Source organism: Semicossyphus pulcher, unplaced genomic scaffold (assembly GCF_022749685.1).
Source record: "Semicossyphus pulcher isolate SPU_LCO1_2020_fin unplaced genomic scaffold, fSemPul1.0.p SCAF_22, whole genome shotgun sequence".
Lineage (NCBI taxonomy): Eukaryota > Metazoa > Chordata > Actinopteri > Labriformes > Labridae > Semicossyphus > Semicossyphus pulcher.
Genome location: NW_027211696.1, coordinates 7,488,175 through 7,555,637, shown reverse-complemented (window position 1 = coordinate 7,555,637; position 67,463 = coordinate 7,488,175). Strand labels below are relative to the sequence as shown.

At 41.7% G+C, this 67,463-nt stretch overlaps 9 protein-coding genes across 12 annotated transcripts in view; 6 read left to right on the top strand and 3 right to left on the bottom strand.

Annotated features, from left to right (window-relative positions):
- The window catches only part of mpx (myeloid-specific peroxidase), a 6,010-nt gene extending 4,197 nt beyond the window's left edge, over nucleotides 1-1,813 (top strand). Inside the window, exons 13-16 of one of the 2 annotated variants that reach the window (XM_069673130.1) lie at nucleotides 1-77; nucleotides 234-271; nucleotides 484-534; nucleotides 858-949. The exon at nucleotides 1-77 is cut by the window's left edge and continues 132 nt beyond it. In XM_069673130.1, the coding sequence (XP_069529231.1) occupies nucleotides 1-77; nucleotides 234-271; nucleotides 484-534; nucleotides 858-866 (175 nt within the window). In that variant the 3' untranslated portion in view covers nucleotides 867-949. Of the gene's footprint in view, nucleotides 78-233; nucleotides 272-483; nucleotides 535-857 lie in introns of both variants that reach the window. The other variant, XM_069673129.1, reaches the window with a different exon arrangement.
- Nucleotides 1,814-10,182: 8,369 nt separating this feature from the next.
- On the top strand, nucleotides 10,183-15,703 carry loxa (lysyl oxidase a). Its single transcript, XM_069673373.1, has 7 exons — nucleotides 10,183-10,981; nucleotides 11,244-11,352; nucleotides 11,800-11,937; nucleotides 12,919-13,075; nucleotides 14,814-14,909; nucleotides 15,034-15,149; nucleotides 15,235-15,703. Exons 1-7 carry the CDS (start codon nucleotides 10,351-10,353, stop codon nucleotides 15,239-15,241), a joined length of 1,254 nt encoding a protein of 417 aa, XP_069529474.1. The 5' UTR covers nucleotides 10,183-10,350; the 3' UTR covers nucleotides 15,242-15,703.
- A 1,248-nt stretch (nucleotides 15,704-16,951) lies between these two features.
- On the top strand, nucleotides 16,952-22,365 carry snx24 (sorting nexin 24). The gene is made up of 7 exons (XM_069673490.1): nucleotides 16,952-17,120; nucleotides 18,528-18,611; nucleotides 20,239-20,343; nucleotides 20,543-20,637; nucleotides 20,766-20,795; nucleotides 20,987-21,051; nucleotides 21,130-22,365. The coding sequence occupies exons 1-7, from the start codon at nucleotides 17,052-17,054 to the stop codon at nucleotides 21,198-21,200; spliced, it is 519 nt and encodes a 172-aa protein (XP_069529591.1). The 5' UTR covers nucleotides 16,952-17,051; the 3' UTR covers nucleotides 21,201-22,365.
- Nucleotides 22,366-23,486: 1,121 nt separating this feature from the next.
- On the bottom strand, nucleotides 23,487-29,682 carry ggcx (gamma-glutamyl carboxylase). The gene is made up of 15 exons (XM_069673489.1): nucleotides 29,512-29,682; nucleotides 29,015-29,224; nucleotides 28,761-28,919; nucleotides 27,635-27,800; nucleotides 27,458-27,536; nucleotides 27,271-27,377; nucleotides 27,019-27,182; nucleotides 26,224-26,525; nucleotides 25,779-25,910; nucleotides 25,493-25,644; nucleotides 25,231-25,400; nucleotides 25,014-25,144; nucleotides 24,765-24,912; nucleotides 24,447-24,651; nucleotides 23,487-24,348 (listed from the first exon to the last, which is right to left on the bottom strand). The coding sequence occupies exons 1-15, from the start codon at nucleotides 29,534-29,536 to the stop codon at nucleotides 24,189-24,191; spliced, it is 2,310 nt and encodes a 769-aa protein (XP_069529590.1). The 5' UTR covers nucleotides 29,537-29,682; the 3' UTR covers nucleotides 23,487-24,188.
- Nucleotides 29,683-32,272: 2,590 nt separating this feature from the next.
- gmcl1 (germ cell-less, spermatogenesis associated) lies at nucleotides 32,273-40,443 on the top strand. Its single transcript, XM_069673940.1, has 15 exons — nucleotides 32,273-32,542; nucleotides 33,105-33,282; nucleotides 33,399-33,522; nucleotides 33,613-33,709; nucleotides 33,784-33,881; nucleotides 33,992-34,104; nucleotides 34,208-34,273; nucleotides 34,459-34,543; nucleotides 34,641-34,731; nucleotides 34,824-34,964; nucleotides 35,792-35,861; nucleotides 35,988-36,063; nucleotides 36,153-36,298; nucleotides 37,237-37,324; nucleotides 37,411-40,443. Exons 2-15 carry the CDS (start codon nucleotides 33,107-33,109, stop codon nucleotides 37,549-37,551), a joined length of 1,512 nt encoding a protein of 503 aa, XP_069530041.1. The 5' UTR covers nucleotides 32,273-32,542; nucleotides 33,105-33,106; the 3' UTR covers nucleotides 37,552-40,443.
- Nucleotides 40,444-41,070: 627 nt separating this feature from the next.
- Nucleotides 41,071-42,508, bottom strand: fam136a (family with sequence similarity 136 member A). The gene is made up of 3 exons (XM_069673678.1): nucleotides 42,227-42,508; nucleotides 41,988-42,128; nucleotides 41,071-41,355 (listed from the first exon to the last, which is right to left on the bottom strand). The coding sequence occupies exons 1-3, from the start codon at nucleotides 42,311-42,313 to the stop codon at nucleotides 41,167-41,169; spliced, it is 417 nt and encodes a 138-aa protein (XP_069529779.1). The 5' UTR covers nucleotides 42,314-42,508; the 3' UTR covers nucleotides 41,071-41,166.
- A 700-nt stretch (nucleotides 42,509-43,208) lies between these two features.
- Nucleotides 43,209-48,182, top strand: pcyox1 (prenylcysteine oxidase 1). Its single transcript, XM_069673355.1, has 7 exons — nucleotides 43,209-43,352; nucleotides 43,629-43,776; nucleotides 44,077-44,283; nucleotides 44,402-44,576; nucleotides 44,684-44,895; nucleotides 44,979-45,131; nucleotides 45,220-48,182. The coding sequence occupies exons 2-7, from the start codon at nucleotides 43,665-43,667 to the stop codon at nucleotides 45,888-45,890; spliced, it is 1,530 nt and encodes a 509-aa protein (XP_069529456.1). The 5' UTR covers nucleotides 43,209-43,352; nucleotides 43,629-43,664; the 3' UTR covers nucleotides 45,891-48,182.
- A 2,051-nt stretch (nucleotides 48,183-50,233) lies between these two features.
- On the top strand, nucleotides 50,234-53,510 carry LOC138601770 (neurofilament medium polypeptide). Of its 3 annotated transcripts, none has more exons than XM_069672965.1 (13): nucleotides 50,234-50,350; nucleotides 50,515-50,568; nucleotides 50,688-50,714; nucleotides 51,069-51,119; nucleotides 51,224-51,259; nucleotides 51,358-51,378; nucleotides 51,455-51,490; nucleotides 51,579-51,614; nucleotides 51,753-51,782; nucleotides 51,895-51,954; nucleotides 52,161-52,199; nucleotides 52,304-52,333; nucleotides 53,400-53,510. In XM_069672965.1, exons 1-13 carry the CDS (start codon nucleotides 50,296-50,298, stop codon nucleotides 53,411-53,413), a joined length of 489 nt encoding a protein of 162 aa, XP_069529066.1. In that variant the 5' UTR covers nucleotides 50,234-50,295; the 3' UTR covers nucleotides 53,414-53,510. The 3 variants fall into 3 exon arrangements, with proteins under 3 accessions (XP_069529066.1, XP_069529067.1, XP_069529065.1); XM_069672966.1 differs by having other exon boundaries at nucleotides 51,576-51,614; nucleotides 51,895-51,909; XM_069672964.1 differs by having other exon boundaries at nucleotides 51,576-51,614.
- Nucleotides 53,511-53,664: 154 nt separating this feature from the next.
- On the bottom strand, nucleotides 53,665-65,611 carry slc20a1b (solute carrier family 20 member 1b). The gene is made up of 11 exons (XM_069672963.1): nucleotides 65,343-65,611; nucleotides 63,501-64,209; nucleotides 62,950-63,090; nucleotides 62,226-62,311; nucleotides 61,837-61,933; nucleotides 58,217-58,336; nucleotides 56,646-56,927; nucleotides 55,927-56,551; nucleotides 55,624-55,809; nucleotides 55,411-55,495; nucleotides 53,665-55,198 (listed from the first exon to the last, which is right to left on the bottom strand). The coding sequence occupies exons 2-11, from the start codon at nucleotides 63,847-63,849 to the stop codon at nucleotides 55,043-55,045; spliced, it is 2,127 nt and encodes a 708-aa protein (XP_069529064.1). The 5' UTR covers nucleotides 63,850-64,209; nucleotides 65,343-65,611; the 3' UTR covers nucleotides 53,665-55,042.
- Between the last annotated feature and the right edge of the window lie 1,852 nt (nucleotides 65,612-67,463).

Here is a 67,463-nt window from a genome sequence, read left to right as displayed (position 1 = left end):
AAGAAGGAACCGACTTGTGAACTGCTCCAACATTCAGAGACTGGACCTGTCGCCCTGGAATGAGAGGCCCTGCGAAGGTGAAACAGCACAAGACTAAACTTTTTGACCTTTGGGGGAGGAGGCACCAATTTCACAATCATTTGTCACCCACTGTAGTTTCACCTGGTGTGTTTATCTCTTCTCTAACCTCTTGTACGGATACCGTTCTTCATATGTGGTGTTTCATCTTGCAGGCGCGGGTGATAGCTGTAATGAAGTCAGTGCAACAGAGGTCGGTTTAAAATACTAACAAGTAGTTGTCTCATTTTTAGAACACAGTGTAGCCACACCTTCTTTAAAAGTGCACAATCAAATCATTTCACACCTCTTGTAGTTAAGTTTTGTTCATCTTGGTGAAGGTGGTGTAGTAAAATGTACATTTTTAAAAGTCTCTTGAACTACAAGGCTCAAAAAGTTTAACTTCTACATCTTCTTGATATACAGACTGTGGACGAGATGGACCCCCTGGACCAAGAGGGCCTCCTGGACAACGAGGTAATTTATTCAAATGTTGTGATCTAAGTCTATTAAACCTTTTGTACATTGTACAGTGTATAGAGCTGACTATCTCCTTAATGAATATCTCCTATCTGTCGAATACTTGCAAAAATGCCCAATGAAAAAAAGGAGGAAAAAGTGTTCTTAAGTCCATCGTTTGAGTTATTAACTTGGACCAAAACATCAGGGCATCAAAGCATCAAATCAGACCTTTATTTTAACAATGTAAAGCTTACATTCTGGATAAATACAAGCCTACATCATGCTGTGGGTTTTTAACTGAATTTTAAATAAATCTATACTTCTGTGTATCTCTGCAGGTCCAGTAGGACCACCCGGCCCAAGAGGCCCACCCGGATCGATAGCACTTCACATTAATGCCTCACAGCCACAATCTGCCTTCTCCGTCCTTCTGGGCAAGTACAAACCATCCTCAGAGAAAGTCATTCACTTCCGTCAGGTCATCTACAATGCACAGCACCATTACAGCCCGCAGACCGGCATGTTCACATGCGCCATCCCCGGCGTCTATCAGTTCAGCTTTCTCTGCACGTCCTTCACCGGTGTAGAAAGCATGGACCTGTGGTGCAACAACAAGGTAGTGCTGCACAGTTTCCCGGTTTACCAGGGAGGGCGCCACATTGCGTCAGGGGATACGGTGCTGTGGCTGCAGCCTGGAGACGTAGTGTGGGTGGAGGCAAATGATGGGACCTACGGCCTGAGCACCAAAAGCTACTTCACAGGACACCTGCTGTACTCTGTGTGACACAACACTTCTTCTCCAGGCTGAATCGCCAACCTCTAATGCACCAGTGGTCTGCTTTCAGATCGCTTTTCATTACTTTTTGCACTGAATTCCGTTTCCATGAATCATCCTGAATTAATTATGTTTTTAATAATTTGAATGTATAATTTTCTACGGGCCCATGAAGCAGACATGGGCGCAGCATACAACTTTGCATGTTTTACAATCTTCTGAAAAATCAACACATTTTGATCTTTTTAGAAAGCAGCCTAATGAACATGATATGTGATTGCAGAAAATCTATTGAACTCTGTTACAGCATGCTGTTTTTAACACCAAAATTTCATCAGTAGCATATTTTGATGGTGATATTTACCAGTATTATAAGGATTACTCCATGCACTGATGAGATTGAAGCATGCGTTTACAATGCTGTGTTGAGCTTTGACTGTGAGGCTATTTTTACTGTAACTTTCCTATGTATTTTGCATCTGTATTTTGCCTTCAATAAATAAACTGAGCCGCATTGAACATTTTCTTGTAATTATTTATGAGACATTAGGATTTATTTCATGGACATCTTATGTGTAGTAAACAGGAATCAGTTATGTGTAGTGTGTGTCTCCTGCAGATGGAGCCATCGCTCTTTTTTTTAAACAAATAAATGTATGATTCATGGCATGACATAACCAGCTCATTCTGTCAACTCAACCTTGCAAAAGTCACGGTTGCCCTCATAGAGATTTGGCAAAATATAACTATTCTTTCAGTAGTTTAAAACATCAAACTGAAGAAAAAATGTGAAAGGCCAGAATCTTCCCACTCAGAGCTGAATATGTGGGAAAGATTGAACACAAACATTTACACCTGTGGTTAGCTTGTTGTATATTCTCCAACCCACCTGGGCTATACGTTCTCATACTTGGAGGCGTCCAGAGGAAGCGTAGGTGAAGCAACATACAAACATCATACAGGAAGCTTCGGGGGTTACAATGTAAACCTAAGACCTACTTGCTGTGAGGTGACTGTATTTAGCTTTGAAGTTTTGTCTCCCACTCTCAACTGTACACTAAATACGACCCTACAGCTGGCAGCTAGGTTAGCTTAGCTTAGCAAAAAGAAGTACACAGCTGGCCTGGCTCTATACGATGACTCTATAACCCCCAGACAGTCAAAAGGCATTTTTTCTCAAACACTTTAAAGCAGCTCTGAGGAACTTCTATTTGTGTACATTTTGGTGGCCCCTGTGGACAAAAGGGGTATACACTACCCGGTGATGGAAAGATCTTAATCTGGCTAGCGCGTGCATTTGTTTTGGAGGCTCTTTTTTTTCTTTTTTAAGCTCAGCTGTTTGCAGAAAACATTATAACCAGGTACTGTATCTCATTGGGACTATTTAAGATTAATAACTGTAATATGATGACGGCGAAACTTAGTAAGCCATGTTTTAGTGGTGTGAATTCAGCTACGTTAGCCTACTGCTAACAGATTTAGTAGCTAGGTAATAGTTGACAAAGCTCGCTAGCAAGGCAAACATTAAAGTTAAGTTATAATTCAGTCCGTGTTTTCCCCCGTGCGCCATCACTGTCCATTTCTTTGGTCAATTCTCCGCTTTTACCTCTTTGCTGAGCTTGTCCTGTACCTGTGTGCTTAGCATCCTCTAAAGACACTTGAACTAGCTAACGTAATAGACTTTTCACTTTAATTGTACTCTTTACTTTAATGTGGATATAAACTATTTGGTCTGTTTGCCGTAAATCACTTTGTCGGAATCTATCTTGATGACATCCTTCAAGAATAACTACCGCAAGTCTGGTACAAAAGTTTCACCGGAATATACAGTAAGACGCAGTCTGTTTTCGGGGGGTTATTTTAACACCATTTCAATTGATTTTCATTTGACACACATTCAAAACATACACAAGTCATAGCCTACTGTCTGTTTTTACCATGTTGAGTTTGCAACCTTGCTAGCTACCGCTGCTGTTGTTGAGCTCAGTCTACAGCAACGTCAGCTGGTGTGAAGATGGCGGCTGTACTGGCGATCATGACGGCGCAAGCTTTGGCTAGATTATAGCGTTGCCATCGTCTGGGTGAAATACGGTAACACAATTAAATACCATTTTATACTGGTATACTGGTCACACTGGTAAATAAGACTCAGCCCACTTTTTAGATGAAAAGGAAATATATTAAAAGTGTGTCATATACACCAAATTCTACATAGTCAGTCTCGTAGATGATGGTCTGGTGTTATTTTGGAGGTCATATAGAGTTATCAGGATTACATTGAGACCGGCACAGTAGTTTTAAATGGTGATAATCTGTGAGTGTGTTCACAGTGTATTTCTCCGCTCCCGCCAAGTGGCCATAAAATCACTGCGTGCTAACTGACATTTTAACTGCAACCATAAGTACAGTATCAACATCTTGTTTTAATTCACTGCCTTGCTGTGTGATTGATGTCCTCAGTTACCCCAAAGTTTATTCTGTTATTGTCTTAAAGAATGAATAAAGAAACGTATTGCTTGTGAAAGGAAAGCCAATAGATCTCTCTATCCCTTGACTTCTCCGTGCATCTCAGTTGCTGTGGAATGAGAGGAGATACTGGGAGTTAAAATACATCTGCATGAATCATTGCACAATGTAAAGTTTTCTTGGCTGTGTCTTTGTAAAGTGCTCCTCCTCCTGGTTGCAGAGACTATAGTGCATGTGCAGAATGCCACGTAGTCCACCAGACAGTGTGTGTGGTGGCTGTGTTTGTGTGTGTGTGTGGTGCAAGCCTTAACTTGGTGCTCCAAGAGAAATGGAAACCCAGTATTTATGAAAGAGGAGAGAGTTTTTGAATCGTCTGTGTCTGTCGTAGGATTTTTGAGCCGAACTTGACCTTATTTGAACAGACTGGGTTCTGCATATGGGTGGAGGGAAAGTCTACGATTAAAAAGGGAAGGAAAGAAAGTGTGAAAGGCTGTAAAGAGATGAACAGGAGCTGAGATGTTTTGGGATAAAACTAGTAGGGTTTAAATCGAGGGGTGTGATAGGAGAGTCCTGGGAATAGATTAGAGGGAGAAGGCTTTGTGTTTTGAGAGATGTGTGGGGTTCAATTTCACTCTGATGAGATCATAATGATGACATGAAAATGCATAATTAAACGCAAATGGGGGGAAAATCTGCAGTGAAGAAACAAACACTTCTAAAGCTGGATTTTTAACAGGATTTTAAGGATTAGTTTGGGAAAATGAAGCAATGAAAGTTGGATCTTTAATCTCGACCCTGGCTACTGTAAATGCTTAAGTGCAGGCTTCAGGTCACATTCACAGAGCGGCGAATGTCTGTCAGACGCTGACTCAGTGATGGCACTGAGTATTTGGTGTTGGTTTTATGGTAAATTTAGCTTCATGAAAGGAACAGGAACTTTTAATTTTCCCTCTGCTCAATGACAGGTCTCACACAGGAGGTCTCGTCACCACTTTCCCTCCTTTATTCTGCAACTCGGACGTGGATTTATTCAAATTCTTTCAAATAGTCAGGAATGGGGGTGAATTCCAGCAACGTGGACAAAAGAACTCGGCTAATTCTTTGCAGATGTGTCTCTGAGCCGTGCGAGGGAACACTGTGCTGCCCTTGCTGGAGAGAAAAAGGACTCGGCACGGAGAGAGTTCAGTGAATTACGAGCGAAAAACATCAGCGACCCAGTACAGCTGGTTCTGACTGTCTGGGCTTCCACATAAAGAAGTCAACCCGGGAGCTAACGTGCATAGTTTCCACTCTCTTGAGGAAGTTTTGGTATGCAGAATCACGGGGGTGTATGCAAGTCGATCTCAAGGCAAAAACACAATCATATATCGGTCATAAAAAGCGCATGTTCTACTCTTTCATCATGGAAAGTCTTCCAAATATTTGTCTTTTATCAGCATAAGTGCACAAGGCATTGGTATGTATCAAATGTCTCCACTTATCTTTAACTCGAATAAATCTGCAGGAAGGACACATTTCCAGAAGCTCTTATAACTCTACTTGGCTCTGATTCGCCCTCACAGCTTACACAGACTTTAAAACTAACCTCATGTGTCTGTGAGATAATATGTGCTCTCTGTTATCCAAGAACAACACGGCTGGTTTAACTGTAATTTACAGCATGACTTAATCGGTTTGCTCTACAATTAAAAGAGAACTCACTTTTTATTTTTAGTCTGACCTTGGATCCTTTTCTCAGCGACTGTTTGGGCAGAATGGATTTTCTCTGGAGTCTAAAATGTTTATTATAAATAACCATCAAACTGGGGTCCCAGTACAAGTGCCCTAGACCTGCAGGCTTTCCAATGACCAGCAGGGGGTGAGTACTGGTTGTTTAAAAAGAATGTCGGGCTGCGTAAGTCTACCAGAACAAGACTCGGACTTGTTTGTCCAGCACATCCCGCAGATGCTCGATTGGATTGAGATCTGGGGAATTTGGAGGCCAAGTCAACACCTTGAACTCGTCGTGTTCCTCAAACCATTCCTGAACCGTTCTTGCAGTGTGGCAGGGCGCATTATCCTGCTGAAAGACGCCACGTCGTTCCAATGACGGGGTGTACTTGGTTTGGATGGTACGTGTCAAAGTATCATCTTCATGAATGGTTTCCCAGCAGGACATTTCCCAAAGCATCACACTTCCTCTGCCGGCTCCCCTTCTCCCCATAGTGCATCCTGATGCCTTGTCTTCCCCAGGTAAGAGACGCACACCACCCGGCCATCCACATGATGTAAAAGAAAATGTGACTCATCAGACCAGGCCACCTTCTTCCATCGCTCTGTGGTCCAGTTCTGATGCTCACGTGCCCATTGTAGGCACTTTCGGCAGTGGACAGGGGTCAGCAACTCTGACCAGTCTGCAGCTACACAACCCCATACGCGACAAACTGCGATGCTCTGTGTGTTCTGACACCTTTCTGTCAGAACCTGCATCCACTTTTTCAGCAATTAGAGCTACAGTGGCTCTTCTGTACGTGCATCATGAGCCATGACCCTGTCGCTGGTTCATCGTTTTTTTTCTTCCTTGGATCACATTTGGTAGGTACTGACCTCTCCAGACCTGGGCCCCACAAGAGCTGCAGTTTTAGAGATGCTCTGACCCATCTAGCCATCACAATTTGGCCCTTGTCAAAGTCGCTCACATCCCACTTTTCCTGCTTCCAACACGTCAACTTCAAGGAGAAAATGTTCACTTGCTGCCTGACATATCCCTTTGTAGCGAGATAATCAATGTTATTCACTCCACCTGTTAGTGGTCATAATGTTTATCGTTGTATATCGTCATCAGACAATAGCTGATGAATTCTGAGATCGTAATGGGTCTCCACCCCGTCGTCCAAATATGGTCACTTCTGGCTCCAAAAATCTACAGGTGGCAGTAATGTGCAAAGAATCTGCCTGATAAAGCCACGGAGAAAGTAAATGTGGATTTCAACACTAACCTTCCAAATTCTAATAAAAAGAGGCTTTTCAAATGATTTATTAGGAAGGAAATGGGATCAACCCATCTGGTTAACCTCAAGGATTCACACATGGCTTGCAACACTTTGTTTACAAGAACAAATACATGCACAGTTGTTATTCATTACTTTCAGAGTTTTGGGTCATAATCTCAAGCAGTTTGAGTTTGGTAAATGTCTGTTTAGTCACAATATTGTGTCAGATAACTGATTGAACCTATTGCTCACTAATAAAAGCCCTAGATTGGGCAGGTATTGCGAACTGGGTGTTGAGTTGACTATCACCCATCTGCGGTTCATAGAGAGCAGGTAAACGTGGGTTACTGTTGTCTCCGGTCATCAATGAGTTTGGGGGTAAATGTGATCTGTGACGTCGGTTGATAAAACTTCCATGTGCAAATCCAAAGACAAATATGAAACACTACAAGTTCAGATGAAGAAAAAACTGTCAGGGAGGAGACTTTTTGGATCGCTGTTACAGCGAGTTCCAAAACACTTCTGATGGAAGAAACAGTTCTTTGAAGGGTGCCAGACTAAATGTCTGATTTCTTCTTCTTCTTCTTCTGGAGTTTAATGACAGTTGGCAAAGCGACTTAGAGATACATTACAACCAACTGTGCTAGAGTGGAACAATGGGAGCTGAATTTGGGCACAAAGTTAAAACAAATGCCTCTCAAGTGAATGATTCAGTACTTAAAACTGAAATGGTTTGCTCCAGCGCGCAGGAGTGATAATGGCCTGGCAACCAACCAAAAAAAACAGCCCAACAGTCATTAGGCTTGATTTGAATGTTGCTGAACTCTGATTGGTTCACTGCAATAAGTGCCTCTTTTAGATTTAGTCCCGCCCACTTCAAATGAGTGAAAGAAGGAAAAGAAAAAAACTGCACAAATAATCTCTCGTAAAAAATGGTGTTTTCTTCTAGGATGTCTTCACTTGTAGTAAAAGCTGATTGTTGTTTTTTCTTGCCTCTAAATGAGGTCGTTGTGCTCAAAATATACTTGTTTCTATGACGTGTCATCCAACAGCAACCAAGGGAAATGTATTTAAAGCTGTTGTGGACAACCACACTTAAACTTGAGGCAAAGGCGGACTTTATGGAGAGGGGTGACACGTGATAATTGTTTAAATAAGGGTAGGCACACTTTTGCACAGTCTGTCCTCAAAGGCATTAATGGTGTTATGTTGGTTTACACATGCACATAGTCTCAGAAGGTTGTGAATGTCGGATCACTGCTTTTGATAAGTTAAAGACATTATTGGATACAGCCTTCTGTAGGAGTTTCAAACCATCTGTCAAGCACCAATAATTCCTGGCTTAGACTGCGATGAGAAGATCGATAACATCTGCATGAATGGTCTTCTCATCAAACTCTCCCACAGAAAAAGAATTAACAGATTTCCTTAAATGATCAACTGCTTTAAATATCTGAAAAGCAGGATTTTGACCAGACATTTAGCAGCTCAACCGTTGGACTGACAGGATTGAGCTTATGTATCCCTCAATTTAACCACTAAGGTGCTCCCAAACCAGGCCTTTACCTGCCGGCTTAGGATGCACAATATTATCGGTACGTTATCGGTATCTGCAGGTTATGGCTTTAAAATGAAATATCGGCAGATATGTCATTTTTCTGCCGATATAAAAGCGCTTTAATTATGCCCAAATGCTCGATGATTCCCTAAAAAAGCTCGACATAAAGCTACGACACCGCCTGCACCATGCCTCTTCTGTCAGGTGAAGAAGGGTGCAAGATGTCTGCGGTACGGCAGCTTTTCAAAGTTTCCGAAACAGACAGCAAGGTTGCTATTTGCAATGGTTGCTCAGCACTGGTCATGCGAGGAGGGGCCAAAACTCATCTTCCATGTAATAACAGTTATATTTGTTACTGTTGTTAATGTTACAAACAAAGAAATATGGCATTTTGTACGTAACCTAAGTTTAAGTAGTTTTCTCATATTGCCCAGTGAATGTGTACATTTTAAAAAGCCCGGTACTATGATACTTCTCCACCTGCCAGTGGGCCACTACAATAAGAGTAGGCATGATATCGAGTCCACTACAGAGGAGACTTGATGTTCTTTGCAAGGGGAAAAAACATGTGCCTAATATATTGGTATCGAAATCTGCAATCGTGCATCCCTACTGCCGGCTGCTGTAGTGTTGGCGTCCAGTGGCAAACAGATGGGACTGTTCTTATCGTACGTACTTCCCAGGTGAAATGACCCAATAGAGCGTCTCTAGAGGTGCTTCCACCAACTACTTTTTGCACTCCAGTATGTAACTCTTGTCCCTTCACAGATAAGAAAACCCCCCACTCCCTCAACAACTCCCTCGGGTGCTGATAAGAAAATGGCAGCACAGGATATTAATTACTCTCATCTGCCCCCTAGTGTCCGGATGTAGGACAAAGTAACTACACTTTAATCATGTAGCAGGTTATCTTTATTTAATCTGCTCCTGTTTCATGTTGCTTGTACGCTGCTTTTAAGTCACTAGGCCAAACTCTCACGCTTTTAAGTAAGTAACTGTAAACTGTTTGTGACCTTAGCTGAGGTTTAGCAGCAGCCCTTCTGTGGTTGATTGTGTAGATGCGAGAGAACATTTCCGGGTTTGCTGGCCTGAAGAAAATGCAAACCTTGGATTAAGTTTCCCAAAGCTATGCATTAGAGCTGTGGTGTAAACAGCAGGGCGGTGATTTGACAGCAAATGACTTACATTTCTGTAAGGGGAGTGTGGGGTCCCCATACTGTAATACAGCCACAGCCTCATTTTGTTTATTGCTCAAAATAGGCTAAATACGACCTTATAGATGATTACTTACCGGAGATGCTTGTGACAAGTCTTGTCAGCAAATCTCCAGCACAGACAGGACTGAGGCAGCTGAGATGAAAGCAGTTGTGGGAGATGGTTTCCCAAAAAAAAAAGACAGCAAATGATGCAGGGCCATGTTTTGGTTACCGAGATCCTCCTATGAGAAAGTGGAGTGTAGAAGCATCTGGCAAAGCGTGTTGCAATTTGGTCGGGAGGTCATCCAACAGTCAAGGGAAAGGCTATTTATCATGAGACTTTGTTGATTTGACAGAAAGTAGAGAAATGAAGACAATATACAGATGTGTCTCGGAACTGGGTCAGTTTATTAAGAGGAATGGATTGCACAAGAAAGTTTGCATCTGATTTGTATACAAGCATAATTGAGAATATGCATCTGTGCTTGTTGCTGACACACACTGACCCTCTTTTAAATGGCCAGACTGTGCAGTTATCAAACACCCTTTGCTAGGCATGATCAGCCAGCACGTATCCTTTCAGAGGTTACATGAGCACCAGCAGCAGACTTGTGTAACAGATTCAGAAACTGCTGAACTCCTCCTCCTCCTCCATCATCCCCATCTCACTGTGCGCATCTGCAGGCTGCAGGAGCAGAGCGATATGAGTTTACGCGGATACATCCAAAACTGAGCTTTTCTTCTCTGCTCACTGAAAATCCTTCAAACAGAGATGAGGGATTTTTAAGTTTAAGGCAACTGGCAACCCCGGCTCATTTGAAACATTCGCTTTGTCACATTCAATCTGCTTTAATTTAGTTCATAATGGGATTACGCATATTTGGCACGCCACTTTACGCATATGCGTGCGTCTTCGTCTTTGTTTTCATCCTGCAAGCTGCCCAGTCTCAGAGGCAACCGGCTACACAACAAGGATCGGCTCTCCGGCAGACGCTACAGTGGTCACACAATGGAAAAGTTTTTAGCATTTTAAGCCAGGGCTCGGAGTATCAGCCCGCGAGGCGGAGGGGCGCACCGCAGGAGCAAGTGCGCGCGCGACCTGTCACTATCATTCGCGATGGGGACGCGAGACATCCGGACACCTCAAACCAGCCGCAGCGGCAGCAGCAGCAGCAGCAGCCTCCCCGGCCGGCATCCAACCCGCACAGCCCGCGTGGCCTCCCGCCTCCGCTCCAACGGCTCGTGAGAGGGCACGAGCACCGCCAGCATCACCACGAGCGCCCCGGTGAGACGCAGAGAAGAGCCAATGACACGCAGGACAAGGTCACTGTCAGTCCGCCTGTGCCCCGGAGAGAAGACATGATGGTGGGTGACGATCCCTACGACCCCTACAAGTCCACTGACAGCGATAATCCGTATTACAATTATTATGACGCCTACGAGAGACCGAGGCCGAGACCGAGAGCCGGATATGGCACAAGCTATCATCAATACGGTAAGAGAGAGGGAAGTTCTCACATAAAGTCGTTAATGACATAGATAAGTGCCATAAAGTGCTCTTTACGTTATTTTGCTATACAATACATGAAACGGTGGTTTGTATGATGCTAACATGCTTCAGTTCCTTTCAAAAATGTCACTTAATCGATTAATCAGTTGGCTTGTCGATCTTGTAATATGTTCAAGTGTTTATTTATTTATTTATATGTATATATATGAAAAGTTAGTGATTATGTCATTTTATTTTGATCTGTTAGGTCTGCCTGATCTCGTCCCTGACCCCTACTACATCCAAGCCTCTGCTTACGCCCAGAGAGTCCCAATGTACAACCTGAGATGTGCAGCAGAGGAAAACTGTTTGTCAAGGTACACCGTCAGACTGTCAGGACTTGGAGAGAGTGTTAAAAAAAAAAACAGACCTCACCGCCAAGTCTGCGTGTTATTCAGGGAGCTTTGAGCCATAACAACCACCTCAAGTGCTTGTGGGTGAGAGGGCTGAGCAGTGGAACCATGTGATGAGGTAAAATTAACCAAATCCTCCCGCTGATGGGGCGGAGTGGTGGATTTCTGTAGGGTTTAATCATAGAGCGCCCGGGGAGAGAAAGCCTGAATGGTAAACACATTATCGAACACTCACCCAAACAAGCTCGTGCCTCTGAATTATTTTTCCACCCAGCACTTAAACAAAGAGTGAAACTCTGCTGCAGCCGGAGGAGGGGGATTCAGCAGGATCTCAGTGATGTCATGGTGTCCATATTCGACCTGTGTTTTTTTTTGTTTTTTTGAAGCTCTTCTTTGTGTTTGTGTCTGCAGCTCCGCCTATAGATCCAGCGTTAGAGACTACGACACCCGTATGCTGCTGAGGTTTCCACAGAGGGTGAAGAACCAGGGGACGGCAGACTTCCTCCCCAGCAGGCCACGTTACTCCTGGGAGTGGCACAGCTGTCACCAGTGAGTATAATGTCACGTCAGGCCTGTCCACCTCACCCTCACAGAAAGAGAGAGAGAGTCACTGTGTCTCGTGGGTTGTTCTCTTGTGTCATTTATCCTCACTGGCATCAATTACAGACATTTGCACGAAGCTTTCGTGCAAACGGATCTGGACTTTTCTGCTCTGAAGGCGAGTTTGGGAAGAATCGTCAAAAAGAAAAGTTCAACAAAGTTCTGAACATATTGTACCCAAAAAATGTAGATTTGTGTCGTATAATTGTTCACAAGTTACAAATTAAGCTGATGTTTTTAAGAAATACTGTTTGTCACCACAGTATTTGTCTATTCCACTATGTAGTTGAAGCTTTGCATCCCCGATTCAAGAACATTTGTGCTACTTTTGCTTCTTTTAATAGTTGGGTTGCCTGTTTTATTGCTTTGCACAGATTTCACATCAAAACTGACATTTTAGGCGTTCATATTTTTACATTACCGGCATAAAAACAGTAAAAAGTTGATGTGACTGAACTTAATTTGACCCTTAGATTCAGTTTATTTACATCCATAAAGCCAGACCTTGTGAAATAAAGGAAAAGGAAAAAATTGTTCCTTTATTGATCTTGTGGCAGAGTGCCCAGTTTTCCCTGATTCTACAGAAACTACCTCAGACCATAGTTATGTTGTGAAACAATCACTTCACTGTGCCAGTGCCTAAGATAGAGCTCATTTGGCAGAGCTCCAGAGAAGTGTTGCTGCAGACTGTATGGATTTTTTGTCACTGTTTTGAAAGTCCAGTGATGTTAAACTCCAGACTGTTTCTGCCGCGTTAAACAAACTCTTTAATTTAGATAATGAAGTGAAAGCAGAGTCTGGTGCGCTCTTATGTGTATGATGAATGAAATCTCAACCAGTGACCTGCAGCTGTTTCACTGAACACCAATATGAAATATTATTATTAAATGGTACAAAATAATAAGTCACTCTGCTGCTGCTGATCCACAGGCACTTCCACAGTATGGACGAGTTCAGCCACTACGAACTGCTGGATTCCAGCACGCAGCACTCGGTGGCTGAGGGCCACAAGGCCAGCTTCTGCCTGGAGGACACTTCCTGTGACTACGGCTACTACAGGCGGTTCGCCTGCACCGCACACACCCAGGTGTCAAATATACCTGCTTGAAAGTTAAATGTTGAAACTTGTTGGTGCTGACGTTAAAGCTGCTCTTATCAATGCGTTTATTCATAGTTATAGTGCCACTACTGGCTACAGGAAATGTTTTCGTCTCCTCTAGATGTACTTCTGCCAACTGGCAGTGCAGCAAATTGTGAAACAGGTAGTTGTTGAGGGTCTACTGCTGCTTAAAGGGCCGTGACTTAAACACAACGGCAATCCGCCATTTCAATTCATGTTGAAATTTTGATGTAATTTTGGTCATATACAGGTGTCGTACTTCCACTGACTCCTCATAATTATTTAAATCCACCTCAAAATTGTTCAGTTTGTAGAAAAGACTTTGCACTTAACCTGGATTTTACTTTGAAGGGTTTGTTGATTCACTCTGATTCATCACCTGACTCCTCAGTTCTCCTCAGCTCTGCACAATAGGCAACAGTATGCTACTTCCTCAGCACCAAACCACAGGCAGACTAAGAAAACAACCAGCTGGTGAGCAAAGTGTAGCATTTAGCTGCTAAAGTGCCAGGTATTTCCTGCAGATGTTATGATTAAGTTTACCAAATTCACATAACAAGGCTATAGTATGTCTCTAGTCTGGTTAGAACTTGTTTCGCTGCCCCCATGTGGCCTGGAAATCAGTGACTGCAGGTTTAGTTAGGCAAGCTTGCTACCAGTTAGCTCCTACCTAGAGCAGCAATGATGTCAAAGTAAGTCTTAATACACCAACCAGCTGTATATCAGCAAAAAGAAATGCACAGTTAAAGTCTTTACCCTTTAACATCCATGCAGATAGCACACTTTTACAGTTAATACCTGGATTAACCTTATTTTAAAAGGCAACAAGGGTCTGCTATACAAATATAGCATGGTTATATTAATGTCACCTGTTATAGTACAATTGTCCACAACAGTTTTAAATAGTGAAAGCAATGGTTTACTGGTGCTGTGGGTGGAAATAGTCATAGTAGACAGAGATATAGAAGCACATGTGTTACTAATAATATTGATCATTGCTCAGTCGCAGTAACCCTGACGCAGCTACTTTAAATGCAACCTGAATCATTTTTGATTATTTACATCTGTGCTTTTCTAACTGTGACATGTCCTCGATGAAAAAGGTCTGTTCCAATTATGAGCGTTTCAAAGTAAAAGTTCATCTCAAGGAAAAATGTTTAGTCTAGACCTAGAAAAAACTACAAACGTTGTGTCACTGTGATTTCTGATTGTTCAGGCTAAAATGTAGGATAACAACTTTGACTCGCTCTTTATGGAATGACCACTCTGTGGTATTTTGTTTCTTAAAGCGAACTGTGGTGAAGGAGAGAGTTGCTAAGAAAACAAGCTGCTCTTTACTGCGGCAGCTGTTCTTTGAAAAAACAACTTTAATATTTCCTTTTTTGAATGAGCCAGCGGTGATTTAGTGATTTTCCTGTTTCTCCGGTAAAACATCCGAGGTCCTTCCTGAACCTCTGTGATCAGTTGTTTAGCCCATGATTTCTTTTCCATCCATTTCTCTCTCTTCTTTGTTTTTCTCTTTTATTGACAGTGAATACAACATTTTCATCATGATTGAACAAAGATACACTTTAACTATAAGATGTTAGACTTTAATAAAACAGAATCTATGATAACAGGACTTTTTAATTTGAATTTATTTTGAAAAAATAAGTTTGTTTTCATGTTTATATGATGTTTTAAATGGATGCTGTCCAATGTGCAGGGCCTGAGCCCGGGGTGTTATGATACCTACAACGCAGACATCGACTGCCAGTGGATCGACATCACAGATGTGAAACCTGGAAACTACGTCCTAAAGGTTTGTGTGAAATACCAGATGACATTCAGCTTCCTCTTGAGACACAGAACCGCTTTAAAAGAGCAAATCACGTTGCCTTTTTGTGTTATTTACTCAGATCACACATCATTGTTGTGCTCCGCAGGTCAGTGTAAACCCGTACTATCAGGTCCCAGAAAGTGACTACAGCAACAACATTGTGCGCTGCGAGGTTCGCTACACTGGCAACTACGCCTACTTGTCTGGTTGTCACATGTCATCGTGAGTATCAGGTCTCAAGTTTCAAATATCTCTTTGATAATCTCCAAGTCCTCCATTAATCTGATCGTGTGTTTATTCTTTTCAGGTATTAAGACATGACAGTCGTTCACAGCACGATCTGTAGATGACAATAAAGAGGACTGCATATGAAAGCATATAAAATGTCATAAAGTGAATTCTTAATTATAAGACATATGTTTAAAAAATTAAAATACTGCCAATAAAAACGTAGGAATCATCTGTAAAAGTGCCAAAAAAAATGTAATTGTTCTTTGCTTATGTAGAGAAGCATTTCTCTTCTTACTGAAACATATATTCTTCTCTCATCTTTACTTTGTACGTTTCATTTCTTACCTGAATTCCATTTTACTGTACGCTTGCATTACTTCCACCTAATCTGAAACATTTAAAAGCTTAAAATAGTGAAAAATACAAACATAACCCAAAAAGTCAACATTAAATGAATCAGTAGTTTATAGGAAATGTATTTGTTATATTTATAAGCGACAGAAGAAACTCTCTTTTCTAAACTTTCTTTGTGAAACTTGATTGAATAAAACATTGTGAAATTGTATCAAGTCTGAGGTGGCTCTCCTGTCTGGCTTTTCTACTTGTATGGTCTTTGCCGCACACTGAATGCACCTTGACTGCACTGGCACATCGAGTGCAGGGATGTAAAGAGAATTTAAACAAATATAATAAATGACCTGCCCCAGTATAAACCTTTTTATTATAACCTTGTAAGTTGCAAACTAGTTAGCGAAAAGGTGCTTCTTTACACATCCATAAATATGTGTGTATTTGGGGTCTGTTTTTTGGCAGCCTGATGTTGACCCACCTTCTTCACTCCTCTTTCCTTTGTCACTCCTCAGCTTTGTTTTGATCTCCACAATCTCCTGAGGACACTGGTAAGGGCTGTTAGAGGGAGCCGAAACAAAAACAATGGACTAAAACAGTGGTTCTCAACTGGTCCAGCCTCAGGACCCACCACCACCTCCTTCATGACAAATTGCGACCCAGATTTCTGAAATTTTCACCATTCAAATGTATTTAATGAAAAGTGTAGTTTGAGATAGAACAAGACATCACAGTGTCAACCGAAATTTACCAGCAGGTGGCAGTTCATAAGAGGGAAATATTTCCTCTAAATCAGCAGCATTTTTTCAACAGAAATAAACTAAAAAAAAGTGCAACATAACTGCAACTACTGTAGGGCTCATCAAGTTTGAGGAATGTAAATCTAACAGTAGCTGGGATTACACAGTACTCAGTAGATTAATGGAATGCGAATACACTACACTACTACTGCATGCAAGGAAACCCATGTCCTTCAAAATAAAAGCTTAACACAAACTTTTTTTCCAAGCTCACATCTGCGACCCACTGAGGACAGCTCCGCGACCCACTTTTGGGTCCCGGCCCACCAGTTGAGAACCACGGGACTAAAAGATGCTAAACTACCCTAAAGAACCAAGGGAGATTTTAGAGTATTAGGCATTGTAGGTAGTAGTAGTAGTAGGCATTGAATGGTGACGCTCACATTAAATGTAGAAAAAAAGATAAATAAAATGTGAATAATTTCACTCCCCAAAAAAACAATTTTATTATGCAGTTAAGAACGATTAAGCAGCATCTTATGATTCGTATAAATTTGTCAAACTCAAAGTTTTTGCGCAATATTCAAATTAACAACAAAATCTCAACCTGCTCATGCGCAGTATCCTCCGCTCCACCAGGCGGCTCCACTGAGACTTGGTTTGTCCTGTTTGAATTCAGTGATTTTTATCAGAGTGTCAAACTGGAGTAAACCACCAGCAGTGTGTGCGTGTGTGTATCTGTATGTATGTGTGTGTGCCATAGGAGCAAATATAATCTACTAAACTGTTACATTTTCAAGTCAAAATGCATCCGGTCCGAGTGTCGATCCCGTCGTTTCGTTCAGAACACAACTCGCTCGAGAAAGGATACACGGTAAGCTGCTCATAATAACCTCTGTGTGTCTGTCTGCGACTGTCGTCTGCTGCTGTCATCAGGTTTTAACTCAGATGTTATTTATGTACACTAGAAAAAAGGAGCTGTAGTCTGTTAAATATCGAGCACCAAACACTGTAAATGTCACTGTTAATTAGATGTTTTTGTGTGTTTGGCTGTACAGTTCAGCCTTGAATAAGCCTGAACTCTCCTTATTTTTTATACATTGTAAACATGTCAGTGTTTAAATATATTAATACACTTGACACACTTGACAATACACGCAAAATGTTAACTTTAGATTTCAATTCATCGTCTTGTTTTAATCGGTGAGACTTGTGAATTTGTGTCTAATGAAATTCACTGGGCGAGTGAACCAACCCACGCAGTCAACAAGATCAGAGATCAGCCCCAGCTCAGCTGTCTGTCATAATTATAGACTGGTTTAAATACAGTTGTATCAATGATTAGTCAGAGTCATCAAGTGTTGATAATAAACCTGTTAAACTTGCATACGTTTAAATAGAGGTGGGTACACCAGCATTTTAGTTCTGCGTTTAAAAGGTCAAAATTAAACAGCTTCAGACTTTTAATACTAAATATAGTTCAACAACCAAAACACTGGATCCTACATTTCCCACAATGCATTTAACACCCTTTGGTTTAGACCCATAGACTGTTTAACAGTATAATCTTTATATACAGTATATATGTACTGTTTTTATACAGTATATGGTTGGACCCTAAACTTCTGTGTTTAAAACTCCATATTCGTGATTTCAACGAGGACTTTATACAGGCTAAAAACTCTGTTTTGAGCCTTTAAAGAGAAGTGGGAGATGATAAAGCAGCATAATGATTCTCATAGTGGAGTTTTTTTTATTGTATGAAGCAAAAACGATAAATAAAATGAATGTTTTCATCAGTATTTCTTCACATTTTCCATTTCATTAGCTGCTTTTTTCAAAGTGTACACAGCGTCATCGTCTCACTGAAAATTCTCTGAACTTTTCCAAGTTGTTTTAATATTACGTACTTGTTGGCTCTTTGTCTTGGGACATGTAGTCTGTCTTGGGTCATGCACCAGTCCAGTATTGCATTAACAACGCTACTGTCATTTATGATTAGATTTCCTCTTTTCACATAACGCTGACAGGAACAGGAACGTTTGTGCAGCATCGGCAGCTTTAACGGAAGAATCCAGCTGAGTGAGGGAAGTCTGTTTAGGGATGTTAACAGACAGATCCAGTTTTTTGCAGCTACAGCCACCAGATGTTTCCTCTTGGTAACTAGCTGACATAGACGTAAACCGGCAGCGTCACAGGGACTGTGTGCTCTGGGAGGGACTTGCGTGGCTCTGACGCTCAATCATGATTTTCTCAACTTCACCTTTTTTCTGTCTCTCAGGTCTTTAAGATTGACGTGCTGATGAATGGCCGACAGCACAGTGTGGAGAAACGCTACAGTGAATTCCACGCTTTGCATAAAATGGTGAGATTAAGTGCTTCCCCAAATGTAAACAATTCAATATGAACAAAGTCCTCCTTTTTGATCGTTTACATTTAGTGCACAAGTCCTGACCCTCAGCCTGTAACAGGTTAAAAAATGTGTTTTTACACATGAACCAGCGTGTCTGATGACTTTTTCCCCTTACAGAGTTGAGTGGTAATAGGATTTAAATGTCTGTGCTCTATTGTTAGTCCCACACAGGGAGGTGTGTGGAAGTGGCCTTAACACTTAACGTGCTGAAAGGACACCACTGAATATTGATTGACAACCAGTGTAATAATCATTTATCATTTGAAGTAATGTATCAATTGAACACACTTGTAGTAGGTTCCAGCAATTTGTAAATAAGCTATCATTAATGTTTGCTGTCGATTAAGATCATTGGAAGTCTTTTTGGACACAGGAGAGACAAACCAATTAATTGGGTAATTGAATAAAACAAACATACATTGTTTAATAACTGAAACAATAATTTATTTATTGCCCTAACTTAATAAAAAATACATTTTGTTTATGCAGCCCATTTCATGCAAAAAGATGCAGTGTGCAGAAAACACAGTAAGACAGATGCAATACATTTGGAATAATACAAACATTATATTGCCTGTTTGCCTTTTCTTTGATGCAAAGCAGTAGCAGTGGTTAACCACAGTCACCATACTAGATTGTTTGAGGTTTTAGATTTACAGACAAGTTCCTCTTCCCGTCCTGCTCAATAGTCCACTTTTAGTGTTGTTCAAACTTTACTTTCACTGTAGAGTCATTGAGCTGCTTCAGTTTCAGGCTCATTGTATTGTTCGTTAGGGGTGGGAAACGCAGGGAAAGTCAGTATATGATACGATACGGCATACGTGGCCCACGATAACCATAATAATCATGATACAGCGCTTCTGCGATTAATTCTAATTAACTTCTTGTTCGTGCCGCCGCGAGGAGTCATGGTGAGGTGACGAGTCAAAATCACAGAGAAAACTGTTTGGATTAAAATATCGATAATTAGCAGCAGTCATATATTGCAGTATTGATATTTTGTCCCAGCCCTATTGTTCATGCTGTCGCACTGTTAAACTGGGACTCTTGAATAGAGCAGTTATTAGCAACACCTGTGCTTTCCTGCTAGGACAAATCAAAGCGTCAGAAGTGATTATAGTTAAGATGCTGGGTTATTATTGATTCTTAGCGATGCTAAAACTATTTTACTTAGTACAGAATTTCATGTTGTCTCGAGGATGAACCGTAATTACTGTTTTTGATCTCCTGTAAACTATTGCGCCTCCAAAGTTTTCACTTATCTTGTAAAATATCTCCTCACTGGATCGGCTCAAGATTGTGAAGCGACATTTTTTTATGTTTGTCCAAAGTACAAAAGGAAGCAAATTTCATGACAAAAGAAAAGACATTCCCTCCAGCCTTAATTGTATTTGTATGTAGCGCTAATTAGAAAAAGTTAGCATGCTAACACACTTATAAAGGATATGTTAGCATTTAGCTAAAATCACCAATATGTCTATTTTCAGCTTCACAGAGCTGCTTTCACAGCTACAGGCTCCTTGTACCTGATCCGTCACATGTAGTAAATATCTTGATTATTATTTTCTAATTCTTCCAGTTAAAGAAGAGCTTAAAGCCACCAGAGATCCCTTCCAAACACGTTAGAAACTGGGTTCCCAAAGTCCTGGAGCAGAGGAGGCACGGTCTGGAGCTCTACCTGCAGGTACTCTGACACACACCGCACTCTAATCCCCCTGATGGGACTGCTGTCTCAGAGTAAACAGACAAACTCAGTACAGATGTAGGAGGATTAAAGCGATTCAAAGTGCTCACCAGAGAGAAGTCATGGAGGTCACTCGACTTGTGTACCGCTGCTTCTTGTGCACGTTGTAATTTGCTTTTGTTTTGTCTGTTTTTGTCAGACTATAATTATGGAAAATGGGGTTCTTCCAAAGATATTCCTGGATTTCCTGAATATCCGCCACTTTCCTTCGGTGCCAAAAACAGAGAGCTGTGGGTGAGTTCAAGCTGCAAGTTTTCCATAAAATAAAAGAACAATTGTGTTGTTCTTTTAAATCCGTGGGAGAGTTTGTCCTCCGGCTGCTGGGAGGCTGCGTGGCTTAACTTTTATTTTTCTTCTCCAAGGTCGTTCGATACAGAATCAGAGGAATCAAGGTGAGTCATTTAGAAGCTATTGTACAAAATAACAGCTTGTTGTGTAACTTCTGGAACCTAAAACTTTAGTCACTATTTGCTCTGCATGTGAACTTCACCCTGCATGTCAGTGACACCACTCAGCTTCATTTGAATGCAGCTTGTAGCCGCCGAGAAATCTTCTGACTTCTTCTTTTTTGCACTATTTTTAGTAAACTTTCACACCAGCCGGTCCTGCTGTTTCTGAGAGACCCCTTCCTGCTGCCATCTGCTCACGGTAACTTTATTTAAATTTGACCTCTCAACTTTTTAACAATTTGACCTCTTAATCTGAAAACTGCTTCTTTCCTTTCAGACTCATTTTCAAACGTCGTGATCGAAGGTGTCGTGCACGGAGTTTTCTACCCGGATCTGCAGCCGAGGTAGAGCCGCAGAGCCGATCCTGAGGGCATCTCGCTACGAAGAGAGATTTTCAGGTGTGCATCAGCGAGGGCGTAACATGTTGGCGTAACACTGAGCCTCATTTATAGTTTCCAAAGCATAAAATAAAAACCTTCGCATTAAAAAAAAAAAAGGGATAAATAGCTGGAACTGACAAGTCACTCGCACTTATGCCACAATAACGTCTGCACAATAACTGTTAGCTGTGATGAAAATAAACTCCATATTCACCCGTATTTCACACACTTAGAAAATAGTTAAAACAAATAAATATGTCAGCATTAAGATGTTACTATATGTGAAACAGTTTGCAGGTTATCATAGATGTTTTAAGGAATTAAAATCAAAATAAGTTCATTAAAAAAATCTCTTATTTCTTATTAAATAAGTGAAACAGTGGGTCAACTGGACATAGAAATAAGAGGAAGTTCAATGTATGGATACCTTAAAGTGTTTCTTTTTTTAAGTTATTTGTTATTAAGCTCTGTAAGTTTGTGAATGGCGCTTCAACTGCGGGGGAAACCAGAAAGGAAAATGCGGATGTCAGCTGGGTTAGTTTGCCAGACACAGAGGAAGCCCGACAGACAGAGTGTGGAGCTGGATCCTGGCCTGCAGACAGGCTGCTGCCACTCCCTTTGTAACTCCGTGGTTGTTGAATGTGTTCTGAGTTGCCAAATTAAGCTGAGAGAGAGAGAGAGAGAGAGAGAGAGATGGTGGAGCTGACGGCTAGGTGCCACATTTAAGGGTGGTGATGATTTAGGCTCTTTAAATAGGTTCCTGAAGTGACGTGGACCTACTTTATTCAGTGAGCGAGTATTATGTTGTTTACGGTAGTGCCGTCGAGCTCTGTGGGGCCACTGGACAAGGAGCTCAGTTTGGTCAGGTGGTCTGCATGAGGTTTGGGGCACAAAGCCAATTTAAAATGTTGGCACGACGGACAGAAATATGCGGCCCAACCCATGAGGAAGGATTTAAATAAAGATATTAGGCCAGAGGTGCAGGATGTTGACAGAACAATTAAAATTGTACTACAACCAATTTAGAACACCATCTAATGAGGAAATGTCAAAAAACCTTTAAAACTAAACTTCAAAATCCACTCAGAAGAACCAGAGCTATTATATTTTTTGATTTTACACATTCTCTTTCTTTCTTTTTTTTTTCTTTTTTTCTTGCATTTCCCACAATGCAACTCGACTATTGACAGCTTGGTCGTAGATCCAGATGTGTTACGTCCTGATCAGCATCAGCAAATGTAACCTCAGCTACTATCCTTAAGCAGTGATGAGGGGCGGGCTGCACACGTTTTGAATGCTAAATTATTTCTAACTCAAATTTTTTTTTTAATTTGAGAAGTTTGACAATTAAACTAAGCTGACTCAAATGACATCACATGAGGCAGATTATCTTGTTTTGTGCAGTTTCTTCTGGAGTCTGAAAAAGCTTGTGCAGAAGTCCTGCTCAAGAACAGTAAACAGGTATGGGTGTGTCCTGCTCAGGAATGACAAACAGGTGTGGGTGTGTAAAAATCAGTGGAGGTGAAAATAATGTTTACTCGAGTACAAATTAATTCTATTATTATTATTATTAAATCAAAGCACCAATCCTTCTTATTAAATCACGATTGAGTTTTCATACATGAGTGGTTAAAAATACATCTGATAACACTTGTAAATGCCAGTAACACTAATACCAGTATTTACCTTTAATGTTGATTTACACATAACTACACAGCTGTGGTGCTCGGAGAAACAGTCACCCATCACTCAAAGGGAAGCATACAATAAAGATGAAGGACTTAAACCAGTAAAACACTGTGCAATATGATAAATAACAGATTGTCTTTATATTGTTCCTCGTGAATGAATGTCTGTGAACGTACAAACATCTCATGTTAACACTCAGAATGACTTTGTGAAACATTAAGACGCATGTCAGGACTTTGACACTTCTCATGTGACTGGACCTCCACTACAGCAGCTACATATTTATTTATACTGAAGTAAATGCGTCCTGATCGACTAACCTAAACGAAGCAGATCACGATGTTACGTTTTAATGAAGTAAATCATTTCATAGAGACTCGTCTTGTAGATTTGTATGTATTTATATTGTTTAACATTGTACTGTTGGAGTGTCACTTCTGTGCCATAACGTCAACCTACAGTGAACACTGGATTCTACTGTAGCACTTTAAGATGGGCGATGTGTAAAATACTGACACCAATAAAATTCATTATTTCTAAGAGTTCAAGTTGATTCTTTATTAAAAAAAACAAAATGTATTCAAACATGATCTCTTTATTAGAAAAATGTCTATAAAATGCCATTAATTTTACAAGCTAAGAATTGTCTCACATTATTGGGTTAGCATACAAAGTTCAGAGAAGTTTATTCCCTCAAAACAGAGAAAAGCCCCTCGTGTCAATCTGCATAATCATTAATGTGGTAACAATTCAGCCAGAATTATTGAATCAGGGCTTTGCAGAGTTATCGACCATCCTGGCGCTGTTCATGTCGGTATGGTTGCAAAAACAGTCCCTTAAAAAACATTCAGTAACGTGCTTCTTCATGTCTATTTCCATTCAAAACAAAAACCGCAGTTCAGCTTTAGCATACTTAAAATCTCCCAGCAGGCCATAACACAGAGTTCATCTATCAAAGAGCATTTTAAATTATCAGTCAATGCCTTGATATTTCTTTTTGGTCATGTCACACAGCCATAAATTGCACGTATAAAACTCTTAAGCTAAATTAAACAAGCAGAGCAGTGCTGCTAACATACAGAACTCCTGTTGTCCTGCAGCGACAACATGTCCTCAGATTCATGAACAGACGCTTTAACAAAATACTGGCTTTACATTTGGAAATAATATCCCAGTAACAGTCCAGCAGTAACAGCACACACATGTGCGTGTGTGATCCGGCATCTGCAGGGAATTCAGCAGAGCATGTTTGGTCCCGGCGGTACCTTTAAAGTTCTCCGTGACCCACTTCGTCTTTCAGCCGCTCGTCCTGGCCGCCATCTGCCTGCGGCTCTTTCATGTTGGCGAACTCAACTTCCCGTGTCAGCTGCTCGAGAGGAGGGAGACCCACCGCCAGGTTTCTCATAGCGATGGCTGTCATCAGGAATCTGGAAGATTGATGACGTACGGTAATTTCACAGATTGATTTTCTTTTACATTTTTCTGTGTGAATAAAACCGAACCTGGCCTAGAAGACAAAACTCACCCCCTTCGTATCGTGTAGTATTTCTTCACTGCAAAGCGCTCAAATCTCTCCAGAACGCCCGCCTCCCTGCGTTTCTTCACCTCCTTCATGCGGCGCTGCCTCTTCAGGAACAGCTTCACGATGGGGTCTGTGGCGTTGACCTCCGCTCCTTCATCCCCGTCTGCAGCGATGAGGGGCTGCAGCTCGGGAGGAAGTGGCTCGGTTTCTGTGGGACAAGACATTTCATCATGTTTGCATTAAAGCCAAATTCTTCTATACAATATTCCTGTTAAGTGCTGCCCTTCATGGCGTCTCTGCCCGACATGATCCCGTTTTTACCTGTCCCGTTTCGAACTCTCTCCTGAAGCTCATACAGCTTGGTGAAGTTCTCCTGCAGCGCCGCCTCCGTGGTGTTGACGTAGACGTACATGTAGCAAGAAGCCCCCTCAGACACTGTGTACACCTTATGGTAAGCTCCAGCAGGCACCTACACACACACACACACACACAAACACATTACGCTAAATACCCGGGTGTGTCCGTGTTGAACAGTATAATGTAAAGGGTAATGATAGAGTGTTGCTGTACCTTTGTCTGCTCACCAGGCTGCAGAGTGTAGTTCTTCTTCTCCTCCACCACCTCCACGTTCACTGTGCCCTGCAGCACGTGGATGCTGGTGTTGCCAAGATCTTCACTCACAAAGTTCTCTAAGTGGAGTCCTAAAAGGTAGAACAAAGGCAAGAATAAATAAGGGTAAACTAAACAACAAAGAGTTAATGTTTTAATCACAGGAGAGGTTTATAACCTGGGAAGTCAGCGATAAAGACGATCTCAGTCTGATTGTCCAAAGTGCCCTCAATCTCCTGGAACTTTGTCCTCCACGGTGAGAGGTCGACCAGCAGAGGCATCAGCCACGCGTTTGCTCGGAAAGGCGACCAATCAGCCTTCACAATGTCCACACGGGGATCAAAGATCCTTAGAGAGAAGTCAAAAGCAAACTCTTATTTTCAACACCATTTGACGCATCTAAAATAGATACATTAACAGCATCTTCCTCTCATTTGTACCTTTGCTGGAAGCGTTCGTTAATGGACACCCAGATGTCAAAGTAGACTCCAGGATCAGAGATGTTATATCGAGGCAGGAACTGATTGAGGCAGGTGGCGTACTGCTTCAGCATGTCTCCGTGGTCTTTCCAGCGACGGCTCTGCGTGAACACCTTCAGTACACCCACCGTGTTATTATGGCTGTGTTTTCTAGTATGTTTTTGTAGCCATTAAATCAAACTGAATAAACAGTGTTGATGTCATGCTCACATGATTTGTGTCAGACGTTGTTTTCCTCATAACTCACCCCTGGGTTCAGATATCCGATGTCTCCGGTTCTTCCGTCTTTGTAGGTGATCTTAACGTGCTGATGGCTGCGCGAGTGAACCATCATGTCCCACGAGTAGCCGTACAAGCCGTTGGTCCAGTTGTTGTAACCCTGCGCAGAAGCTAAATATTAGTTAAATTATTCTTTTAATTAAATATTCATATAAAACAAGACTTTGAATTTATAAAGAGCTAAAAGTTTTCATATCAGAGACTGGATGATGCAATTTTTTTGTCTTTACAGCCTCCCCCCCGTCTGCTTACAACACCAGTTTGATCTCTTGTTTGCTGTGGGCCATTGACTGTTGACTCTGATTGAGCAACTATCAGTCTGGTGACTCAGTGAGGATTTGTAAGGCTTCTGCTTACATCAAAGTACAATCTTACTTAATGCAGCAGAAGGAAATGTTGCAGGGCAGGTGTACCTGCGTGATGAAGTGCGAGTACGGCAGGAAGAACTGTTCCATTATGTAGACAATGGTGAAAATGGCTGCCAGCTTGTGCTTCAGTCTCAGTTTGGAGGGTTTGGCAGCAGGCGGGGTCTCCTGGCGTTCGGTGCTGGTGCTTTGGACCTCGCTGTAAACACAGGAAGTGCTGCGCTGACTGTCCGGTGTGGTGAGAGGCAGGACAGCCCTGAGGAATTCTGGGAAACGGGCGAAGAATCTTCTTGGCCAGTCGGTGTAGCAGAAGAGGGGACTTGTGGCCAGCATAGTGTAGGAAAACATCCCTGTGGAGGACAAACACTGTCATTTAGAGGAAGGTAAAATGATATAACACACATTTAAAAGTAGCTTTAAAGGTGTTTTTAGGCTGTAAGTGAATTCTTTTAGATAATCTTTGTAATTAATGACCCCTGGTGGATGTTAAGTGAAGTGCAGTCCCGGTATTGGCCAAAACAGTGCCAACAAGCTAACGTTAGCTAACCAAAGTGTCCCCCAAGAAGGGTAATGCCCTGAAGATCTTGACCCCAGTAATCCAGCGATATCAGGCACATGCTTGTAAGGTTAATTGATGACTCTAAACTGCCCATAGGTGTGAGTGCGAAAGGTTGTCTGTCTCTATGTGTCAGGCCTGGCAACCAGTCCAGGGTGTACCCCGCCCTTCGCCCAATGACAGCTGGGATAGGCTCCAGCACCCTGAACAGGATAAACGGTATAGATAATGGATGGATGTAATTTGCCTTGCATTATAACTTTAACAAAGCAAAATATCTGACTCACCGATGCTGAAGAGCTGAGAGTTCATACAGTGGAAGTAGGAGACAAAGAAGATGCCATAAGGTCGTGTGATATCAAAAAACAGCAGGTAGCCGGCGGTCAGATCCAGAACGAGACCCCCTCCGTGCACCACCAGCAGATTCACCAACTCCACAGGAAGGATCACTCTGAAAAATAATGTGACGTACCGCAAGATCAGAGAGGAAGTACTGACATACAACAGATAACATATCTCAGCGGATTAATAGCACCTACTTGAAAGGATCAAACAGCCAATGGTGGGCCAAGTATGACATGGAGTATCCCTCCACCCAATCAGCATCCAACTTTTTGATTCCAGCGATGAAGTACACAATAAATATCTGTAAAGGACAAGGAAGTTACATCTTTAGATCAGCTGTAGAGTGGAAGTATATACAGTATTAGCTGATAATGCACAAACCTGTGTCCTCAGCAAAGTGTAGTTCCACAGAGGCACATGAGCATTTCTGATCGACGGCCTCCGCAATCCGTCAACCGACCTGCAAATAAGACAGAAAGAAAGATCTCCTCTGTTAGCTCACGAAGAAGATATAAACAAGCAATCACACATAAAGACATAATATAGATGTCTTCTCACCAGTATCTGTTGCAGTCCATGAGTGTGAGCTGGAATCCGATGAGGCCGTAGAGGTACGAGTGATTGTTCCAGGCCGTTTTGTCCAGGAAGAAAATGTACCAGTACGTCGAGATGAACATGAGGCAGGAGAGACGATAGAAGCAGCCAAGCATGATGCCCACAGCGCCTTTAATGAGAAACATAAACACACAATTTAGTTGGTCATAAAAACTGTTTTTAATATAAACTAATCTATTTTTATAGTTTAAACTTCTCTACAGGGAGGACTTCTCATCCAATAAAAACAGTCGTAAATGTCCTCTGTTCCTCTTGAGGAGCTTTGTTTATCAAAATAAAATAACCCGACTGAAGTCACTGTGATGCTATAGTGTTGCATTATGGGAAATAAAAGGTTGGAGTCTGATTCTGTTTCTAATAGGTCCCTAAACTTTATGGAAGTGCAAAGCTAAATTTGCAGGGGGAAAGTGGGAAAAATCTTAACAGCTGTTACAAAATACGGAATAATTGTTTACCTTGTAACATTTTAAATTACAATGTTTGCTTCTGAGATTATTATTAACACTTTTGTACATGTTTCAAAAATTAGAATAGATGTATGTACAAAATCTAAGTTGTAAGTTGTGCATGAAAAATGAAACGTCAACCAAACGAATTAAGTGAAATTTCTCTCTTTTGTGAAATTTTTAGGAGAAACAAATGTTGCCAAGTGTTGAGAAACGAGCAGAACATTGATTTATACCCACACTGGCTAACTACAAGGTTTGTAGTCCTAATGATTTGTTATCATTGTTTATTGACACTGATTGTCATTGTGGTCTCCCCTCTGTCTCAGATCTTGCTTACAGTGTGCACTACTTTTGCAATAGTTCAAACATAAACCTGCGTTAGTTAGTTGGCTTAGAGGAAACAGAAGGTGGAAAATTACAGGTCTGGTATTTGTGCTTTCATCTTTACCACAGACAGCCGCCCCACAGAGACCATCCCCTATAAAAGGACTGCATCTGCATGGACTCAAAAAGAAGGGAGGCTGTCTTCACAAAGCTTCGGTTAACACTAAGGTGAGAGCCTTTAACCTTACAATGTTTTAGAAATGAGCTTCCAACTTGAAAAACTGAGTTATACCCACCGAGGAACATCACCACGTAAACCATATACATCCAATCCAAAGGTAGGGGCTGTAGGAAATTAAAGAGAGGAAAACGGCAAACAGGGGCTCCGTCCAGGTACTTGTAGTCCAGGTGACTGAGGCCACGTTCCTGTGTGACGTCGATAGCCATGAGCAAACCTGCAAGACAGACAATTAATAAGGTTAGAGGGTGCAGAGAGGTGTTTTAATATCTCCTAAAAAGAGTCTTCACTTGTAAGACAAACTTAATTTACCGAACAAGAAGCGGAAGATGCCCAGGGATGCAGGGTCAGTGGGACGGTTCAGTAAGGATACCAGACTCTGCCAGGAGGTCAGGTCCTCCTTCCTGAACCCAAAGATCTTCTCAAACCCGCTTTTGGTCTGTGCTCCATCAGTTTTAGGAGCTGCATCCTTCTTTGCGGTTTGTTCTTTCCTTTCTTCTCCATCACTGCTCACAAGAGCTCCTGGAGGTTTAACATGTACATAAGCATGAATAAATGTAGCACTTTTTATAAGTATAAGCAAGATAATTGTACTACACTCGACGTCAGCAAACGTATCATGCTTTATTTAAAGAACTTGAACATTCCTGCATGATTTACATTACAGGAAGTTGTAATTTACACATCACACACGGCTTAGGTTTACATTACAGCCAAGCTATTGGTTAAACGCTGGCCTAACTAGTTATTACATTGCCTAAACAACAACACACCGCCACACTGACTGTCACTGCTAACAACAACCTCACCTGCAGTCGCGTCTCTTGCCTCCATGCTGAAATATGGTGAGAATTAAACCAATTTCGTTTGGGGACAGAGGGGCAGTAAAGTCCTCTCTCTGCTCTCCCTGCCCCAGGTGGAGGTGTCCTGCCTGGTCACGTCAATGAAGCAGACACAGTTACGTGTCAAAGTCCCACACACACAGGCTGGTCAGGGCAGGGAGAGGAGGGAGAGTGGGGGGAAGGTTTGGGAGGGATTGGAATGTTGTGAAAGAGGTGCTCGCCGTTTATTGGCGGATTCCTTAATGAACCCGCCCACTAAGGGAAACCGTCCTACGTCATATCCTGTCGCCGATAGACTGCCGTTTGACAAATATTTTAACTTAAATCACCTTTTCAAGAATGAAAGGCTTTTCTATCTGCATATCCAGTTATATGGAAAATAATCCAAATAATGATAATAAAAAAAAAATAATAATATGAAAAACAACCGAGTGAATAAGATCAGGTAAAAATGAAACACGGGGAAAAAAATATATATAAATATGTCTTTTTTAAACTTTGCAAATTGAAAAAATGCACATGGTTAAAATTTCACGATCTAATAAAAATCATAATTTATTTGTTTTGAAAGATACTAAATATGTACTGGGTAATGATTTGACATTAATGAGGCGATTTGTAATTTGTACAAACTATTTCCATTTCATTGTTCAATATAAAACTGTTGTTCTTATTGTATATGATGTATATGTATATATTAATATACATATGAATATACATATTAAACATCATTATTTGAACTGATTTAATCCACCCTAACCCTATCAGACTGAAATCTCGATGCATGAAAAAGTTATTATCAGATTTGAAATAATAGAGGAATAATAAGTATTTGGCCTTGCAATCGAAGTCTGTTGTGACATACTATATTCCAGACTAGACATAACATATGAGATGCGACTGAGCTGCACCCCATAGAGATATTATATTATTATCTTTCCTCTATGTGTGATGGAGTTTTAGATTCTGACAAATCAGGGACATAAAACACAAAGAGGTTATTTGTAGCAAAATGTAATGATGTATTTGCAATAGGTAGACAACACAATAAAGAGCCAACAGTTTACCACTTACTATAATCATCCTGTGAAACTTTTTGAGACTCTTCTTCCCTGCAGTATTTGCGGCATCATGCCATGACTAGAATACCACAAGATACCACCGGAGGACAGGCATCTAGTTTCTAAACTATGTTCGATAGCATTTTGTTTGTTAAATCATAGTCATAGTAAATGTAATGCGACGAGGTATTTACTTTCAGCATGTTAGAACACACTTATCTTAAAGTTATCAGTTGGCATGTCACAGTTTTTTAAGTTTAACACTCTTTACTCTGGAGCAATAGAGAGAGGGTAGAGTGAAGGGCAACCCAGTTTTATTCTGTGTTAAATATAGATGAAATAACCTTTTGTGCAACTGAGGTGTGTGTACCTTTACCTAAATCCTTAGTGATGTTGGAGTGATATTTTTCTTTAAAGGTTTGGTAGGTGCCACCTTTGCTGAATCCCACTAAAACTGGTGTTATGTTAACCATTCCAGCGTTGTACACTAAACAGCTTATCCAACTCAGGGGTTAGTTTAACCTCCTATTGGTCCTGGTCTGCTTGGCTGGCGATTCAGATTTGAGAGATGAAGTGAGAGAGATGTTTTGAATTGGTCTGAATCCCACAAAACATAAAAGGCATTTGTTTACTCCTTTGAAACCGTCTCACACTGACAATCCAGGTTTATATAATAAAACAAGGAAGCATGAATTTTCAGGCACATCAGAGTGTTTTCACAGGTGGATATTTAAGTCTTTATTGAATGTAGAGATAAAGCTCAGAACTTAGCTAAGGATCTATTTTGTCATGTTTAGTTTATAAGCAGTTTTTAATTCAAACCCATGCAAATGTTATTCTTGTATTATTCTGCTTAGCTGCTATACACATTGAAGAAGACTTCACCAACAGAACAATGGAAATCTTTATTTTTATTTACTCACGTCACTCTTGCAAAAATAGATAAATAGACTAAATAAATAATCTATAAGTAGTTACATATGTAATTGTTCTTTCCATGAAACCCTCTTGAAACTAATTGTACATGCAATAGAACATACTTGGCTTTTGAATTTTTTGGTCAAACACAAAACATGTTGCTGCTCCAGCCTTGTGCCTTCAGGTAGGTTACTGATCAAAAGATATCTTAAAGTCAATGATTATTAAACATTTTTGAAATAGTAGCATAAAAAAACATTTTCAATTATTCAATTCCCCCTCAGAAGTTTCAGTGCAGTCTTAATTAAGGTTTGCATTTGACAAATTTTTTAAATGTAAGACTTAACACTGGTGATTTGGCAGTGCACTTTGGACTCGAAGGGAACCAGACTGACCGGTCAGTAGGGATCAACAAGGCCTGTGTGTTGGCTTTGCCATCGAGTTTTCACGAGTGTTTACAATTATATAGTAAGATAAAAATGATAGAGAATGAATATCTATTTTCATAGGTATGTTTTGATTTCTTGAAGAAGAAATTATGGCACGAAGAAATTAGGACATTTTAAAAATTAGACAAAGGTTTTCCAGACTTATGTAGTATGTCCGTCTCACAGCAGGTGGCGCCATTGAGCCGAGCAGCCATCTGTGACGTAGAACTACTACCATTAACGATCGAGCGAAGAAGAATAACAAAAGCAGCCGCAGTTTTTCAGGGCAGTTACACATCATCTCCTGCCTCTGGGTTTACATTTGCCTTAATTTGAACAAAAATGTAACTGAAACCAGCGAGAGTTTTGGGGCGGGAGGATTGTGTGGAGTAGCAGCTTGTCAGACGCAGAGCTGTTAATGTTTTCAGACTTGTTTTGTGAATTCGGCAGCTAAGCTAGCTCTGAGGTTAGCTCCTCTGTAACTGGCTCGTAAACGTCTGTCAGACTGTCTGACCTGAGATTATCAGTCGGTGCTTACCGTCACAATTGACCTGACACCTCGCCCTAAACCTGCCCGCCTCGAATAATCAGGTAAGGTTGCTCAGGCGTTTTTTTTTTCTACATCTGGTTTGCACATGCTGAAGGAGGGAGCCTTGTATCAGACTCAGTGTATCTAATCAAAGTCAGGTTTCTTTGTAGTACACGCAGACTCAAAAAAATACATGCAAATCTGTGGGCCGTTCTGCCTAATTATTACCTTTCTTTCTGGCAGATTGTAACAGCCATTACCTTACACATTTTGTGAAGTCTCTGCCCTTAATTATGAGAATGTAAAAAGCTTGGATAATGCCATTTCAGATGAAAACGCCACACATACCACACATTTTTGGTCTAAATGTGTAGTATAATACCAAGCATACCATCCATGTAACCTGAAGTCAGTCAAATTAGTTAGTGAAATGCATCCCTTGTTGTAATATATCCTGCTTAAAGTCACAGAAAACACTAACACAAGCTGTATCACAAAGTCCATAACACTGCCTGCTCTCCTTATTGGGATATTATATTGATTTATGCAGCTCTGTTGCAATGTCAAGATAAAGAACAGCTGACCCGCTGTTTTGTTTGTGTTATGTCTCTCTGAAAAATCTAGACATGGGAAGTCTGGGCAGCAGGTTTCAGTCCCCCTCTCAGGGTCCGGAGGAAGTCGCAGAGGGCACAAATACCAGCCGCAAGCATGGATGTGAGTGCAAGAAGAGGAAACGAAATGCCCAGTGTGACTGTGAGAGTGAACCGGAGGAGGACGATGCGATACTGGATACACCTCGCAGGCAAGTCCGGCTAAAAATGTATATAATTTTGTCTGTGTCATTTTCCTTCAGACATCAGTCTTACATTTGTTTTAATCTGTCTGCTGGGTTTGTTTGTGTTTTCCACACTCGAGCAGGAAGAAATTGAAAAGCACATCACGATACATTTATCAGACCTTGTTCCTGAACGGGGAGAACAGTGACATTCGCATCTGTGCTCTGGGACAGGAGTGGAACCTCCACAAAGTCTACCTGTGTCAGGTAAAACATCAATACAAAAACACACCAAAGAGTCGTATTGTTTTTAGTGTGCATCCTTTTAAACTTGTTTTTATTTGTTTCTTGCTTCAGTCAGGGTATTTCTCCAGCATGTTCAGCGGCTCCTGGAAGGAGTCCAACATGATGGAAATCAACTTGGAGATCCCGGACCAGAACATCGACACTGAAGGTGATTGGTCACAGTAAGCGGCAGTCAACTGTATATTTGTTTACATGTTTTACTTACAGAACTTTGTGTTTTAGCTCTACAAGTCGTGTTTGGATCGCTGTACCGGGATGATGTTCTCATCAAGCCCAGCAGAGTCGTCAGCATTCTTGCCGCTGCTTGTATGCTGCAGCTGGTCAGTACAGTCTGTCTTATCTCAGCTGTAAAATCCCTATCTTCATTGTTTTACATGCAGCCATATGATCCAAAACCTAATCGAGTCTTGCGGTTTGTTGCCGTGTACAGGATGGTTTGATCCAGCAGTGTGGAGAGACCATGAAGGAAAACATCAGTGCGAAGACCGTATGTGGATACTATGCTTGTGCCAGTATCTACGGCTTGGATTCAGTCATGAAAAAGTGCGATTTGACTTCTTTTGATTATTTTTTATCACAGTAATTAATGGATAATTCTGTCTTCTATGTTGTTTATTTACATCACACTGTTTATGTGTTTTTGCAGGTGCCTTGAGTGGCTTCTGAACAACCTGATGACCCACCAAAATGTCGACCTGATGAAAGAACTTGGGTACTACTTCTTTTTATGTACTTCCTTTATCCTTATTCTATGTCTGCTTTAACCTCATTAGCCTGTTTTATTATAATCTGTATTATAATCATTTGTAAAGGACGATCAGATGGCTATGATGTTATTTCAAACTACTAAATCATCTATGCCCGTACTCACCATTCGTCTCCACACTGCGTTCACAGGGCAGAAGTGATGGAGCAGCTCATCCAGTCGTCTGACCTGTTTGTCATGCAGGTGGAGATGGATGTATACACTGCTCTGAAAAAGGTAGATGAAAAAAATAAATAACATAAATAATAATAATAATAAAAAAATAACTCCCAGATACACCAACAGCTCTCTTTGTAATTCTCTGTCTCTACAGTGGATGTTTCTGCAGCTCAATCCAGCGTGGGACGGCCCAATCAAGCAGCTCCTCGCTGATGCTGATGCCTGGCTTTGCAAGCGCAGGACAGGTACACGTCTCATGAAAATGCTTATCCTTGTATGCAGACTTTTTTTTGTTGGTAATCACATCTAAAATGTTTGACTCTTGTTCCCTCCACAGATCTGTGTGAGAAGGAGCCGTTTTTGAACACAGAAGAGGGCGTAGGTTTTCGTTCAGTGTTCAAATACGTTCGTCTCCAGTATATCATCAACGACCTGGCATCTGCACGCATCCTGGAGAGAGACAATATTCTGCCCCCTGGTAAAATAGAAAATACAAACTAGTCTCTGATGTAATTTTCTTGTATCAAAGCAGTTAAGTAAATAATTAGATTTACGTTTTCATAGGATACCCCACTGATTTCAAAGTCATGCAGACCAATATTCATTCAACTTTCTGCTTAGTTCAGTCACTTAAGATCTCTTTAATTTTTTTATAGAAAGTATTTTACAGATATTAAAGGAGCAATTCGCCCCTGGAAAAAGCCACTGTCAGTCAAAGCTGGTGTTCTCTGTAATCGATAGAAGCTGTAATATATAGAAAGTTGCACAAACAGCTCGTGGTTTCGCCCATTCTACATTCCTACAACACACAGCATGCATTGCGCCCCTCCCTCGGAAAGGAACGGCCCAGCGAGAGACACTGGAGTGAAATCTACTATCTTTTCAGTGCAGGCAACGGCTCAGAGTGGTGCAGAATCTCAAATATAAAAATCTGTCTAAAAAAGACGATTTTGAACGAGGCATGACATCGGAGGCGGGCGTTCTAGATTGAGGAAGTGTAGTTTAGCACGCTCCCTGGCACTAGCCAGGTGACACGTTTAAGTAGTCTGGTGGAGGTTTTCCAGGACTCATTGGAGAAGCGGACAGCGTCCTCCAAAGACAAAGACCCAAACTGCATTTTTTTCCTACCATAATGGCATTAGCTCCACATGATAGCACGATAAGACTGAAGTTGAAAATCGGCGAACTGGCTCTTTAAGTTAAATTTGACCTTTATGTAACATAAATTGTTAAGCAGCATCACATTTTTAACATCTCTAAGATTCTTTTCCGTATGTTAATATTTACTTTTCTTACTTCTTCCAGATTGGTTGACGTCAGTGTACAAAAACCAATGGTTTGCTATGCTCCGGACAGAATTTGACAATGATAACGGGTGAGATCCTTGGACTAAACACCTTTAAATTCAGATAACTGTTATCTTAATAGCACCACAAAAACATTATGCCCATAATAATGTCCCCTCTCTTTTCTTTTCTTTTCTTTTCTTTTCTTTTCTCAGTCCCCAGGAAGCGAACAAAGATGAGTTTGAGCTGAGCAGTATGAGGTGTGGCAGGAAACTGACAAAAGATGGAGACGTGAGTCACAATCTTGCTGCTAAGAAACTTTTGTTCTGATATTTTGTATTTGTATTTTATTTCTATTGCTATTCTATTCCTCTCCTCAGTACTGCTGGCGGTGGACTGGCTTTAACTTTGGTTTCGACCTGCTGGTGACCTACACGAACCGTTTCATAGTCTTCAAAAGAAATACTCTAAGTCAGCCATGTGGGGGCGCTGTGAGCCTACAACCCAGAAGGCATCTGGCATACAGGTGTGTGGGGAAGTTGAACTTTCAGCACTTAAAAGGGTCCATATCTTTTGAATGGATATTCTCATATGTTGCATGGGTTTCACATTTTTGGGTGTTTATTGTTCACAGTGAAAAAGTGAAAACTGCATAAATCCGTGTTTTCCAGAGTTACATGTTTAAAGGTCGCCTCTGAAATGGGCCGTTCAGAACAGCTGCAGGTTTCTACGTAGAACCTTGCTTTCGCTGAAATCGACCAATCGTCATTCACCGTCACTCACCTCAGGCTGCCTTCTTGCACTAGCTTGTTGTCGAGGTGTCAAGATTTAAACTTAGCATTCTGATACCTCCTGGAGATTCTGGCTCGTTCATATAAGGCCGGATAACCGATCCTAGAGCAGCCATGTTTTCTACAACTTTAGAGTGAGTGCAGTGCGGCCGCTCCCCCATGTGGGATCGCACACGTGGGGGAGGGGCCACACGGTCACTCCAAATACTGTCGGCCAATCGTGGCTAAGGTCTGACCTTTGAATGGCAAAACGGCTTGTTGGTTTCGGGAGGAAGGATCGGCACCAAAAGATAATTAAATTAAAATATGTATACAATTTTTAAAACGAAGCAAACTTTACCAACATGAATCAGAAACACATTAGAATTATAGAACATTGATTGCATAACTAAAATATGTCCCCTTTTACCAACTATATTCTTTTATTCACTCTCTTCCCAAGAGCTACTTTCCACACAGCTAGGCTAGCTGTTTCCCTCTGTTTCTAGTCTTTATGCTAAGCTAAGTTAGCAAGCTTCAGGAAGTAGTTTCTTGTACAGAGATGTAATTTGCATCAATCTTCTCAGCTAATGCTTGGTCAGAAAGCAAAAAAACACTCCCTTATAATGTATTTGAAAAGTTAATCTCAAATAGACTTTAACCTTTAACCTTTTGACTCTTTTTGTCTGTTCAGGTTGCGTCTCGCCTCCTTTGATAGCCGTGGAAAGCTGGTCTGCAGCCGCTCAACAGGCTACCAGCTTCTAACCCTGGAGAAAGACCAGGTCAGTGAGACTGTTAATCGATGGCTCTTGTATAAACTGCTGTAATTGACTTGCTTAACATTTCCCCTCTCCCTTTAATTACACAGGAGTATGTAGTGATGAACCTGGACAGCCGGTTGTTATCATTCCCCCTCTACGTGTGCTGTAACTTCCTGTATACGTCGCCTCATTCGGACCAACGATCAGATTCCTCAGAGACAGAAAGCAGTGCTCGCATCGTGTCCTGATAACTGCTACCGTTCCTCTGGTAAAGCTGAGACACTGACACAAGCTCGTATGTACAATCCACTGCCACACTTAACTTCACTCTGACATCGGTCATATCATCTGCATGCTATGTATACCAGAGACCTGTTGGGGAAGTGTTTTGTATCTATGTATTCAGTGTTTTGACTTATTCAGACTCAGCTGTGTGTAAACAGAGACACATGACTGAGGTCAGCAGGGTTTGTGCCCACCTTTACCTCCAGAGCAGCTAAACATATTGGACCTCTGCTATGAACTGTCTGCACTGAGATGTTGGACCATTTCTCAACATGACAAATTCTGTTATGAACTTATTGTGTAGACCATGGAAGAGTTTTAAGAGTTAATGGAACCACTCTTGATATCATAAGCGGGAATATCGCCCTGCAAAGTGGGAACATCATGAGGGAACTAAACCAGAGAGTGAAACTGGATCTCTACTTTGTGTGCTTGAAATCTCCACCAGCACTTCACCTGTGTCGTTTTGAAGTATGTGACACGTTTTCAGCTCCATTTCTAGTTGGCTCACATAAAGGCACCTGCTGTTTGTACCGACTTCAATAGGCACATAGAATAAACACATATTCCACCTGACTCGTAGGGGCCTAATCTGAATGGAAAAGGTGCTGAGCAACACCTTAAAGCTGTAAATGAAAGTTTGACACAGCATCTCTGCCCCCTGCTGCTGTTTGATTATCAGCTGATAGAGATTCAAGGTCTTACCTGCTGTTTAAAATAACCTGAACTCCGACGCGGTCAAATGGACGAAGCCTTTGACTACACTCGAAAACAACTGAATAGATGCAGTACAATCTTTCACTTACCACTTCGGTAAACCAGAGAACGGTTTACCCCTCCCAGATCATATTCACTATAAAGTAACCAGTGGACTTTGTAAATAACATTTACTCTAAATTCAATTTATCAAACCTCAAATAAACAAAAAATCTTGCTTCAAATATCTAGACTTAAGCCGATATCATTCTTCAAAGACACGAGGCTTCAGGAGTCTTTGTGCATAAGCCTCTTTCACACGTTCGATCTTTGACACCAGCAGTCTGATCGCAGCATAATCGCTGTTGGCAGCATAATGGTGACAGTCGCAGAAATCTTGTGACAGATTTTTAGACTTCCTGTTACGTATACCAGCTGAGCTGCACTGTCAAATGTCCATTCACTGATGTTAAGCTGAGTCCGTGGCTCCTCTTTCGCAGCTCAGTTTGAACCCCGCGTGACACATTAAGGCTGGCTATTTAGACTGTATCATCATTTTAAGTTCATTTGCATCTATGTTATTGGAAACTTTAGTTCAATTAATTGGGTCACTTTTTGTTTTTGGAAATCTGTTACCTCATGCTGTTTAAAAAAATGCAGGACATGTACAGTTATAACTCTAGTCAGTATGACTCGCCTGTAAAGCTGCATCTGTAACTGATGATAAGTTCAAAGTTGTTTTTGTTTTGCATTTATTTATTTTTTACTTCATTTGTATTTGTATGGATTTATTTTTGCAAAATAAAATATGTACACAATTCTCGACAGCCAATAAAACTGCCCCTTCATGTGGGCTGCGGTGCTACCACATGATCTCTTCTTCTAACAGGGCCTTACTACAGCTGGTTATTCATGTACTTAAGCTTCTGTAGCTTTTACAAAGAAACAGAATGTGGCATCCTCTGGTGCTCAACCTTATTATCTACTTTCCTCTGTTTTACTCTACTACTGTCAGTGATCATGATCTGTATAACCTCATCTTTAATTACTCTTAAGAACTCAGACGACTCTTACAGCTCTTGTTTCTCACTTTGTTGTGATGACTAATACTGCAATCATTACGCCTTCAATGTAACCATGTAAAAAACTCCATCAGCCGTTTGTACAAACAGAATCTGGAAAGAAAACATGTTAAAGAGGGGGTATTATGCTGTTTCCCATTTTAATACCTGTATATATATATAATGTTACAACGTTGGATGTTCAGACTAAACGTGGATGAAGTTTCAAATCTGTAGGTGAGAGTATGTTGGAGTAATCCCCAGGCTTCTCGACTCTGCAGGCTGCTGTGAACGCCAGGTTTCACACAGTTTTTTCTGCACGCTGCACTTTGTGACATCACAAGCAGGCTTCTGAGAGCTGGCCAATCAGAAGAAAGTAGGCTTGTAGGTGCGGGGTTTCTTAAAGGGACAGAGCTGACTGAGTTGTTTCAGTTTTTGTAAGTAAATTATGCTAAGCTACTCCACAGGTATCACTGAGTAAAATATGAAGCTTAAAATCAGCATAATACCCCCTTTAACTGAAAACTAGCAGATAAGACTTATTACTAATTATTAAAGCACTGTTTTCAGTCATCTCAGTGGAGTCTGTACTCTTTAATATGAATCAGCAGCTAGCAGTTTGTTTGGGTAACAGTCCTACAGAAGAGCTTACTTTAAACTATGTGAGTTGGGAGACCAGCATATCTGTCTGTGAACTGTTATTCTACATTTGTATCATGTAAAGCAAGAGATTCGTTAAGATTTCGCGCAGTCATCTTATATCACAATTCATTGTTAACAGCTGGCTTAACTAATCGATCAATCTTTAATTGTTATGAAATTATTATAGGGGTCCATTATTCTAATCTTCACACTATATTAACCTTGCTCTGTCTTCTGACTCTTATTGTCACGCTGGCTGTACATCTCATTCTCCTCACAGGATGGTTTGTTATACTGCAAACAGGAATCCAACACATTGGGTGCATAATTAGCTTCATCGCCGTGATACGTCATGGATTTGTTCATGTTCAATGTCCTCCTGCAGTTCCTCAGACTGTTGCCTTTCTTGTACCAGTATTTGTATATATTGAGAATATTCTTTTGCAGTCATTAAAATGGTAACGAGTATCACTGGCATTTGTCACAGTCTTGTCTCATGTCGAGCAGATTTCATGTTTTTGATATTACAGAAGTGAAGCGGCCCAGAAACGATGCAGCCCAGTAACAGGTACATTTACACTTTTAATCCAGAGATATAAACTCATCTCACCAGGTCAGACAGTCACAGAAATCACAGTAAAATGACAAAGAACGAGGCATGAGAGGGATCATACTGGAGGGACACTTCAGATTAAACATGGCTGAGATGAGTTGAGCATAAAGGACTGGAACCTTTATGCATGAATAGATGTGAATCATGTTTATTGTTGGACTCCATATTTCAAAATTTGATGTTCATTTGCAATTTTTAAAAAAATGCACAAACGGTCTTGTTGAAGCACTGTGAGCTTTCACACACAATGCAACAAGCACATATGTAGATTTCCTTCTTGTCACAGATGAACACACTGTCAGCTCCCGTCTCCTGGGAGGTAGCTGTTTGTAGATTACACGTAGTACAAAAACAAATCTCACAGTAAGCACTTTAAATCTCGACAACACGCAGTCACAACTTGTCAAAACTCACTCTTTGGAGCACATGCTCCATTTGTAACATCACGCCCTTCACCCTTTCATGGTGTTCAAGCCCTCTATTCTGGTCAAACTGGCTGAGGTTAGTAACCCCACGCTGCCCTTTGTGTGTGTAATTTGCAGAGGCCCTTTTCCAGGACAGGCTTCTCACTGCGGTATAGAGTCCAAATTGTCTTTGAGTCTGCGGGTCATACTAGGGATCAGGTTAATGTGGTCGTCCACACAGCTGCCTACACAACGCTCCATCAGCGAGCGAACAGCCGGCTCCTTGGCGCCTGAGTCAAAGAGATCCTTCGCCTTATCGTTGCAGTGCATCGTGCATCTGGTCAGGCGGTCCTGAAGGGCAAAGAGGTTTGATCTTACTTTAACAGACAACAAACTGTGCCTATATAACTCCCAAATATGTACCTTTTTGGATATACTACTAAAATTAATTCTCTTTAAGGCAAAGCTCATGCAGTTTAAGCATTTACTGAATTGCAAGACAGCTCATTCTTCCCTCCCGTAAGGAACACACTCCCCCTAACTTCACTTGATGGATTTGACACACTATGCCTTCTCTGAAACTTGAGAAATTCAGATATTCCCTTCTTAGAGTAGTCTGAGAGCATGCAGGTGCTGCTAAGTAAAGATGAATAGAGCATCAGTCTTTGAGTGAAGCAGGGGAAAACCCTTATCCTGTTTTTCTTCTGTATTTGCTTGTTTTTCTTACCTTTCTTAAACTCAGTTTTTTCCCCTTTCCTTTCATTTATCCACAAAAATTGCATTATGAATGAAATAAAACAAATACAGCACTTACAGGCACAAACACCTCTTTATATATATATTCCCCTAAAATACAACCTTGTCATTGAAAAGGATATTGGAGCAGAAGTTTTGTTTGACCTTACATCTAAAAAAATACCCATCACTCAAACGTTGATAGGCAGGCAGAGTGTGCCGGCGAAAGAAGAAGTCATGCCCCTCACCTGAAACTTCTCCAGCTCTGAGGTAACCAGTCCCTGAGCTTTGGCCAGAGGAGTATGACACCTGTCGATACACTGGTGCACCTGAGACATGGAGTCTGAGGGGCGTTCACAGCACTCTGCACTGCAGCTGAACATGCGACCCTGCAGCAGGAACACACCGATCAGACATGTGATGGTCACAGTTGCTGCAATGATCAGAATAGCAGAAACAAACATGCCTTCACAGATAAGACGCCTACCTGCATTTTCCGAATGTGGTCCCTCTCGAGACTTTGGACCATTTCTTCCACCACATTCTGCATGCGAGCCTGATGTGCCTCTGCCATTTCGGTTTGTTATGTCCCTTCGGTTGAGTTTTCACTGATATTTAAGACAAGTTTAACATCTAAACCGGACCGGACTGACGCGATGTACCCACCGATAGACGACAAAGCTGTGGCCAAGTTGCTCTCCTTTACAAATTGGTAATAACTAAGGTCACCTCCATACAAGCATGGTTCAAGAAGATGAGACCCTCACTTCCGCTTTACTTCCGCAACCGATGGTAGCAAAAAAGAAACTCTTCCGTTTTGTGTGTTCAGACTTCAAAATTGACTTCCGGGAGTTTATGGATTTTAGACAGGTCTGGATGAAAAATATAATTCAAATTATATAATAGATTCGTTTAAACATTATCAGAAATAATATATTTTTCTGCTTTGACGAAATTACGGAAGACGGATAGCAACTTCCGCTCATTTCCCCGATTAAATTACGTTTCAAAATAAGAGAAAATTGTAAACGTATCCTAACTTGATTTTAAGTACGGGTCTCCATTTTTAGCATTGCCATTGCCTACTTTTCTAACATTATCGCAAGTCAAATGAAACTTTCAAAAGGTTAATTTTATAGTATGATCTGTGATGAAGGTCATTCAACCCCCATCATTCATACTTTAACTGTCCCACAAGTGAATGTGTATGATCTCAAGCCTTGTCTAAAGTATACCTGCTTTTGAAAATAGATATATATATCCTAGATATATCCTCATTCTTAATGACTGGAATTATTAAATATGTTTCATTCTTAAGATCCCCAAATTCTTCTTTATTTTGTTTGGGGATACATTTCCTACATTTATCCCAGTCTCCCCTTTCAGCAAACTTTGAAGGCTTTTATTGTGATACTCAAACGTAAGCTTGCCCGGAAGTGTGTCTCAATAATAAGAGACGTTCACGGTACTCCGACGGGAATCAATAGTTACACCAGTTTAGTTAGTTATTCTATTCTAAAGTGTTTTAGTGTGTTTTGTTAACAGTTGAGCTTTGTGTTTTAGTACAAAGAGGAAAGTTGTACTGAACGTCTAACTTAAATTGAGGTGTAACGGTGAGTTTCACTCTTTGAGGCTATTTGTGGACCTCCTGTAGTGACTTTTGAGATAGTGAGTCAACACCCTTCACGATACTAAAGTTTTGAGTATCAAAAAGACATGATAGCATTGGCCTTGGCTAAATAATACGTTATGTTAGTATTATTAGTGTTGTTAGTATTTTTCATTGTTATTCGTTGCGTGAGTGTGAAGACCTGAGTGTAACCTTTCACCGACACTGATAGTGACTTGAAATTAATTGCTCATGCTTCCTGTGTATTTCTCCTGTACAGATGCTCCTCAGTGCAGATTAATACTAGCAGCCCACAATGAATCCACGGACCCTGTCACTGAGAGCGCTGCTCTTCCTGGGGCTTTGGCAAACCGGCTGGAGAAGTTTAGCCTCAGCCCCAGAGCTGCAAGATCCGCCCAAAAAGATAGGTAAGCCAGACCCAGGGACCGAAGACCCCAAATCTCTTACCTTTTCTGTAAATAGTTCCTCTGTTTGTTAGGGTGTTTCCATCTCCTATTTTTCTTGGTTTGACCCATACAATTTTAGATAGTAGTCTAATGCTTTTATCTCTATTTAACTGAATAGTTGCCTCAGACACATAAAGGTCTCTTTTTAGATTCAAGATGAAACTATTGACAGATAAAAATATTAGATTACCTCAAATGAGTGCTTCAAGCTTATCTGGTTGCAAAGTTTGTTTCAATGTGTTTGTCTGTCCTCCTTTAAAGCTGTGGTTGGAGCAGGCATCGGTGGCACAGCTGCAGCGTTCTTCCTGAGGCAGGAGTTTGGAGCCGGGGTGAAGATCGATGTGTTTGAACCCGGCTCTGTCGGTGGGCGACTAGAGACGGTGAAGATGGGAGATTACGAGTATGAGACGGGAGGCTCGGTGATTCATCCTCTTAACCTACACATGAAGCACTTTATTGAAAAATTAGGTAAAGTCGGTGTTCACTTGAATTTAACAGACTCAGTAAATTACATAAGGAATTAAAACCATCACTGATATGTGGTCAAGAATATCATAACCCCGCTTATGTTTCCTGTTCTTTCCAGGTATTCCTCCGCGGAAAGATGTCCCCACTAAAATGGCAATCTTTGACGGAAAGGAGCTCACATTTGAAGAGAGCAACTGGTTCATAGTAAATTTCTTGCGCATGCTCTGGAGATACGGGTTCAACTTCCTTCGAATGCAGATGTGGGTGGAGAGTATTTTGGACAAATTCATGAGGTGAGGAGGAGAAGCAGTTTCATGGCTTCTAAATCTTACTGCCTCAGCGCAGAATCCATGTTACTCTTTCTTTTGGCTGTCTCCATGATCGTGTAATTAATTCACAGGATCTACCAGTATCAGCAGTACGGTTACTCATTCTCAAGTGTGGAGAGGCTTCTGCATGCCATGGGAGGCGATAGCTTCCTTACCCTGGTGAATGAGACCCTGGAGGAGACGATGATCAGCCAAGGATTTTCACAGATCTTCCTCAACGACATTGTTGCACCCATTACTCGTGTCAACTACGGCCAGAGTGTCCGCATTAACGGCTTTGTGGGTACGTTTTACCGTGTAAGAGTTTGGGTCAGTTCGTCATATTTGAATTACATTTATACATTTCCTGTGTGTCTTGTTTGGTAGGGGCGGTGTCATTAGCAGGAGCAGATTCAGGCCTGTGGGCAGTCGATGGAGGTAATAAGAGAGTGTGCACAGGTCTGCTGTATCACAGCAAAAGTGAGCTCATCTCTGCCAGAGTGACGTCCATTTCTGTCAAGGTTCGGCCATCCAAGACAGGTACAGTCACATTCCTTCACTTGGTCATTTCCTGTCACAGATGGATTTCTCATATCCATGTTAACATTTTTAAACTGTGCATTTTCAGGCGCCACAACCAGTTTCTATGAGGTGAATTATGTCGATGCATCGGGCTCTGCACACTCTCTGTATGACATCGTGGTGATAGCAACACCTCTACACCAGGGAAAGTCCGACATCGCCTTCTCCGGCTTCTCCCCTCCGATCCCGTCTCACTACCCCGGGCGGTACCACCAGACCGTCTCCACTCTGGTCCACGGCCTGCTGAACATGTCCTACCTCGGGACTGCCGAGCCGGCCTCAAAGTTCACCGTGTCCGACGTCCTCACCACAGACACGAAGGGCTCCGTCATCAACAGCCTGAGCTCCATCGACCCCGTGCACATCCCTCCGGGTTACAATCGTCCCCCTGCCAGCCAAACCAAAGTGTGGAAGGTGTTCTCCCAACACTCGCTGACCCAGGAGCAGCTGCAGGACATGTTCATCTCCCGGGATTCTGTGTCTGAGACTAAGTGGCTGGCTTACCCTACTTATCACCCACCACACCGCAAAACCCCTCCCTTCATCCTTCACAACAGGCTGTACTACCTCAACGCTGTGGAGTGGGCGGCCAGTGCCATGGAGATGAGCGCCATCTCAGCCAGGAACGTTGCCCTGCTGGCGCATCACCGCTGGCACCAACAGGAGGGCAAGATTGACCAGGAAGACCTGCACACCCGGCTAAGAGGCGAACTCTGAAGAGAGAGACGACAAAAAGTAATAAAATTAACGTTTAAACCCACACAGGTACTCGTGGATGCGCCTGCTGCACTATAAAAAAAATCCTGTCAGGCAAATCCCAACTCTCTTTGGGGTATCTGGGTTGCACTGACCCTTTTAAGCACAACCACTGGGCTCTTATTTTGGTAGTTTTTGACAGTTTTTCTCTTTTACTCATCACATTAATTGATAAGGCCTGAAAAACCACTTTATTTGGAGGTAAATGATCCCTCATTGCCCAGGGAAACATCTCTGCCTTCCTAAATCTCGGCAGGTAAGCAAAGAGAGTGCAATGTTTGACCACCAATAATAAGCCTTAATTAAAGTCAAAAAATGATTGGCTGTATACCTTAATCATACAAACCGATCCACACTAACAGGTGGATTAAAATTTTACTTTGCCAAATAGGCTTGCCACTAACAATCATTTTTATATTGATTTATCTTCATTAATGAATCTTTCTGTCTTAAAAATGTTAAAAAAAAACTGTGAAAAAAGCTCCTCACAATTTCCCAGAGCCTTAATGGACGTCTTCAAATAGCTTCTTTTGTCCAGCCGACAGCCCCAAGCCCAAACGACTGCTCATTTAATGTCATAAATGACAACAAACCTTTAAGAGGCTTGAACCAGCAAAGCACACACACAGAAATGATCATAAAAACATGTTGATTTTTCTTTCCATATATTAACAAATGAATTGATTGATCATTGCAGCTCTAGTGCTGAGATGTGTAATCACTGTGAACCATGCTGCGCTACAGAGTAGGCCCACACACAAGTGTTCATCTATCCACATGAGTGTCTGGAACAAACGTATTTTTCTATGTGCAGTACTGCTGTTAGGAGCAGCTCAAACTGAGGAGATCAGCGTGTTTATGATTAACTTCTTGCTCCCCTGATTTAAAGATCTCCTTTTTATTGATGATGTCTGCTTCTTGATTTCTCAGTCGCTCTACCTCCTCAGGAGACTACTGTTCATGTTGTACAGGAAGCAGATTTGTGTGATTTTCTTTGTATGTCGGATGTGTCGATGATGTCACTGAAATGTATAAGCATCCCCATGTTCTTCCCTACGATTTAATTGTATTAGGGATGCACGATATTATCGGTCCGTTATCGGTATCGGCCGATATTGGCTTAAAAATGAAATCGGATATCGGCCAACACGCTGATATCCGCCGATATAATTAACCGATAAAATAATGGGCTGCTGCATACTTGATTAAATGCCCGACCTCGGCGCAATGTCCCCGGCGCGAAGAAGACCTGCGCGGCGCAGCGTGATGACGTCACGTGTGTCTACCTGCAGCATGAGAGAGTTAGAAGCCAAAATGTCTGTGGTGTGGAAGTTTTTCAAAGTGTCCGAAATAGAAGCAAAACTGCTATTTGCAATGACTGCTCAGCTTCGGTGATGCGAGGAGGAGCCAAGGCAAAGTCTTTCAACACTACAAACTTGATTAACCATCTCAAGACCCGTCACCCCGACCGTTGTAACAAATGTGATAAGAGTATCACCATTATACTGTACGCTAATTCCAATACAGAAGAGAGTTGATGATTTCTGCAATTAGGTGTGCGGGAAAAAAATATTGGTATCGGTAATCGGCTATGAGTTGTAAAGTATTGGCATATCGGATATCGGCAAAGAATCCAATATCGTGCATCCCTAAATTGTATTGATATTAATAAGAGTATAATTGGACAGTCTAATCACACTGATGAGGTGCGCGGTGTGTATTTAGATCTTTAAACTATGAATGTGCCTTGAAGATATCAGATGAATTGGTTTACGTCTTTACTGAACGATAAGTGATTTCAGGTCTTCCTGTGTCATGTTTAATGACGCTGTCAACGGGACCAAACTGAAACAGTTTGATGCATTTTTGTATTTTCATGTCAAGTTTTCTGTACCTGTGATTCATCTCTCGTCATGTAGCTTTAACCAATGTCTTCACCCTCTTTGAGAAGAAATGTGTAGTTTTCTAATTGTTTCTGAAGCACTTTTAGACGCGTATTTTTCTAGATTTCTGAAAGCAGTTTTCTGGTTGTGAGTCTATGTGAAGACGTACTGTAGCGACAATATCAACAGTGCATTTTAATCGACAGTAAAGTTTCAGTTTTACACCTTTTTAAGAATAAAATAGCTTCTTCTGCACAAATAATAAGAGAACAAATCTAAACCCTTTATTTCAGATGTGATTTTTTCTCCTCCCGACCGCTCTGTATGTTTCCAAAGTGTTTACAATCACAGTAAAGTGGTGAGAACTTTTCTGCTTTGTCCTTTTATTTCATACATTGCTTCAAAGCCTTAAGCTAGAAATGCTTAGAGGTGTTCTGTTACCAGGTTTCACTTCTCAACCAAACCCAGTAATAAAACTTGAGTGTTGGTCAATGTCGAGTCCCTGCAGACGCCATTGCAATTACATTAGCAGCCACTAGGCTTGTGGCCCCCTCTGGCATCCTGTCTGCAGAAGAGCATCGGAAACATTTCTCAAAACGACTTTATCTTTTCTACTTTTTACTCTGTTAAATGATTTAAACTTTAATTTAAGAAGGAAAACAGCCCTTAAAGGTGTGATGGGAAAAACACATTGATTCACGTTACACTCACCATACTGAACGTTGTTGTTTGCTATCATCAAGTGATTATTTACCCCAAACCAGTTCTATGGGCCGCCAGAAAAGTAGTATGCTGTGTTGGCTTTTTTTGAGGTTTTTTTTACCAGGACAAATTATTATTGTATCAAATTGCTACATAGTCTTCCGTACTCGTCAATACCCAATATTGCATTTCAGTCTGTACTGGAGACATTTCTGATACTGGTATCTGTAATCAAACATCTATTGTTGAAACTACGTTTGAATCACTTTTCAACACACACTGCACCTGTAGATCTCACTTTGCATGAAGCACTTTATGATCTCGCTTCATAGAAGAGTCGTGGGTGATACTCTTGTTATCGTTCCTGTTTCTGCTGAACTCTTGAATTCTGTTTTGATGTCACAATTGTATCATCTTAAAGCTCCTGTGAGGAGTTTTTCGCTGGTTATGAAACAGAAAGTAATTCTGATGACTCTATATGACCTACAAAAGCAAACCAGACCATCAGCAACAAGATTGATTATTTCTATGTAGTTATTTTTAATGCCTGAAACTGCTGGCGGGGGGGTAGGTGTCAGACGAAGAGCTTAACTGCATGCTGCCTTTGTTTACATTTTTCAGGGCAGAAATTTAAAGTGAGTGATACATATGAATACTTACTGGATAATGCGGGTGTTGGTGTATGGTCATGAGCTTTTGGTTGTGACTGAAAGAATGAGGTCGCAGATGCAAGCGGCCGACATGAGTTTCCTCCAGGGGGTGTCCCGGCTCAGTCTTAGAGATAGGGTAAGGAGCTCGGACATCCGGAGAAAGCTTGGAGTAGAACCGCTACTCCTTCGCATCGAAAGGAGCCAGTTGAGGAGGTTTAGGCATCTATCAGGATGCCTCCTGTGTGCCTCCCTTTGGAGGTTTTCCGGGCACATCCAACTGGCAGGAGACCCTGGGGCAGACCCAGAGCTCCCTGGAGGGATTATATATCCCGTCTGGCCTGGACTGGAAAACGTTGCTGGGGAGAGGGGCGTCTGGGTCACCTTGCTTAACCTGCTGCCACCGCGACCCGACCCCGGATAAGTGGAAGATAATGGATGGAAGGATGAAAGATATGACTGTTAAAGAAAGCAGGATGAGATTTTTTGTTAAAAACCACCACTTAAGCACGTACAGGAGAAAATCAGCGAAGAGATAAGAGGTGCAGCTTTGTCCACAGGGGGCGCCAAAATCAACGCAAACAAAGTTCCTCACAGGAGCTTTAAATTCCAATTTGTCTTAATTTGTTTGGATGAGAAAATTAAAATGTTCTCCGGTCCTTTAAATAATCTTAGAAGCACTGAGCACACAGTTCAAAAGCTACAACTGTTTGATCTCTGTGATTAATTGAGGAATTGTCTTCCTGTGTGACATTGTGACCCATCAGTCATAAGCCAAGGATGTGCAGTGAAATCATTGCTTCCATCCCTAACAGGAAATAAACATTGTTTTTGTCCTCGGATGCAGGACTCCCATTTTTTTTAAATCAAACAGACACAGAAGCGCCCCAAATAAAGGCCCGTGTGACTGCAGAGCCCACAATGGGAGCCATTGACGGCCTGAATAAGGATATGTCTGTGTGCTGATGTGCCACCCAGCTGTCCTCTCAGGTAGGGAGGGACAATGGTACCAGAGCCGCCTGTCCATGAAAAGCATGTGATGCGACTGAAGATATAAGAGGCTGTGAACTGACATCAACACAACACAGTTTGGAGGGACACCCAAAATCTTCTACGACCAGACCAGCAGCCAAGATGAGATTTCTAGTGCCCGTGTTTGTTTTCCTCGCCGTGGCAGCGTTCCACTCTGGTAAGAACAACAGATACATATATTTATGCTTCTCAAGGTGAAGTTTTGTTTGTTTGTTTGTAGACACAACTTTGCCTCTTCATGCCTATCGCAGAGTAAATACATTTCATGTTCAGCTTTAAATGTACCTTTAGTCTGACTGATGCACTTGTCATGACCTCCAGCTCTGTCAGCTTCTCTGGAATCTGCAGAGAAAGAGGATGTAGTTGCTCAGCAGGGTGAGGAAATACTTTTAAAGCTCATTTTTAACAGTTGCAATAATCATGTTAAAGTGACAAAAACCTGCATGGCTAAAAAAGGATGTAATTCAACCTGATTGTCTTGTGCTTTCATGCAGATGGGCTAACTAAACTGCAGGAAATAGGTACAGTGCATTGGTCCAAATCTAATGTTTAATATGTTTTTTGTACCTTAGTTCCAGTGTTTGTGTGTTGATTCATCTGGCTACAATTTATTTAGTTATTTATATTTATTTGCACATATACACGCTTACAAAACAAACAATAACAATATTAGTAAAAAAGATTAACATTTTGCCGGAGAGGTTAGAAGCCAAAAAAGGCTTCCTCCCCGAGTAAATATCACTAAAAGATAAAAACAAAAATTTCCTGAGTAATTTATTGTGTTTAATCTGTAACTCCACATTTATTCATTGTCTGTATTCTTTGTTTCTTTTTTTTGTGTGTGGCATCATTTGATCTCTTTATTGTGTCCTCAGATCAGCTGGAGTTTGAGGCGGCTCAGAAGAACGAGGCGGCTCAGATGAACGGTAGGTTTGACCAAAGTCCGGGGCAAACGAGGTCACCTCATAAACAAACAGACTTATCAGCCGCTGTGTGTGCACTATGTAATAAAGTTTCATTCCTCTTAAAGTGACAGAGGAACAGAGCGAGGGAGCCCGCTACCTCGGTAAGAGACACCAGATGACCTTTGACCTTTTTCGCAACTAATAAAGTCTGATTCAGGGACAGTTTCTAAAACAATCTTTCAAAACGTTTTTCATGCAGAGGCAGTTCAAGACGGATCTGGTAAGTTAGCCCCATCACGAACACATACGGAGGGTGTGTTTAGTGTTTGAATCACCTGTTTAAATATTTCCTACAGTGGAGGAACGTGTTGAAGCTGATGCCGCCAACACAGGTGTGTAAAAGAACATGCTGGTTTGAACATGTGAACTGTGTGTACCTGAGATACAACATTACATAACTGTGAACCCCTCCTCCAGCAGAGGGAGGCGGGAAGTCTGACGCTTCAGCACGTGGGGGTAAGAGAGGTTTTACTGTTCGAGGATCGGCCTGCAGGTGGCAACAAAACACAGTGTAGAAAAGATCTGGACGTTAAAGTTCACTTACATGTTAAATATCACGGCCTTGTGACTGATTTCTCTCCCTGTCATCCACAGAATCCTCAGAGTCCTCTGAGGAGGCAGATGGTGAGTTTGAGACATGAAGGTTTTGTTTCAAGCCGTTTATTTTAGCAAATGAAAGCTGTAATTTAAGATTCTGTCAATCAATGACAAGTTCTGTCTTTGTTGTGTTTGACAGGGAGACAGAGGCGGGGTGAGTGTTCGTGTAAATCAACACTAGAGCACAAAAAAATGATGGGTAAAGACACACAGCAACACACATTCTGAATTAGACTAATGTTTTTTAGAAATGTACCTATATTTTAATCATCTTTAGAGTTATTTAGTCTTCTTTAAGACCATTTAGACTTAGATTGAAAGTACACAAATGTTTACCCAGATTGGATTTTAAAGCCTTTTGCTGCCCTCATAGTTATTGTGTCTGTAATTTGAATATCCTCCCAGAGCACCAAGAGGCCGCGGCAGAGACAGTGAGCACCTCTGGTAAGATCAAACAAAATGGCAAATGAAACGTCGCTTCGCTTCTGAACACTACGCTGAAACTACCTGCTGTAATCCCCTTTCATTTGCTCACTTCTCCTCTGCAGCTGAAGGCAGCCAGGATTCAACCAAGGAAGGTGATAACTTCTAAATGCTACACATGTACTGCTCCATAAAGACCCACTTACGACGCAAAATGTATGCTCATGTGTTTTCTGCTATCATCCATAATCTAAATATTTAAGCTCAGAGTCAGTGAGTCACATTTTTAGAGGCAGACAGAGTACCTGCTGAGGCAAGATGTGGTGAACTGTTTAGAGCACACTGAGTGAAAGTCAAATTGTAGGTTATGCAATGAAGTGCAAAAACAGAGCCGGTCATGGCCGGTCTCAGCTGGATTTAAATAGAGTTTAAAACCTTTTATAAGGTCGGGTTCAACAGTAAAATGCCTCAAAAGCAATTACCATTACAATTTACTGCTCGACAGCTTGTTAAAAAGAACTACAGCTTGTACTTTTGCCTGTTGAATGCACAAACAAATGTTTTTTCTGACATTTCAAGACATTTTTGTGTCACCACAGAAATGATCAAACCTGTTTACTGCTTGACCTCAAAAATAAGATGCTAGGAGTGTTTATTGGAACACAGCCCTCCTTGTATGTGAGTAAATCTAGGACAAGAATCCAGGGCACTGTGAGGCGTCTGTCCCACAGGTGCTTATTGTGCTTGATTTATACTGTATCATCTGCTCCTGGTTATTTTAAGGACCCAAGGATGCACTGCCCCTGCCCTAAAAGATGCCGAAAGTTGAGTTTGAAAATTGATTTAATTCCTCTTATTCAAGGTTATTTCAGCAAATAAAGGTCCTTTTAAATGTTTTTCTGAAGTTACAAAAGCTAAATTGCTAAAAAAGAATCCTTTCATGTGCTGGAGAACAAAGAGAAGTCAGCCCTAAGCAGTAAATCCTAATCCTTGTGGGGGTAGAGTGGGCCTAGCTTTTTTCACTATACAGCAGTAAAGTCACACACTGGTGCAGTCATCATTCATCACGAGCAGCGCAGGAGTGAGTGAGTCATGTCAGAAAGACATAAAGAGAGCTGTGATTCACACACTCGCTTGTATTTGTCTGGAAAACTACTGAATTGTGGTGTTTACAATGTAAAGCTAGCGTAAAGGAATCCTGTGTATGTCCCTGCGTCACAGATGTGGCGGACTGAGAATGCGCAGCAGCACGCGGATCCCATCGCTCCCTCGTCACCCGGTGCCCGAGCCGCATCGAGCTTACCGTCAATAAAAAGGGAACTATTCCACCTATCTGTAGAATGTGTGTCTCATTTCTCCTGCTGCGTGCTGTGGAAATATTGTGTTTAAGATCTAAGATCTTTATGGTATCATTTCACAGTAATGTCCGTCTATTTTTTTAGTTGCTTTCCTCTTAAATCAGTAACAAAAACAAATCCAACACAAGTATTTTCCCATTTTTTTTATTTTTCAAGTTTATCATCCACAAGTGTGGACTATAGTATGTTGATGTGCATTAAAAAAACAAAAACAAAACTCTTTTCTTTGGTACCTAAGGGAAAATATAACAGTTAAGGCAACTACAGCATCTATAGGTCTGAAATGCATTTAGTACTGCAGCCGAATGACCACACACCGGTGGCATGCAACGTATGTCCACCCTCATTCAAACAAGAGGCCAGATCAGCTCAAACCACCACTGTTAGGTAACGTCCAGATTTAGGTTCCTGTTCCTCCAAAATGTACAACCTTATTCAGCTTCTCGGGGCCGAGTGAGAGAGAGGAAAACTAGAGCAACCCAAAACATCTAGGCAGGTGCAAGTTCCACGGAACAACCAAACTGGGAAGTAGCTGATAAGAAAGTGAGCTAGAAAAATGAGGCTGAAGCAGACCTAAAGTGTTTAATCGCAAGAGGATGATGCAATCAAGTTTTAACAGGAGACTTAAGGTCTTCTTTGAGAGCATGAGTTGACATTCTGCTGTTACATTTCTCAAATTTAAGTAACCGAGTACTTTCAGGCAGGAGAGTCTAAGGATCTGATGAAAGAGCTGGATCGTAGAATTCAATGATTAGGGCTTTGTCATTTCTGCCAATGACTGTTGTCTCACAGATCACTCTGCAGGTGATCGAGTGTGTGTAGTGATCCTACCAGAGTAAAATACTTATTGAAAACATGTCTGAATTTACAGTTTAAAGTCAAATTTGTTCTCTGGGAGGAACACATATCCCAGTTTAGAGGATGCAAAATCTTAATTCATCAATAACAAATATTTAGAATTGGGGGGAAATACACAAACACACCAATAACCTTGTTTTTCACCTAAAATTACTCCTTCTGCAACTACTTTACTTTCAGCATGTGTTATGACTGGAGAGTTACATCTGCAAAAGGCTAATACTGCATTTTAATTGTTCATTTCTTACTAACATGTTAAACAAAATTAAAACAGAGCATGGTTTTATATACATAATTGCAAAGTAAAAAAAATGGAAGAATGAATAGGAAAAAAAAATCAGTTGATGCTTTTTGATAAAACTGATGAGATGTGAAAAAGCAAGTCAGAACAAAGAAATGCAAACTTCTCACTGGAAGTATGGTGGCCCAACTGGAACAAACAGCAAATTCTAGATTGAAAATGATGCAGCCAAGAACCACAGGCCCATATCAACTCATTTCAAACAGCTTTTTTTTTTCCTTTTTCTTCCAAAGTTGTCGGCTTGAGGTAAGCGATATATTTTGGCCTTCCAACTTTACTCCTCGTCTTCCGGTGCGCTCTGGAGCGGTTTCTTTCTCCTTCCCCCTGTGTGGGGTGCATCCGAACGCTCACAGGATGCCGTAGATGAAGATGGCCATGATGGCGGCACTGATCAGGCCGGAGATGGGCACTGTCACGAACCACGCCATGAAGATGTTTCTGAACAGGCGCCAGTCTACGGCCTTTTTTGAACGCAGCCATCCTACTGCAACCACAGAGCCCACCTGGAAACGGCATAAACAGGTTCATCTCATTTTCCTTATTCTTTTTACTTCAGCATCCCTACAGCTGTAAGCCTTTATTATGGAGAAAGTTACTCAACATTTGAACTGTGTACCAGACCCGGGTTCCTGTTTATTTTAGCTTCCCTCACACTAAATGGTCTCTTCCCCCGTGTCTAGTCTAGTTCCCTGACCGCACTGTTTGACCAGCTTACCTTGCAGTGGGTGGTGGAAACAGGCAGGCCAATGTTAGAGGCGACCACGACAGTCAGGGCTGAGGCCAGTTCGATGCTGAAACCACTGCAGGGGAAAGAAAACAACATGTCTCTCAGGTGGATGAGTCTGAGCATGCTCGCTACATTTAAAGACCGGTAATGTCTGAGGAGGAGGTGGAGAAACAGATTCTGCACTGTCTTTAGAGTCTATACCTTGAGGGCGTTATGGGAGTGAGGTCCTTGCCCATAGTCTGGATCACTCGGCGTCCCCACACCCAGAGCCCGGCGCAGATGCCAACGCCCCCGTACAGCAGCAGCCAAATTGGTGTGGGTGCGTTTGAAGTCACACTGCTGGTTTCGTACACCAGCCACAGGGCGACCAACGGTCCAATGGCATTACTGCAGAGGAAATAATGAGGTTATTTTCAGACTCTGACTTAATGTTTCAGCAACATGCCCGAGGAACAAGAATGTCATTAAGCAGCCTGCCCAACCGCTCTGATAGAATCTGCATACCTGACGTCATTTCCTCCGTGGGCGAAGGATCCGAAGCAAGCGGTGAGAATTTGGAGGAACTGGAAGAGTGTAGACACTTCTGGCTTGTCTGCCTCGAGCCCGTCGTCGTCCAGAGAGCTTTGGCTGCTACCTGCATCCTCCTTCCCTATTTCTAGTGTCACATCGCCCTCTCCCAGACTTTCTGGGGTTGTGTGCTCTGCCACAGCGTTGCAGTAGCTGGTGTAACTGTCCATACGCACTCGCTTCTTTTCCTGAGCCCCCGACCCGGGACCTTTTTCGCTGTCCTCGCAGGCACGGAAGTCTCCGTCTTTGTGCTTGAAGTCTCCGTGCATGCCGATGATGGCCATCGTGTAGGAGGTGTAGCTGTTGTTGCGCCGGATAGGTCGGTCGCCCCCCTCGCCCATGCAGTCACCCATTTTGGCCAGGTGGAGCTTGTGCAGCAGGTCCTTATAGAGGCCGGAGTCTTTGTGGACCGTGTGGTACTGGCTGTAACCGTTACTGGGGATCTGTGCGGGCCTGTTGTTGAACTGAACATGGTTGTTAAACTGGACCTGATTGGGAGTATTTGTGGAGCCGTTGCTTTGCTGGTTGTTGCCCTGACTGTTAGCTTGAACTGGTTTTGGAGCTACAGAAAGGAAAAGAAGAGAAAGTTACATGCTAGCATCAAGCTACATTTGAATGACAAATATATGTACTAACAGTGTTGTTGGCAAACTTACCACTATCTGAATTGCTGTTATCCGTGTCATCAGAATCTCCAATGTCAAACGCCACCTTGCGTTCCTTATTAGTGTCAACATCGTCAGAGTCTCCGATGTCAAATGCCACTCTGCGCTCCTCCGGGGCAGCCGGGGGCTGAGTGGAGGGGGTTTGATCGACATCTGGGGTGGTAGGTGCAGACGTCTCCTTGGCAGTCTGTTTCAGGATTGGACACTGGGCCTCTTTCAGCTCCCTCTTGTCCATCAGGGGGCTCTCAGAGGGACTGGCAGACTTGAGATCTCCTGGTAGGGGAGGGGTTGGGGGATGAGATATTGCCTGGGTCATGTCCAAACATACATACAGTACAGCAGAGAAATCCTAGCGCAGCACATGTTTCCTTTCAAGCCAAGCGGTGGGAGTTGTAAGAATTGCATAACCAGAGTGAAAAAAACCTTTGTCCCATAAATGCAGCGTTACCTACGTTCAGAAGTGAGCCGCTGCGTTCACAGGATCCGATAAAAGGATTATGACCTTACAGGGAACATATTTACACTACCGCTAGCAGCTTAACTTATGAAAGACGATAACACTCAACGCGGCCAGGGGCTCACATGACAGTTGTTTGTTGTTTTACAGAGAATCAGATACTTAAAAAGCCAATATTTCCCTTGTGATAATCCCAGGAGTCATCTGACTGCTTGGCCACATTGCACTATAAAAACCAGTCAAAGCCAGAGCTGCAGCAGTTCGTCATGAACATCCTTCTCCCCACGCATGCACTGCAAATGCCATGTCAACGCCTTAAGTCAACCTAGGCTTATTTTAGTTAAGGGGGTAAAGACCAATTAGTGGCTCCCTGTGACCCAATTAGGCCGCTTGTCTACTGGCGGGCTGCTGATCTACATAGATCATGCTGGGTCAGATAAACCTGCTGCTTCTTTAGGAAGAAATACATGACAGGTAAAAGCAATACCACGGAACATATTCGAAGATCTGATACTGCTACAAATCGAGAAAACTTTTTAAATCAAGTTTTTAATCTACAAATGTTTTAAAAGATTTATCGAAAACTATAAGGAACTTTATTTGTGCGCCTGTGACCTCGTATCAGTTAATGTGTAATCCACACGGCTATATTGTAAAAGCAGGAACAAAGACGGCAGCACTAAACCTGTTATAAAAAGGACCACTGAATATAAAAGTATTGTATTGTTAGCAATAAAAGGAACTACACACATCATGAAGTTTAAATTGAATACACTTAGCACACACCAGTGTGTATGCGGAGGACTCTTGCATTTTAACTTTAATCCAGGATTATATAACAAAAACTGCTGACAATATTTTGGGATGAGTTTTATTAGAGTGACTCCATTATGACTAAATAACCCTAAGCTCCATTTGCCGGATTAATACGAGCCCTGAGTGTCAACAGGTCACGTAAGGTTACATGGTGTGCATGTTAAATCCTGCCTCGCCCTTCCAGTGGCTTAAGTGAGGACATCATTTCAGCGGTGAGCAGGAACCGGCTGCAGCGACCTGAAAACTGAGTCATCCAGTTGCCAAAACCCCAAAAGATAAAGTGTCTTACCTTCAATCTTCTTCTTGAGGCGAGGGCAGACAATGAACCAGACCACAATGGCGGTCAGCAGAGAGAGACCCAATGAGATGAGCAGGGTGCCCCACCAAGGAATCTTGTCAAATCCCAGCACTGAGGGACGACCAGGTGCGGCGGACAGAAACACACAGACAGATAGAGAAAGGCAGTTTTAAAAACAAGGCAGCAGGAGCTACCTTTCAGACAGGAAATTTGACTCATGGACCAAACTTACCATTTTTTATAACTCTAACAATGGTAAGTAGTGTTTAGCATGAGATCATATCAGGGGGGATTTGTACACTTATTTAAAAGATGAATGGGACAAATAAAAGTTAGCTACAGGGAAAAACTTCAGTTAACGTGACAAGCTCGGCTGCATTGCCTCATTGTGCCACATCCTTGTTAAATACGGAAAGCATGTGTACCCCTCGATGTGAACAGTTATGCAACACCTGAAAGGTGAAAGAGCACAAATGTCACCATGACCCCAAAATGTCAGACTAACACACACATGGACAACAAGCTCCTTAAAAGGCGGCATTGCTGAAGGAGAAAAGGGAAAGAAAGGGGGGAGTCGTTCCTTGGGGCTGTTTGCTGTAGCAATAACGACACCTTCTTGCCAAGACTGCAGTAAAGCTGGTGCAGCAGAGGTAGATATAATGCAGCACAAAGCTACTATTTACATTTCCCTGGGGGAGCAGTCATCTTTGTCAAACAGAGAGGTTGCAAGTCAGCAGTGGGTTTAGGAGAAAACAAAAACAAGAGCTGCTGAAAATCCCAACAGCACCGCTTCTGTTGAAGTGACCTTGGCCCTGCATAATTAAAAACAAAAACACTTCACTAGCCTGCAACTGTTTGGGACGTTAAAGATAAGAAAAGGAAATGAGGGCCAAAGCTACTCGATAAGTGTCTCGGTCGCCGTGTTCATGTAAGGGCAGAGTCCACAGTGCACTCTCTCCACTGAGTCACGCTGCAGCATGAGACTGCGGAGCACCTAACTGATGTTTATTTAGTTACGCAACGGAAGCTGACTCCCTCCATGACTGGAGAGGCAGAAGAGGAAAAAAAGGGAAGGCGGCTCTGCAACAGCTGAATCTTTCACTGGAGTCCGCCTGCTAACATGTAGTGGGACATCCAGAGACAGGTGTGACTCAGCTAGACATTACTGTGCAATAACAGTCCAGAGAATTCAACAAAGGGACGAAAAACAAGGCAGAAAACAAAAAAGGGCCCGACGGCATTCACATGAATACGCTTTGTCACAGTGACTTGTTTTGTCAACTTCCTACAAAATATAAAAGAGAGGGTTTAAAAAGGAGCCTAGGCCCAGCAGTCTGATAAACACTCCCACACAAAGGGGCGAGTTTATACCACAGACACGCAGTGGGATGAATAGGACTGCACAGGAAATTGAATTTAACCACGGCTGCGTTCCACACCCCTCCCTGTAACCTCTGTATCCCGTAGCCTATATTACACAACAACATGGTTTGTTGTTTTTTTCCAGTACTATATATGCACCTCGCCACCAACTTCAATTGCAAAGACACTTAAAGTAGCACTTTACGACTCGCTCGGCCACTAAGCTTTGGTTAATTGTCCTCTCCTTCGCTCAGGACCCAGTGAAGCACTTACAAGTTTATTAGGATGAACTTAGAGCTTCATTAAGAATCTGCACTGAGCCCAACGCTCACTCCTCACAACGAGTATCCTTGACAATAGCTGCCTGTGGGGACACTACAGATTTTGTTTCAAGACAATGGCTCAGTGTTAAATAAATGGATAACGAGATGTGAGCATCAGTTTTATGTTGCTGATAGTTTAGCGTCCCCGGGGCAACCGACGCCGCCGGGTGTTTGTTTTTCTGAGGGTCACCCAGGCAGAAAATTCGTATCCAGCGTGATGTATTGAAGTTGAGGCTTGTGTGAGGGGGATCAAAATGTACTTTAGCTATGACACTCAGCACTTTAGATCATACACTGGTATGCACATAAAAAACTGTTTAGACTTGCATATCTACTTTCTCTGAAGGCCATCCACATGGACAAAATTCAGTGTAAACTCAGCAGATCCTATTATCTCTCAGAGGACTGGAAAGGAGTGATTTTATAATGACTTAGAAAGCCACCAGTCTTTATACACTACCCAAAAACTATTTGACATATTTTGAACCCTCTTAAAATCCACTTTACGTTAAAAAAAATGGCGCTACAGAGGAGTGACAGCAGCTGAGTGATTAATGAAAACGTGTCAAGAAGTCACACCAAGTCTCATCTGTAAAGGAAAGACAGCTGACCCTCGAATTCTTCGGACCAAATTGCATGCACATGCTGACTTGAGGCCTCTGGCACTGGTGTATATATTGAGTATTGGAATGTGCTGTGGGACGCCTGGTGTCCAATCTCACCACTATGATAGGGGAACTGCGAGTCCCATCGCAGGAGACCAAACATACTGTACTCAGTTGGCCGCAGATAGCACTGCAGCATGGAGTGCATATATCAGCAATATGAACTATTGTTATCCTGAGAGCCAGTGTAGTGAACTATCCTAATACTGGGCCTCAAAAGGAGGATGGGGCGTCTGATAACATTTTAAACTTAAGGTTATTTTCATCTTCAAAATCAAACTATACATCATAGTATACTGAACCGGTTGTGGTTTATGCTTTGTGAGATTATGGGTAATTTATCAAGGAGGATCGTGATTATCTCTCTGGTGATCTGGCTGCATCGCTGTTTTGAGGCTTTAACAAGGACCTGCGTGTGTGTGTGTGTGTGTGTGTGTGTGTGTTTGATGACAATCTCCCCTCGTATATAGAGTATATTGATGCTATGATGTACATGTGAACATAACAAGATGAAATTATCCAATGTTAGAAGATGCAGTGATGTAGTTTGTGTCTGAAATGCAGTCTCGCACCTTTCCTCAATGTGAGGTACCAAAGTACAGGTCCTCGTGTACAGTGTGCTGTGGTTTGGGGGACTTCACACAGCTGTACAGAATGTGCCTGACTAAGCAGGGCTATGGGCTATGCTGGATCTGCAAGTGATCTCCTCTCTGTGAGTGTGCTGCTGATTTGCATGCGCACATCAGCGCACCATATCGGGTCAAACTCTGGCCTGTAGCAGCCATTTACTGGCCCAGGCCAGCTAAGATCTTGAACTGTTAGGCCCTGTAGAGAGAAGAAAACAAAGGAGCAAAAGTTGCTCATTTAATGAAGAGATTCTAGACGACCAAAGCCAACAAGTATTCAGAGCATTACTTTAAAATCTGAGCATCAACAAGTATGGACATCCTTTTTACTTCTCTTTTCCTCCTTCATGTCTGAAGGACAGACAGTGACGTCAAGAGTTATGTGAAATCTTATTTCCATCTCCCTGTTGTGCTCCGCTCTAAAACTTCATTCCAGCTATGACCCACATACAACCACAGGCAAGAGAGCCCCAAAAAACATGTTAAAATAAACACAGCTTCTGTGAAAACGGTAAACACAGTCTGGTTCAGTCTGGAATACATGTGGGCATCCGCCTGTCTGAGGGAGCAGTTTATTTTAAACCGTGGCTGTGGGCAGGCATGCAGAGCAAAATGACTCAAACAGTGATACTCACTCGGAGCTCCAGTGAACATGATGGAAAACAGGTTGATTCCCATGGTTATGGCGTAGAAGACGGGCAGGGCCTTCAATCCATTAGGCACGGGGTCTTTCTACAGGGACAAAAAAAACAAGTAGTCAGAAATCCAAATTCCACTGTATGAACAGAGCCATCCTCATTTTGTTGTCTGATTACAGCTGATTACATAACAGGGGCACAGGGTAATTTTAACCTCGCTGTGTGCCAGGAATAAGGAACTGCTGTAAAGAATGGTTGTGTTACATTTCCTCTATTTCATTTTGAGCGTTGACAATTACAGTGTTGAAACCTAAACCATCACACCGGAAGGCTCTCGTCTCACTCAACAACGCATGCTATCTACAGTTTGATAACAGGCTGCTTACCTTGTGTAGGATGAACATGCGCACAAAGTAGAAAACAATCCCTGACATTATTCCAGACAAAAGAGGACTCAGGAACCAGGAACCGACTGCAAATGAGAGAAATACGAGCATTGTAATTTAGTGGAAATGTAATACCTAACATCTTTGTCACAAAGCTTTTCCTTCTCAGAAATGCCATTTGGAATGCAAAACAGCTCTGACATGTCAGGTCATTTCCTTAGTAAGTTGAGCATTCTTTGGCTTTTTTGGCAACGTGGCTATGGGTCCCATGGACAAGCAAGGTGTATCAACTGCACTTTATTCAGCCACTTAATAGGGTATTTCTACAAATGACAAAGACTCTAGTTTGTATCAGTCTGAGCTTCCTATAGGAGGAACATTAACCTGAAATTCGCCTTCTGATGCAACAAATGAGTTGTGAAAAATTGCGTAATGATTTTATGACACTTTGTGAGCTGAAGAAATGTCTTCTTTTCCCACATGTCAATGTTCAAAAAAACAAAGAGTCAATATTTTGTGTGCTGTGGATTTTGCTCTGAACCTGACAGGGTTATTTATAAATGTATAACACTAGATTGTTTTATGTAAAAGTTCCTCTACTTAGACAAATTAGTCTGTGATAATGGTGCATTACTCACATCGCGCCCTTACATTAATATAGTCTGTGATGCAGTTAAACCAAACAAAGAGGACATTTCTAGGTCAGCTTGTTAAAGTGACTTACCGATACGGAGGAGTTCAAGCCACCTGACTCCCTGCTGGCCTTTGGCAACCAGCGAGAAGCCGATAGTAGCACCAACAATGCAGTGTGTTCCAGAGATGGGAAGCTTAAGGAAGGAGGCGGCCAGCTGCCAAACAGCAGAACCTGATGACAATAGATAATGGGAGTGCATTAGACTACACTTGTTGAACTCATCTAAGCTTCTCTACTGTTACGACAACTTTTAAAAAATACAGAAAGGACACTCATTAATGGTTAAAAACATTTGAACTTGTATAAATACAAGGTCCCTTCAAATTGACTTTTTTGTGGTTTAAATCAGAAATGTTCCATGCAAAGTAATTTGATTTTATAATTTTATTGAAAAACTTTCCAAAGACTATGTTTAAAAGATTCTAAAAATGTCATAGCCCTAATTCCAGGAGTTGGTTTGACATCTACATTTCTAAATTCTAAGAACCAAACAGTGCCAAGCCCTGCGTGCCACCAAGCTCTGTCACAGGGTTCAATGACCGCAGGTGTAATTAAATACAAGACAAGCTGCCAATACTCACCGAACATAGCACTGATGGATCCAGCCATCAACACCTGCTCAGAGCCATTGTACATGCCCACGTCGATGATACCCTTGCGGATGGTTTCGCTCACTTTGGCCCCAAGGAGCACAGAGCCCAGAGTCTCAAACACTGTGGCCAGAATGCATGCCTGTCGTAAGGTGACCACCCCAGAGCCCACGGCTGTGCCAAATGAGTTGGCAACATCATTTGCACCAACAGAAAAGGCTAAGATGAAGGCGATGATGAAGCCAACAATCAGCAGCCACGTGTACTCTGTCAGAGCAGTCTGTGTAGTTGCCGCTAATGTACTGGCCAGTATTATTGCAGTCGCAGTTGTTGAAACCATGATTGTAGACTAAAGGGGAATTGCTTCACAATCTTAAAGGGAATGAATGCCTGACAAAATAGCTTTTTATATAATGCTATATCTAAACAGCAGTTTAAAATTAAGAGGTAAGTGGTAAAATAAATAATCAACTTTTCCCACCTGTATTAACAGGATTTATGAGAGTCAGCAGTGCAAACTTGTAATGTGTTTACCTGGCAAAGACCAGAAAACAATTAAGGTAAACAGAGGTAAAGTGTGGGCTTATTGCTATCCTGTAATTATACAAGATCTGTTGATTTTGCTTTGGTGCTGAGCTATCAAGCAGAATGAAAAGACGGCCATTGTGCAAATGTAACTGCAGATGAGCAGGGGTACATTCTGAAAAGACAAAAGATAGAAAAGGGCAGATTTAATAACATTTTCTCATACTTCCACCTTCTGTAAACGCAAACAAAAACCACCCTGACAATACTGAGAAAAAACGCGGAAGTTAGTGACGGGTTCAGACAGGGAGATAAGCTCTCTTAAAAACTACGTAAGATAAAACAACGCAAGGGCCGTGGAAAAAACTATAGTAAGCGGACGCTTGGACCGGAAGAAGGACCTTTTCGAAGCCGCCTTGCCAGAAAACCCAATGGGAAGCCATTTTTGGTAAATGTCGCAGAAAGGGACCGGGGGTTATATTACACAAATGTCCTCTAATATGAACAGTAAACTATTTCACCGTTTGTTGCCGTTTTAGTTTATCGTTTAACAGCATTTATGGTCTACAATGATAAACAGAGCCTTATCCATACGAGGCATTAGAATTATCTCATGCGTGCGCACGTGTCGTCATCCATTCATACAACACAGCACGGAACACGAGCCCTTTCTGTTCATACCACTTTAAGCGACTGTTTAACAGAAACAGAACGATCGGTTTAGACCGAATTACACTTAATATTTTGATTTCTCGTTTAAGCTGCTATGATGCCTAACGTTACTGTGCCCATTAAACTCGTTTTCTAATAGATTTGACGTGGTCGTAAAAGGGGGCGCAACCGGATGTTACTTAATATAGGAAACGCAAGCGGCATCTGAGATGACCAGAGGACATTCACCGTCGTGTGTGTAGAGTGTATTTTAATGACCTGCCAAGTGTGTGCTGGACAGATGGTCAATTGTGCTGCCGTAAGCTTAAAACTAAAATAAAAAACACTTCCGTTACGACGGTAACCTTGAGTCGATCCATGCGTTACACAAACTTAACAGAAACTCATTTGAAAATCAGTATTTATCCCAACCTGTGTCAAACAAATGTTTTACCTACAATAATGTCAAGTCTTCGCCTACACCACCGAGCACCCAGATAGCTTATACCATTAGTGTCGCATACGTTAAACAACAGCTCATCACTCGCTAACAATAGCATTAACGTTAGCTTTAGATTAACATTACATGAGTTATTCTTAGTCAGAGTGTTCAGACAAAAACACGGAAATCTTATAAGTCAAAATTTCAGAACTTACCACACGTTGCAGTTTTCAGTCTCGTGAAGAATAGAGCTGCTAGCCAGTAAGCTAATTAACTTAGCGCGCGCACGGAACGGTTACGATAGCGCGCGCGGGATAACAAAAAATAAACCAATTATGAAATATAACACCCTGAAAAGCTGCCTACAATAGTATAAAGTGACTATGTCAAAAAACCTATCCGTTCGATGTGAAATAATTTCGTCTTTTCGCGTCCAGAAACGTCTCAGTTTGAATGAGAGCTCCGCTGCCGCATGTGTGGAACTCGCTCGTGCCGGCTGAACGGAACAGAGGTTTCTTTTTTATTGGATACACCCTTCAGGAAGGACCGCCCCAGCTGTCAGCAAGACTACTATTTTTTCAACTGATCATGCGTTGAGCGGATGGGTGTAGTACTCTTCAGAAGATTCCACTTCATGGCGAAGTCTTCTTGTACATTTTCCTTCTCTTCTTCGTATTATTTCTTTCTTTACAATCAGCCACAAACAGAAGCCAACAACAATAGGCTATGCTTTAAATGCAAAGCCACTAAGCGTTACACGATTTGTGTAGTATTAGGAAATCTCACTTAGTTATAGCCTACTTTTGTATACTTGTACATAAATTACTTTAACTAACAAATTACATTACACCTGTATATGTATTCGTGTATGATGTAGCCTACATGGATTTGTGGAATGTATCTCAGTAAGCCTACATTTAGTCAAATACTGTACTTTAGTACAATCTTTAAGTACTAGTATGTATTACTTTTTTAAATGAACTGTGTGCAGATTTTTTAACTGCTACTCGACTACATTTAAAATGGAAATATTCACATTTGTTCTACAACAACACCATACGCACCTGTGGTCATGTGAGCATGTGAAATTCAATATACAGTACAACCCAACAATATTTGAGTAAAACATAACCCCACATCAACCAGTCGAAACATATTAAGGTTACTTTGACATTAATTTATCACTTATAATAATAATAATAATAATAATAATACTACAAGTATAATGCATGTAAACTACTGAAAATAGCATTTTTTTTGTCATTATGAGTACTATTACGTTTGATACTTAATAGTCTATTTTATAGTTAATATTTATACTTTTGCTCCATTGACATCTAGTTTTACAATAGTAATATAGTATATTTACAAGATGGACTTGTCTTATATGTAAATCCTTTTTTCCATTTCATCCTACTTTAATTGTCTTGTGACAACAAACAAAACCTTTTAGGCATTAGACTCATATAATAGACATAAACCACAATTATCCCTTCTAACCACTGCTTTCCTAAGAAAGGGCAACACAATGACACGTCAAAACAGTCCAGGAAAACATCCGGTGACGACTTGTCATTCATTCAAGTGCATTCGACTAGAAATGATAGCAACATTCTCCTTTTAACAAAAGTGGTTTTCTCTGGTGACTAGTTTTATTATGTTCAAATGAGACGTGATGTGATCAATGGAGGAAATACCCAATAAGCATAGTAACATGCGTTTGGTTGAAAACATGGTTTGTAATTATATAACAGCAACGAAGAAAACAGTGAGAAATCACTAAACCACACAGCAGAGTGTCTATTTACATGGGATGAAGCTGTAATTACAGCACACGTAATTATTATTTTATTACGAGCTCACCCCCTCCATTGTCTTCCCCCCATCCCTACGTCATTTCTTTGACGCTCATGGAAAATTCCCTCTTTTCCTGATCTATTGGGCAACGATAGGGTTCGGCTTTGATCACTCGTATTCCCAATTCTTGTCGTGGCACCTGAAGGCATCATTTCACAAAGGAGGGAGTGGCGGTTTCATCAGTTCAAAAATTCAATTTGGAAGTTTTACAGTCGCAATATTCAGAACTTTCTTTGTTTTAATTTTAAACGATATATTTAGCGTCTCTTTTAACTCTCTAATGAGCCAAACACGAAGTTACTCACACTCAAACCACGCCTCCTTTACTCCCTTGCAGTAACTACAAACCAGTTGCAAAATAAGTGACATCGACTCGATAGAAGAAAAAGATAATGGTACTTTAAATGTCAGCCAAGAACTCGGAATTCCCACTTGCTGTTCCTTGTTTTCCCAGAATCCACTCATATAGCCCTGAATAG

Excerpts from the sequence above, each read along its gene's own strand:
- loxa (XM_069673373.1), top strand. The coding sequence starts at position 10,351 with ATGGGATTACGCATATTTGGCACGCCACTTTACGCATATGCGTGCGTC. Across the intron at positions 11,353-11,799 it reads GAGGAAAACTGTTTGTCAAG|CTCCGCCTATAGATCCAGCG; the intron begins GTACACCGTCAG and ends TTGTGTCTGCAG. Across the intron at positions 11,938-12,918 it reads GAGTGGCACAGCTGTCACCA|GCACTTCCACAGTATGGACG; the intron begins GTGAGTATAATG and ends GCTGATCCACAG.
- snx24 (XM_069673490.1), top strand. The coding sequence starts at position 17,052 with ATGCATCCGGTCCGAGTGTCGATCCCGTCGTTTCGTTCAGAACACAAC. Across the intron at positions 20,638-20,765 it reads CCAAAAACAGAGAGCTGTGG|GTCGTTCGATACAGAATCAG; the intron begins GTGAGTTCAAGC and ends TTCTTCTCCAAG. Across the intron at positions 20,796-20,986 it reads ACAGAATCAGAGGAATCAAG|TAAACTTTCACACCAGCCGG; the intron begins GTGAGTCATTTA and ends CACTATTTTTAG.
- ggcx (XM_069673489.1), bottom strand. The coding sequence starts at position 29,536 with ATGGAGGCAAGAGACGCGACTGCAG. Across the intron at positions 26,526-27,018 it reads CTCTCAGCTCTTCAGCATCG|GGATGTTTTCCTACACTATG; the intron begins GTGAGTCAGATA and ends TGTCCTCCACAG. Across the intron at positions 25,145-25,230 it reads CTTTATCGCTGACTTCCCAG|GACTCCACTTAGAGAACTTT; the intron begins GTTATAAACCTC and ends TCTACCTTTTAG.
- gmcl1 (XM_069673940.1), top strand. The coding sequence starts at position 33,107 with ATGGGAAGTCTGGGCAGCAGGTTTCAGTCCCCCTCTCAGGGTCCGGAG. Across the intron at positions 33,710-33,783 it reads CCAGAACATCGACACTGAAG|CTCTACAAGTCGTGTTTGGA; the intron begins GTGATTGGTCAC and ends TTTGTGTTTTAG. Across the intron at positions 36,299-37,236 it reads AGAAGGCATCTGGCATACAG|GTTGCGTCTCGCCTCCTTTG; the intron begins GTGTGTGGGGAA and ends TTGTCTGTTCAG.
- fam136a (XM_069673678.1), bottom strand. The coding sequence starts at position 42,313 with ATGGCAGAGGCACATCAGGCTCGCATGCAGAATGTGGTGGAAGAAATG. Across the intron at positions 42,129-42,226 it reads ACCACATTCGGAAAATGCAG|GGTCGCATGTTCAGCTGCAG; the intron begins GTAGGCGTCTTA and ends TTCCTGCTGCAG. Across the intron at positions 41,356-41,987 it reads CAGAGCTGGAGAAGTTTCAG|GACCGCCTGACCAGATGCAC; the intron begins GTGAGGGGCATG and ends TTTGCCCTTCAG.
- pcyox1 (XM_069673355.1), top strand. The coding sequence starts at position 43,665 with ATGAATCCACGGACCCTGTCACTGAGAGCGCTGCTCTTCCTGGGGCTT. Across the intron at positions 44,284-44,401 it reads GCACTTTATTGAAAAATTAG|GTATTCCTCCGCGGAAAGAT; the intron begins GTAAAGTCGGTG and ends TGTTCTTTCCAG. Across the intron at positions 44,577-44,683 it reads ATTTTGGACAAATTCATGAG|GATCTACCAGTATCAGCAGT; the intron begins GTGAGGAGGAGA and ends ATTAATTCACAG.
- LOC138601770 (XM_069672964.1), top strand. The coding sequence starts at position 50,296 with ATGAGATTTCTAGTGCCCGTGTTTGTTTTCCTCGCCGTGGCAGCGTTC. Across the intron at positions 50,351-50,514 it reads CGTGGCAGCGTTCCACTCTG|CTCTGTCAGCTTCTCTGGAA; the intron begins GTAAGAACAACA and ends CATGACCTCCAG. Across the intron at positions 51,783-51,894 it reads GTCCTCTGAGGAGGCAGATG|GGAGACAGAGGCGGGGTGAG; the intron begins GTGAGTTTGAGA and ends TGTGTTTGACAG.
- slc20a1b (XM_069672963.1), bottom strand. The coding sequence starts at position 63,849 with ATGGTTTCAACAACTGCGACTGCAATAATACTGGCCAGTACATTAGCG. Across the intron at positions 62,312-62,949 it reads GCTTGAACTCCTCCGTATCG|TCGGTTCCTGGTTCCTGAGT; the intron begins GTAAGTCACTTT and ends TCTCATTTGCAG. Across the intron at positions 61,934-62,225 it reads GCATGTTCATCCTACACAAG|AAAGACCCCGTGCCTAATGG; the intron begins GTAAGCAGCCTG and ends TTGTCCCTGTAG.